Genomic DNA, 71523 nt, shown 5'->3' with positions numbered 1-71523 from the left:
AAAAGAAAATAAAATCAAAAGGTCTGAGGCGAGGGGGATTCGAACCCCATACCTTGGGCATGAGGAGACTAAGAGCGCATGTGAGGCCACTAGGGCAAACGATGAATTCGTTTGTAAAACATAAACCATTCAAAATAAAATAAACTTGGCCCTCAGATTTGAAAATGGCGCCACCCTCCATCTTCGTCTTCAACCTCAAGCTCCAACATTTTTGAAATTCTAATTCTCTCAAATCTCAACCAATGGCCAAGGTGTAAACATGAAACTTGCTCTAAATTCACTCACGATTCTGAATATGTAACTAACATAAATTTATATTAACTATATCTAACTAATTTACCAGAAAACGTGAAGAACCCTAAAATTTAAAAATCAAATTAAATGGCTATACTTAAAGATAAATGAATGATGATAAAGGGTTTTCAATCCTCTGATGATGCTGAACAAGATAGAATCGAGCTTTATCACAAAGAGTGCTTAAATTAAAGAGGTGGAGTTCAGAAACTTACCTCTGAAAATGGAGGTCGTGAGGATGATAGAGAGCACCTGGGCTCGTATGAATGATCCCAAAGGCTTCCTTGGGACTCAGTGATGCTAACTGGATGCTTGTTGTGTCCTCAAACCTTCTGAATTGCTCTACTCGACTCCTTCGATTTGAGCTTCAAGTGAACATGGAGGATGATGAATCTGGAGTTACAGATGAGCTGCAGCCATCTGAACAGCTTCACTATGATCTGAGGAACGTGCCTGGATGCCTAACCTTGCTTGGAACCTCCTGAATTGTTCTGTGGTCCTCCAACTGCAAGTGCTCCAAATGAGAGGTGAAGATGATGATTCTCCACGCCTAGAAGTGTTCCAGAGGTTTGGATCACCTCTAAATGCCTCCCTCAATGTGTTTGAATACTTATTTTCAAAGAGAGAGCTTTGGTTTGAAGAATCCGAGTCTTCTTGCCAAAGGACCTTTGAAAAAACTAAGTATGAAGAAAGAAAAGAGAAAGCAAGAATTCTGTTGCTTTGGTGTGTTTTTCTACTGAGGTATGCTCTCCTATTTATAGGCAAATGGTTCAGTATAGTTGCATAGGAGTGAGCTTGCTTAGTGAGGTTGATTTGGTTTTCTTGGCCATGAAGGAAGTTTGCAAATATCTCTTATCCAATGATGAGAATTTTGATTCCATTTGATCAATCCCCTAGCCCTCGATTTTGCTTGATCTTAGGGGACAATTCTGAGACAGAAATGAGCTCTAATTGGTTGGTGAGAAGATTCCTTGGGTGATTCATCAATTTGCCATAAATTCCCAAATGTAATCATTACATAATCACATGTTCTTGTTTTGGGAATCTTCCTCAATTCTTATGCTATGGTGAAAATGAATGCATGGCATGTTTTCAGATGTGGTATGGGTCGTGTAGCATCCATAAATGAGGTCATGTGCACAAAATTTCAAAGTTCAAAAATGAGGCATGACCTATAATTTCACTTCATGAGACCAACTTTGAACAAGCATAACTCTTAGCTCAAAATGAATTTGGAGAAGGTTGAACACAATTTGGAAAGCCCTAAACATCTACTTCAAATCATTAGTTTATGGTTCCTTCAGAATCATTAGGGAAATTTGTGAAAAATGAGCCCAAAGTTGGATGAAAACTAGGTTAAAAACACTTAGAAAAATTTCTAAGTTTTTATAACCTAAAGCTTCAAAATTCCAAAACTCTTAAATGGTTGATCTTTTGAAAAAAGTTCCTATGTAAGATGTTGTTTTATTTTGCAAGATCTACAACTTTCATGTTGGAAGTTTTTTGAGTTGTGTAGGTGAAATTTTGAGTTCCCACAATGCCCTTAAAAACCCTAATTCCCGACTTTTTGCTCCTTGATGATTCTTCTTGAATTTCTTTGGTCAAATGACTTTAATATCCATATATTGATGATATTGATCTTTGAAAGTCATGGTTTGACCAAAAATCTTAAAAGTCAAAGGTGATCCCATACAGTTGACTTTTTCCAGATAAAGTGAGACTTTGGACTTTTGTGTGGAATTAAGATCTTCTCCTCAAATGAGTGATGTAAATGGGTTATATTGAGGTAGTAGAGATTCTTGAATCATGTCTTGAGTTTTGGATCCATGCCTCTGATCAAAAGTCAACTATCCTGGTGAATTAGGTCAAAAACCCTAATTGTCGACCATATGAAAATAATGACTGTAGACTTTGAATTGAGGTGTGATGTCCAGTGGATCTTGTCATATGAGCTATTTGAAGATGATTGATGTCTTTGAATGATCCCCTGGGGCTTTTTAGGGTTTCCTAAAGGTGATCCCTGATTTCAGTCCTTGATAGGCTCAAAAACCCTAGTCTGGTGACCTGAGTAAATCTGTATTCAGAGGACTGGGTGTCTAATCAATCATAGGTGAGAAAATTAAGCTCTTGAGTCCTATGATTATGTTAGAGACTAATCCTTCTACTGATTGATCCTTTGCCTGAGTTTTCTTGTCTTTGAACATCCTCGATTAAATGCCAGATGAAGAAGTGACTGCTCTGGGTACTTGCTTTGACCTGATGAAAATCCTGAAGATATGTCATCTCAGGGGGGTCAAAAATTAGGGTATGACAGTATGATTCATATGTGAACTTGCATTGTTTTAGAATGTTTGGCATAAATTTTGTATTTAGCATTGGTTTCATGTTTTTATGTTATCATCAAAGTAGTGGTAAGTAGTATACTTTGTGTGTACCATTTTTTATAGAGCCATACATTTGTTTCCTTATTTAAAACTTGTCGTTTCGTGATTCTTTGATTGATCTTTTTGTCATTTCGAGTTGTTTAGTTTTGTTTGAGGACAAACTTTCTTTTGAGTGAGATTTGTTTGTTTCTTGTTTGAGGACAAACAAGTCTAAGTTGGGGAGAGTTTGATGAGTGGTAAATTGTTGTGAATTTGAGTGTGAATAATTAGCACTCATCAGCTTAATTCATTTGCTTTTCGTCAATAAACCTTAACTTTAGTGTATATTTGGTATAGTTTACGTTATAGTGTATATATTGCGTTATCGTGTAAATATCATTGAGTTTAATTGTTTTCATCTTATTTTTGTAGGTATTCAAGCATTGATATTTATTCATAGTTAGATAGAGCATTGAATAAGCTTTCCAACGCTTCAAACCGAGCGAAAATCGGAGTTACGGTTCTCAAGTTATGGCCGAAACAGTGCAGAATTTTTGCTGTTCTGGTGTACTTCGCCGGGCGGAGCAATTGGCTCGCCGGGCGAAGCAGAAATACTCAAAAATGTGTTTTGCTACTGCCTGGAGTCGCCGGGCGAACCGTTTGCGTCGCCGGGCGAAGCGGTACTGACTGAAACACGTTTTAAGGGCCAAAAACACATTTTTTAGGTTATGGTTGGATATTTTAGAGCTCCAATCCATCCAATAGCATTTTTTGAGTGGAATGATGCTAGAAAACACATTGGAGCTGTCAAATGGATGATCCGGGGTTGAATCCTTCATCAATCGGAGCCGACAAACCGGGAGATTTTTGGGTGTTTCTCCATTTCTTCTCTTTGTAGTTTCTTTTGTGAGTTTTGTTATGTATATACTTTGATCTCATGTATATTTGTTGACTATTATGTTATATAAAGCTTGCTTTCATATTTTTATGGATTATTGTCTTAGATTGTTGCTTTGTTGCTATGTGTTTGAGTTGCTATAGAGATGTAGGGCTCTAATGCTTATCTAGGATGATTTTCTATTAACTTAATTGCAGAGATGTATTAGGTTGATAATCACTTAGTGTCAGTGCTTAATGCGTCTGAGTGGTCGTGTTTGTCTGAGAGATCAGCATTTACGGGAAGCTCGGATTTCTCATGTGTTGTTTAGGTGTCTGAGAGATCGTCACTTAGATAATGTTGTGGGTTGTGTTGTTGACATGTGGTAATATTGATAGGTTACAAGTTGAGTATATTCGGTCGATAAGTTTAAGTTTGTGAAGAGTAGATTATATGCAATGCTTGATAAGTCTCTTCTCTCTGAAAAAATGAATTCTTTTGTGTTGATATTTACTTTTCAGTTTTTATGCTTTAAACAATTCAATCCAAACTCATAACTATGGAAACTGTTGAACGGCAGTTCAATGCACTAGTCCCTGTGGAGACGATAATTTCCCGGATAAAAACTTCCAAAACTTTTGTTGCTTGTCGCTTTACCGCTCCAACATACCCTTGAGTTTATTTGAGTATCAGTACCCTCATCCAATCAAATACTATGATTTAATGACACGTTATTTTTTATAATTATTTTATTTTAAAATAAATTTAAATATTAAACTAATTTGCACTTAGGATATTGGTATGCAATTATTTAACATGGGTGAGTAAATCCATTTTTTTCCTTTGGCTTATTGGAATCATCAAGTCTTTTATTATTGCTCTTGGTTATTGTGAAATTATCACAACGTAAGATAAGACTTCAAGTAGATACATGTTCATTTTCAATTTATTTTCTTAGTACATACGCTTTTTATAATTATTTACTTAAAAACAAACGACTGGTCAATCTTTTTTTTCTAATCCATTTGTCCATATCACCACCAAGCTACTCACACAAACAAAGGTCCCATTCAGAAAATTCTCTCGGATACGTAACTAGTTATTGAACATAAATTTGTTTTAAGTTCAAATTAAATACTAGAAAAAAATAACATTCTGAGTATAAATACCAGAATGATTATTGAGTACAAGCACCACACTTCTTTCTTCCATTTAACTTCAAACTAATCAACTTAAGCACTTGTTTCTCACACTTCACTTACTACAATGGCTGCCAAAACTCATCTGTATCTTAGTATTGCATTGTTGCTTTTCTGCTTGGGTTCATTGACTGTTCAAGTCACTTCTCGCACTCTCGGAGACGACCCTATGTATGAGAGGCATCAAAATTGGATGAGTTACTATGGCAAAGTTTATAAGGATTCTCAAGAAAGGGAGAGTCGTCTAAAGATATTTGCAGAAAACGTGAACTATATTGAAATGTCTAACAATGCTGACAGTAACAAATCATACAAACTAGGCATTAATCAATTTGCAGACCTGACCAACGAGGAGTTCACAACATCCAGAAACAAATTCAAGGGGCATATGTGCTCTTCAATCACAAGGACAACTACTTTTAAATATGAAAATGTAACTGCAATATCATCCACAGTTGATTGGAGAAAGAAAGGAGCAGTGACACCTGTGAAAAATCAAGGTCAATGTGGTAAGTGTCTATCTAATAAGTAATGCATTCAAATCAAGATTATGTGATCATAATTAAGTTGTTGTAAAACTCTAGTTAATATGAATTTATCTTTTGCAGGATGTTGTTGGGCATTTTCTGCTGTTGCAGCAACCGAAGGAATTCATCAGTTGAGTACAGGAAAATTAGTCTCTTTATCAGAACAAGAACTTGTTGATTGCGACACCAAAGGTGTGGACCAAGGTTGCGAGGGTGGTCTTATGGATGATGCTTTCAAATTCATCATTCAAAATCATGGACTCACCACGGAAGCTCAATACCCTTATCAAGGTGTTGACGGAACGTGCAGTGCAAACCAAGCATCCACCCAAGCTGCCACCATTACCGGGTATGAAGATGTCCCTGCCAACAATGAGCAGGCACTGCAGAAAGCTGTAGCAAATCAACCAATATCGGTAGCCATTGATGCTAGTGGGTCCGACTTTCAATTTTATAAAAGTGGTGTGTTTACTGGCTCATGTGGAACAGAGTTGGATCATGGTGTCACTGCTGTGGGATATGGTGTGGATAGTGATGGAACCAAATATTGGTTGGTTAAAAACTCATGGGGAACAGATTGGGGTGAAGAAGGATACATTAGAATGCAAATGGGTATTGATGCTGCTGAAGGACTGTGTGGCATTGCAATGCAAGCATCTTACCCTACTGCTTAAATTCCAGACTTAATATTTATGTAAATCAACCTAAATTGTGATTGATTGTCCATTAATCCACTATTAGCTACCGTCATCATGGTTTTATGACTATCTCTGTATATTATATACATATACTTGTGTATTTATCATACAATGAAAATTTTAAGAGTAAATCTTATGCTTCATTCTTCTTTTTCTTTAATTTGGATACATTTCTTTTATTGTTTTCAAACACAGGTTGGGATTGTTCTTTTAGTCTCTTTTTTTACGGTATGATTGAACTGTGTTTATGGTATGAAAAAACTGAACGGAAATGTTAGTGATTCGAAGTGAACTGAACTAATATTATAGTTTGACATCAACTCTAACTGAACCGAATTGAAACCAATGATTTCCAAATGATTTTTTGGTACTGAACTTTTCTTTGTAAACTAGTTCGAAATTGTCTAATCTCCAATTTTGTTCGCAATGACGTGAGCTTGTTTTTTTAAAATAAATATATGATATGTAATTAAGAAATATATTTAATAGACTTACGATATCATGAATTCATGACCAGGGTTTTAAAAAAAGGTTCGCGATTGTAAAAACGGCTACGACAAAACGGTTTTGATATATGACGATACCAATATCACCATTTTCTATATTAAAGAACAAATTTGTAGTTAATTCACACCACGACGACCACAATTAGTGCTGTGGCATCTATACCGACCGGAATCATAAAAACCTTTACACAACCATGACGCAATCGTTTTTTAAAATCCTGTTCTTGATTGAGAATTTTCATGGATTCTTCACGAGTTTCAATTTAAACTAGAAAAGAAGATCTAAACATTAAAATATTGTATTTTTTTTCCCAACAAATCAATTTGCAATGTAATAAAGGTTTATATTTCCTTGTGAAACATAGTAGAACTTTCTCACTGTATTCAATGCAATGAATATTCACATGCCATCAGCTTATCCAATAGATATAAATTTTATCATGTGAAACCTTCTTTACTCTCCTCTCGAAAACAATTTAATCCATATTTTATGAGTTAATACATACCTTAATCTTCTTTTTAATTTATAGTTAATTTGCTTTTTAGTTATTGTTTAATTACATTCTAGTTGTTTTATAGTAATTTGTTTGGAACACAATAGGTGTACATTTGTTGTTGTTTTAATGTGTTTTGTGCTGGATTTAAGGCTAAATTTATCGAGTCGAAGCAAGACAGCAGTGGTCAATACCTGTGAGCGCAAACTTAAATAAATGCTGGACTTTGCTAAAATAGAAAAAAATGACGAAGTCAGCTTGATTTCTAGGGCAAACGTTGAAAAATGGTTGCATTTGAGAGATTCTTCGATGTGCTTAGAAGGAAATCCATTTGAATAAATTGGATAAAGCTTGGAGGCACTAGAAGACAAAAGATAGTACAACAGTAATCTGTATACTGTGCAGCGTCGCCTGCGCCCTACTGTGACAGTCTGTCACAAGACGCCTTGTCCCTCACTAATGTTCCCTTGTATCAACATTACTACAAAAAATTTCTTTCGTAACGCCACCAAATTTTATTTCACCACGGCCAAAGGATCCATTGTTGTAGAATCTATTCAATTAAACGCTTTTCTTTTATTTTTATTTTTAAGCCCACTTTTCACCGCGGTTGGAACTCCCAACCGTGGTGAAAGTGGCGTATGGTCATGAGTTCGAATATTATTATTGTTGTTGTTCTGATGCTGCATTTTTTTATATTTTATCAAAAGACATACAACAACGGTTGTTTAATACAACCGTTGTTCTATGTAGAGCATTGTCATGACTTCGAATCTTGCTGTTGTTGTTCTACTGCTGTATTTTCTATATTTTATTAAAAGACATACAACAATAGTTATTAAATACAATCGATGTTGTATGTAGCGCGCTTATTGAGTTTATTCACTTTTCTTAAACAAATCTTGACCATCTATTTAGTGATTATCAACGCTTAAGACACTATTATTAGTGATCCGCATGAAACCTAAAACTTAGACGAACTTTCAACTTAGATGAACTTCGACTTCTACCTCCAAACGTCACATTTCATTTACGACACTCTATTTCTCCACTAAACCAAACTCAAAAACATCTTTTTTTCATAAACAAAACTCGAAAACATCATTTCTTTCATTAACAAATTTTAGAACTCCATCATCTCTTCTGCAACTTGAATGATACAAGAAAAGTATGAATTCGAGTTAGCAATGTTAGTTGTTGTTGTTCTTATTTATGCTATTATTGTTCTTGTTGTTATTATTATTGTTTTATTGTTGTTGTTGTTGTTCTTCTTCTTCTTGTTATTGTTCTTCTTCTTCTTCTTCTTCTTCTTCTTCTTCTGGTTTTTGTTGTTCTTGTTGTTGTTTTGTTGTTGTTTTTGTTGTTCTTGCTGTTGTTGTTATTCTAATGTTGTTTTTTTTTTTAATTTTACTTAACGACATACAACAACAATTATTTAATATAATTGTGGTTGTATGTAACGCGCTATACAGCTTACTGCCACGGGAAACCACGGGAAATAGATCGTGATTGTAAATAACTCATTTACAACCACATCCTACTAACAACGGTTGTTCAACTGTTATTATAAGTGTTTCACGGCCATTATTATATGTGTTTTTGTAGTAGTGTTGATTTCTTGTTGGTTAAGCAGAAGAAATGAGGATATGACACTAATTCATGCATGTGTTTGGTGTGATTTTCTCATATTGAATCCATGATCCAAGACATCACAAGAAACCCTAATAAAGACCTATATATAAGACCTTGATGAGAATTGAGAAAAGACCTTGAAGAGAATGAAGGCCTATATATAATTAAACACGTTTATCACGTATTGTTATTTCTGGTCTAAAATTCATATATGTGAAGTAATTACTATTTTGCAAATTAAACACACATTAATATATTAAAATATCATTATTTTAATAATTTTCAATAGAGATTAAAGGTAATACACTGATTTATGGATATCCTTTTTTTCTAAAATTATTATCATTGATCAATTATTACACTTAATTACACTTAATAGAAAACGTCAAAAATAAAATTCTGCTTCGCTCCACTACTAACCGTATCACTCTCTCCCGCCAATTCATTTTCAAACCCTAACTGCTTTCTTCAACCATGCCGTCGCTACTCTCTCGAGGCAAAATCCACATGCTAGAGATAGAGAATTTCAAATCCTTCAAGGGTTTACAAAGAATCGGCCCCTTCTTTGACTTCACTGCAATCATTGGTCCTAACGGTGCCGGAAAATCCAACCTAATGGACGCAATCAGCTTCGTTCTAGGTGTTACAACTGCCCAACTCCGCGGTGCAAAACTCAAGGATCTCATATATGCCTTCGATGATACAGATAAAGAGCAGAAACGAACAACAGCCTTCGTTCGCATGGTTTATCAACTCGATAATGAATCCGAGATCAGGTTCACCAGAACTATCACCTCAGCCGGAGCAAGTGAGTACCGTCTCGACGACACTGTAGTTACTTGGGATGTCTACAATGCTAGACTAAAATCCCTAGGCATTCATCGCAATTTCTTGGTTTTTCAGGTTTGTTTTTTTAATCTCAATTTCTTGTACAATGGCTTGCTTATTGATTCTTGAATCTGCTCATCTGCTGAAATTGTTATTGTAGGGTGATGTGGAATCCATTGCGTCCAAAAATCCTAAGGAGCTTACTGGCCTTATCGAGCAGATATCTGGATCTGCGGAGCTCAAGAGAGACTATGACGAGTTTGAAAAACAAAAAGCTTATGCTGAGGAGAAATCAGCACTTGTTTATCAGAAGAAAAAGACAATGGTTATGGAGAGGAAGCAGAAGAAAGAACAAAAGGAAGAGGCAGAGAAACATATCCGATTGCAAGATAAATTGGTAAATGTATCTGCTCTTGATTTATGTTTGTTTATATATTCATGCATGTCGTGCTGTTATGTGTTGTTGGATTGGCCTTTGTATAAATTTGATAGAGTTCCTTCCATCTGTTCTGTCTATGCCTTGAGTTTTTGTTTGATTCTTCTCTTTTTACCATATTTTTGATAAATATTCACATTTTTATGGGCTATGACCACCTCTTTTATAAATAAATAATGATGGTGATTACGATGATGCTGATGCTGATAATAATAATAGCCATCATCATAATAGTCTTCATACAATACAATATGTGGAGTTTGTACATTACTAATGCCACATATTCGCACAATCCTTCCAGGTAGTTCCTTATCTACTTTATCTTTGATTTCTTTGCTCGGAAGGATTAAACTTCCTTCATCAATCTGGCTGAGTGGCAGAGGGGTCTCTCATGGAGTCAAGATTTGTAGACTTGCAGTCATTATTATTCACTTGATATTTGAAGATGCATGGTTTCTTCCTTGTGTAATTTCTCTGAATGTGCTAACACAACCGTCTCAAACCTGCTATTCATCAAAGAGATAATAGATTCATGCTCCTCATGTGGACCCTCAAGAATAACATCTAAATGTTCTTGCGGAGAAACAACTTCACCTACTCATTAAGAGCATCAACGTGACCTCAATTGTAAATAAAATACTCTGAACAGAATCATTTTCAGCAGAGGTTTTACGAAGCTCATTGCAAAGCTTTCAAAGCTCTTATGAATGCCATAAAAGGGAAATAATTCTGAATGTTAATAGTGGAAAATATCATCGCCATTGTGGTGGATCAGGGGGTTGCTGACAGTGTTTCCTGGTGCGTCATAGACGAATGGTGTGACCGAAGCATCTGAGTTCGCACCGTGTCCCATAATTGCAACTCATTTCATGTCTGAAGCTCATTCTAGCATCGCAAGATGGAGGCTTTTTGAGAACCCTAAAAAGTGTGGGAATCTGAACTTCCTCACTGTTTTATGCATCCTTCCTCCACGGTCTCACTCCAGAATGGCGGAGCTTCATAGGCCCCTCCTCTCCATCATAGGAGGTGGACGCACGAGGAAGGAGAGGGAATGAAAGAATTGTTTCTAAAAAATGAATTAACAAAAAACGAGGCAGGATGAGTATGAAGTGGAATTAGTGGGGCTGAGTTGCGGGGAGGTTACCCATCTTAGAGCTGTTACTCTAATTGTAGGAGTGATAGGACCCCTATAGGAAGGCGGGCTCAAACTGACAGTAGCATATCAGTTGCCCAAACCCATACTGTGGAGAAATTATGTTAAGAGAAATAGAGAAGGACAAAATGGGAACATCCACATGGCCGAGAATGAGACTAGGAAACATGAAGTGACTTCTGTATGGGGAGTTCTGTTATAAGGATTATGAGTGGAGAGAGAAGGGTATCAACTGGAATCATACAGTTTGTTAAGAGGCAGAGACCATTGGTTCTCTGAATAAGACCTCTTGGACAATAGGATCTCACTATATTGTATTTTCCTTTGATTTTCAGAAATAATACACTCTTCATCTTCCTTTATTGCTTTGGTTTCTTCCATTTACTGTTTGTCATCCGGGGTTTGCATCAAGGATTATCATATTTACTTTTCTATATTCTGTAAAGAGATTTATCTCCATCTGTTGTCAATTACTGTTTCAGTTCTTCTTGTATTGAGCATTACTTCTCAGAGTTCATCTTCAATACAAACCCGTCTTATTTCATTTTACTATTTTCTGTGGGATCTATTATTTACTTTACGTGACAGCATTTTCCACTTCTTATTTGTAATAGGAGTTATGACTGCAACTATCATTTTTTATTTCCTCTTCAATTTATCTCTTAATTTGTATTCGACTGCTTGTGGTCAAATTCTCAAATACTTTTTTTTCTCCTTGCAGAAATTTATGAAGAAAAAACATTTCTTGTGGCAGTTGTTCAATTTAGAAAGTGATTTTGTTAATACAACTGAGGAACTTGAATTTAATAAAAAAAGTCGTGAAGGTGTTATTGAAGAATCAGAAACGTTTAAACTAGAAGCCAGTAAAAAGAAAGAAGAGCAAGCCAAACATCTTGAAGTAGTTGTGCTACATGAGGAGAAAATAACTGAGAAAGGCAACAAACTCGACAAGAATGTGAGTGTTTTTCCTACATCTGGGGTGTGTTGTGGGAATTGATCACTTCATTTTCAATTCTAGCCATTGAACTTTTCAAGTTGACCCGGTACTATGCATTTTAAACATCGTTGTTTTTGATCATATTTCATGTGAATTATGAAGAAAACCGGATTAAAAATTTTAGTGTCCAAGTTTAGAAAATGGCTTTGTTAATCTCCCTATAGTGCGAGTGGTACAATAGGACTACAATTTGAATCCCTCCCAAACTGTTAACAGTACCCATCTCCTTCAGATACAAAAATGAAATATAGATTTTGGACTGCGCGAAAATAATCTTGCTATTTTTTCTAGTTTTGTTTCCCTTTGTTGATTGTATTTGTTATGCGTTGAGTAGTTTATATGAATTCTCTGGTTTTATGTCCTTGCAGCAACCAGAGCTTCTTAAATTAAAGGAGGAAATGTCTCGCATTAGAAAAAAAATTGAAAAAGGACAGAAGGAGCTTTGCGAAAAAATTGAACGACAAAGGAAGCATAACAATGAAATAGCAAAGCTACGTAATGATATTAAGGATCTTACAGCAAAAATGGCAGACGTGCAGGAAAAGAGTAGAAATATTGGTGATCAGCTGAAGTTAGATGGCAATGACTTGGAAGAATATTATAGAATGTGAGTGTTTATTTGCTGTAGATGAGCATCACCATTTTATATTTAATTTTTTTCCTCTTTTAGAACAAGATTATTGCTTAATGCTTGGGGTGAGCAAATAAACTAATACTACTCCGGCCTGATTTATAAGAAAAAAAAAACAATTCTCACGCTTATTAAGAAGGATAGTTAAGTGCATTTAATATTCTTGATTTCATATAAGAGAAATGTCACAATTACTAGTATACCCTCAATTAATTTATCCTCTAGCAAAGATAAATTTGGAACAAGAGCATTAAATGCACCTAGGTTTGCTTATATTTAAAGCCAAAATTTTTAGTTTGCTTATATATAAGGCCGGAGGGAATATATAGAAAGGAATATAAGGGGGAGGGGGTAGGAAGACTGACAGAACTGGAACTGGGAAATCTTGTTGAGTTTTGGGTTGCACTAACAATCTGATAGAAACTGGTACCAAACAATGAAATTTAACAGTAATTACAACGAGTTTCCAAGAAATTCGAGAGTCTCGGTTCTCTCTCCCTCCAAGAATCCAAGAGCTTGGTCTCTCCCTCCCAAATAACCTCATCTAATTTTCTACGATAACCCATCTAACCCATGGTTTCCTCATTTTATTCACACTCCCCAAATAAATACTTAACTGCTACTGAATGTTAATATTAAAAACAGTATCTGCTTGAAAAAATAGAACGATTATACTCAGCTTTGGTTCTTAGTCATTCTTAGGGTCTAACAGTACTCCCCAAAAAGATTCACCTTGTCCTCAAGGTGAATGATAAAACAAGTGTACACAGGGCCCCATAACTTGAGGTAGAGTGACAGCATGCTTAAAACGGCCACATTCAATTTTGGTTCCTAGTAATTCTTAAGGTCTAACACAATCTTATCTGCTACTTACCCACTATACACCTCTTCCTCTAGACTGTATTCTAAGCAAAAACACCTAAATTCATGCTATTTAAGAATTTCAGTTTATTGCAATTAATTTTCTTAAGTTAATTAAAAAAATAATTGTATTTTGCACTTCATGGGAATTTGTTTCCATGAGAATAAAATGGTTATTTAAAAATAAGATCCATATTAATTGAACGGTGTTATAAATTATAATCAAGATTGGTGGGAGTATGTTATTTGATTATGCTTTGATAGATAAGTCATGCGTTAAGACTCTTAGGGATATGTTGGGTAAGCTATTTTATATATCATGTTTATTCGAAGTTACACGTTTTTTCGAAGCCAAGTTCAAAGAATCAGCATTGAGAAGACCAGTTCTTGATGGAATCAATTTCAGTCGGTTGTCAACTAGAGATGCGGACGAGTTGGAAGTTTAGTTCAGTTTAGAAGAGGTGAAAGAGGCCGTGTGGAGTTGTGATGGTGACAAATGTCCTGGTCCAGATGGTTACAATTTCAATTTCATAAAGTTCTGGGATGTGTTTGAGGTGGATATCTTCAATTTCATCAGCAATTTTCACACGTATGCTAATCTTCCAAAGACGGTTACGGCGTAGTTTCTGGTCCTTATTCCTAAGGTCACTAATCCTCAAAACCTGACGGAATTTCGTCCAATTAGCCTTGTTGGGTGCTTGTATAAGATCTTTGCAAAGATTTTGGCTAATAGAATGAAGAAGGTAATTGATAAATTGGTATCAAATACCCAAACAGCATTCATTCCTGGCAGACACATCCAAGACGGTTTGGTGGTTCTTAACGAAATAGTGGATTTGGCTAAAAGGTCTAAGAGAAGCTGTCTCGTGATGAAGGTGGATTTCGAAAAGACATATGATAACTTCAATTGGTCTTTTCTGCAGTATATGCTTAGGAGATGCGGTTTTGGTGATAGGTGGTTGCGATGGATTAGGGCTTGTGTTTGCAGTAGTTCGATGTCGGTTTTGGTGAATGGTTCTCCGACCAAGGATTTTGAGGTAGAAAAAGGTTTGAAACAGGGAGATCCTCTCTCCCCTTTCCTGTTTACGCTCGTCACAGAAGGTTTAGCAAGGATGGTGGATAAGGCGAAGGCACAAGGCGTCTTTTCAGGATTTAAAGTGAGCAATAACTTATTCTTCGAGCTGTTGCAGTTCGCAGACGACACTGTTTAATAGGGGAGGGAAGCTGGAGTAACTTATGGAGTATAAAAGCTATATTGAGGGGCTTTGAGCTTGTTTCAGGTTTACCAGTCAATTTAGCTAAGAGCAGTATCTTGGGAGTTAATGTGGAAAATCTTTTTATGCAAGCAGCATCAGACTTCCTGTGTTGCAGCCGAGGTAGTTTTCCTTCAAAGTTCCTGGGTATTCTGTTAGGAGGTAATCACAGGCAGCGTTTCATGTGGAACTCGGTGATCGAAAATATGAGAAATAGATTGGCATCTTGGAAAAGTCGTTTTTTGTCGATGGGTGGTAAAATCATGTTGATTAACTCGGTCCTTAACGCTATTCCAGTTTACTACTTATCTTTCTATAAAACCCCAAAGGTGGTGATGGAGGAGATGATCAAGCTTCAGCGAGATTTCTTGTGGGGAGGGGGAGTAGATAAGAGATGCATAGCGTGGGTAAGTTGGGAGGACGTTTGCAAAGATAAAAATGCTGGAGGCTTGGGGGTTAGAAATATAGAAATGTTCAATGATTCATTGATGAATAAATGGAGGTGGCGTTTTTTAGTCGACAAAAAGGCTGCTTGGAGACCGTTGTTAGTGCACAGATATGGCCCTTTAGAGCAAGCTGTTTTTAATGGGAAGGAGTATTCAAGAAGTGGAAAGAATTCGTTATGGTGGAGGGATATTAGGAGTTTGAGTCGTCAGACGGAGGCAACAGATGATTGGTTTCTGAAGGGCATTTCGTGTAGGGTGGGAACGGGAAGGAGGGTGCTGTTCTGGAAAAGTAAGTGGTGCGGCAGAGATATTTTCCAGAATGTTTTTCCTAACCTATTCAATGCTTCTCCACATCAGAATGCAACGGTAGTCGAGATGGGTAGCTTCACGGGTGAGCAGTGGCTGTGGAGCCTCCAACTGGAGGTTGATGGTTTAAATAGTCAGGCCCAAGAGGAATTGCTTGAATTGTCTACCATCCTGGCACAGGTGTGGCTGGTTCGCGAGGATAGCGATGACATGTTCAGATGGTTTTTAAATAGTGAAGGGAAGTATGTGGTTAGCGAGGGGTATAAGGCCTTCGAGAAGACGCGGGCAGGGGTGATACCCAATGATGATATGCTGAAGGCCTATAACTTTCTATGGCAAACGCGGGTTCATTCGAAAATTCAAGTCTTTGGCTGGAGATGTATTAAGAATAGGTTGGCAACGTATGAGCAGCTGATGCATAGAGGTGTCTCTCATTGTGGTTTCGGAGGTTTGTGTGTTTTCTGTATTAACTCTGTTGAATCGCTAGAACACTTGCTTGTCAGCTGCCACTTTGCCAAATTGGTTTGGGAGAAAGTGCTGTCATGGTTGGGTGTTCCGGTTTTCGTCGAAAATACTGTTCTGCTGCATTTTTTGTGCTTTGTAGAAGCCATGAAAGGCAAAACAAACAAGAGAAGGGCTTTGTTATTTTGGTTGGGAGCTTGCTGGACAATTTGGACTACTCGTAATAATATAGTTTTCAACAACGGTGGTTTCGGAGTGGAAGGTGTCGTTGATAAAATTGTTGAGAGTACATGGTTTTGGCATTCTTTAGGCTCTAACTCTAAAAGATGTAGAGATTTCTATTCTTGGTTTAAAAGTCCTTTGGACTTTGTTTAACTTTGCTTCTGTTGTATTTGGCTGAATATGCTTCTAATGTAAATGGCTGAGTACACTTTGTACTCTTTTTCTAATATAATCCATCGCTTATCAATATATATATATATATATATATATATATATATATATATATATATATATATATATATATATATATATGTATCATGTTTATTGTTTATCTCTTTGTTGAAGAAAGTTTTTTTCTCCTTATGAGTTCAAATTGCTCATTTGTTGGTTAGTGTTAAAATTAAACGGAGAAAGAAAACAAATATCATTGGCCAGAAGTTGGAATGCGTGTTGATTTGTTATATTTTAGCTATCAGAAGAGATTTGTAGATGTTCTTGCCTGCATGTGGTATTTCTTTTATTCATTTCTTGTCATTAGCTGTTGGCCATGTGTTACCAGTACTTGGCAGTTAGCATTCAATTCAACTATTGATTTGTTTTTTTTTTAATTTTTATTTCTTTTCTTTTATGGAACTTGTGGTGATAATACTGTTATTACAGAAAAGATGAAGGTGGGATGAAAACCGCTAAGCTTAAAGAGGAAAAGGAACTGTTAGATAGGCAGCAACATGCTGACACTGAAGCTCAAAAGAATTTGGAAGAGAATCTTAAACAACTAAAAACTCGGGAGTCTGAGCTGGATTCGCAGGAAAAAATAATGCGAGAAAGGCTTAAAAAAATTCTTGATAGTTCTGCAAAGAATAAGGATGCTGTTGAAAATTTGAATACAAAACTGCGTGAGATGAAAGAAAAACATAATGAATCCAAGTAAATCAACTTGTTATTCTTTTTCATTTTAAGGTATCCTACTGCATTACAGGCTTTGTTGTGGATATTTGTGAAATGTTTTGCTACTTTGGATCTGCAGGAGAAAACATGATTACTTGAAGATAAGAATTGACGAAGTAGAAAATGATCTATGTGAATTGAAGGCTGATAGACATGAAAATGAGAAAGATGCTAAATTGTCTCGGGCTGTGGCGACTCTGAAACGCTTGTTTCAAGGAGTCCATGGTCGCATGACTAATCTTTGTAGGCCAACTCAGAAGAAGTATAACTTAGCCGTTACTGTTGCTATGGGTAAATTAATGGACGCTGTTGTTGTTGAGGATGAAAAGACCGGGAAGGAATGCATCAAGGTCAATGAGATTTCTCAATATCATAGTTTGTGCCATTTTATTTTTCAAAACTTTATGATTATGAAGAAGTCAGCCTGTTCATATTTGCTATAGATGGTTTTTATTGCTTTTAATTTTAGTACATTTTTCTCATATAAAAAAAGAAAAGAAACTAGAGAATTAATAAGTATAGTGATGTCAGTGAATTCTAACAAGGTGGTCCTTGGTGTACCAATAGTTATGGCCATTAGATTCTTCTCATCTTCTCCATTGCACCCTATACCCTCCATGCCAAAGAAAAAACTTTCTTCAACAGAGTTATGGCCATTAGATTCTTCTAATCTTCTCATCTTCTCAGCTTGAAAACACTCTTTTTAACATTCTCTCAAACACTCACTTTCCTATTGGTTGAAACATGCGTGGGTCCCTCACTTTGGAAATAGGTTCCACATAAAATAGTAGGACCCACACATGTTTTAACCAACAAAAGAGTGAGTGTATGAGAGAGTGTTGAAAAGAGAATGTTCTTAGCATTTCTCTTGTCCCAAATTGTCAGCCCTCATTCCCAACCTTTGATGCACCCATCCGGTCCGGTTCCTCTTTCCTTAAAAAAACCCTTGCCTCCAAGTCTATAACTGTACAAGCAAAAATCAAAAGGAGATAGAAGATAAAGAAACCTTAAAATAAAAAACCAGGGGATTGCAAAACCCTGTAGGAACAGAAGGTTGCAAAATCCACCACCTCCCTTAAAATTGAACTCAGCTGGGTAAAACTCTTGGAGGATGTGAGATGGGAGACCCACAGTGGAGTGCCAGTTGTGATTGAGACACTTCTATTTGAGATTGAATAATATGTGGTGAAGCTTCTGATTTCAGGGAGGTGTGTGATTGCTGTGAAAGGGAATAAGGTTAGGAAGAGAGGATAATCCGGTTGTAGGGTCTACCTTTTTACCGTGAGGACCAAATGATCAATATTGCTTAACAATGGTCCACCGCGGTCCATGTTATAATATGCCTAGTGATGTATGTATATAAGTACACTATCTCTGCTTACATTAATATCATAGACTTCAAAATAGGGACGAAAGTGATGTGAGGCATAAACCCTGTGATCTGAAAACCTAAACATGAACCTAGCTTGGTGCTTTCAAGCTGATGGACGTAAATAATTACAATTAGCCTTCAGCTTCTGCCATTCCAGCGGATTTTATTTGACACGTCTCTTTGGTTGCAATGACAAGATTGCTGTAATAGCTGTAATTGACTTTATTGTTCTTTGACTTTATTTGTGTTAAAAATACCAGAAGTAGAAATGTTGCTTCCTATTTCTTTGGTTTTGATGACATAATTGTTGTATTTGTTTTTAAAGGCTGTTTTAATTGCAACTGTTGAAAGCATATCTTTGGCATAAATATCAGAGTTGTTAATCCCGGATAGCGGAGCGGAGCGGCCAACCTCCGGGAATGGGAATAGTGGGAATAGCGGCATCCCGGATAGCGGGATAAATTTTTGTATACTAATAATTATATAATAATCTATAAACCACTCATAAAATATTTATAAAATATAATGTGAAACAAAGAATAATGCTTAATTAAGATTCAAAACATAAAGATTCAAATTAAATTTAATTTTAATAAATAAGTTAAATATTTAATAAATAGACTCAAAAAATATATAATTTGTTTATATATTTTCTTAAGATAATAGATAGATACAAAATTAGTTATAAAAAATAGGAAATAATATAAGATATGATTTTTTTTAATAAATATATAATAAGATTGATACTTAGTTAGTACACTACCACTACCCGTCAAAAACATATACAGTATGTTAACCTAATTATCTCTAACTCCACGGCGGCGCAGATCTCACTTCTTCAACCAATCAACCCTAATTCACTTCTTCTTCAACCTCTCTCTCGCTTTGCGTCTCTCTCTCATTCTCAGTCTATGAATCATATCTTGGGAAACCCTAATTCACTACTTCTTCAACCTCTCTCTCTCACTCACTCTCACTCTCTCTACAAATCAGATTTCACTTCTTCTTCAACCTCTCTCTTGCACAGGGGTGTTTTGTTAATTTTGCCCAGAAAAATGTAAAAAAAAGGTAAAAAAGAACCGGAGCCGCTCCGCCCGGGAATTTTCCACGACTCGGGACCCGGTATAGCGGCTGAAGCGGCCGCTTTCTCATCTCCTGCTCCGCACCCTTCATATCGCGCGGCAGGGTGCTGCTCCGCTACGGAGCGCCGGGATAGCGGCCGGAGCGGCCGGGATTAATAACTCTGATAAATATGCAATTTTCTGTGTTTGAACTTTGAAGTTCTATATACTTATTGGAATGTTTTTTGTTTTGTTTTGGTGTATCTCTACAGTATTTAAAAGAGCAGAGGCTTCCTCCCCAGACATTTATTCCTCTACAATCTATTCGAGTGAAGCCAATAATGGAAAGATTACGCACATTAGGTGGTACAGCTCAACTGGTTTTTGATGTGATTCAATATCCTTTTTCAACTAGTGGCTGCTTTGAGGAACCTGGTTTTGTTCATTGACTTTATTGTTCTTTGAATTTGGTCTATTAGATCTATTTTGAAATTTACCTTCCAACCTAGCTTGTCCATCAAGACTTTATTGCTCAATATATTTAAAAAACAAACAATATTTGATATCAATGACATTACTTGAAAATTTCTCAATCCATTACCACCCTCTACCTTTTTATTTACCGCAGTTATTTGTCCAGTGGTTTTGTTGTCCCTACAGAATATATTTGGTTTGCACGCTTCCTTCTAAAATTAGATAGTATTTCAAAATTTAACTGGAATGTGTAAAGATGAGTTTAAAGACAAGCATATAAATGTCTGTTTTTGCTGGTGGAGTTACCTTTTCAGTAATTGTGATATGTAGAGCAGAAGTCAACCGTCATTTTTTCATTATAAAAAATTTGCCGGTTTAAATTCTTTTATTAATCTGTAAAAATTTACCGCTGTTGCACTGTTCCCACTAATCTTGTGCTGTACTGATTTATGTTTTTTCTTCTGATGTTTTGTTCCCATATATCACTAAAAACAAATCTTCTCCCTAACTAGATGTAGTTTTTCCAGATGTGATCTTTTTTTCAGTGGTTTCCTTTCATCAAAATGCCGTTGTACGGTCTATCAATTTGTTGAACCCCTATATAGATAGCCCACTACTGGATTTAAACTACGTAGTCTGCATATATTGAGCATAACTCTTTCTTGTATTCTTTCCCATCTATATTCATACTTCATGAAATTTAACTTATATTGATGCATTTTAATATTAACTAATATGCCTATAATGAACTTGTTTTAAGCTTTTGAACTTAACTATTGCAAGTTTGATCCCCCCTTGGAGAAGGCAATTCTATTTGCTGTTGGGAATACTCTTGTTTGTGAAGACCTTGAGAAAGCCAAACTTTTAAGCTGGAGTGGAGAGAGGTTTAAAGGTAATAATGCTTTCTTGACATCTCTACACCCCTATTCTTACTTGGATATTCCTTCCTGACTTCTTCGAATTTATCTCTACACCTTGATTTTTTTTTTTGATGTGTTGTTGCTTTCTGAAGATCTAACCATCCCTTTTGTTTTTTGAGAATTCTACTGTGTACTTACTATGCAATATGCATGTGATGCATTCTTGGTGCCTTGAATCTTGGCTGAATACAAAGTAGTGAGCATTTCCATATGTAATTTGATCAGTTGTAACTGTGGACGGAGTTTTGCTGACGAAATCCGGCACAATGACTGGTGGCATTAGTGGTGGAATGGAAGCAAGGTCAAAGCAGTGGGATGACAAGAAATTTAAAGGTTTGTACTAAATTCTTCTAAGATGTATATTTTTAACTTGGGTCAAAGAATTGCTCTTGAAATAAGCATTTTGTTTTTCAGCATATGTTAAGAAAAAAGAGCAGTATGAATCAGAGCTGAAAGAGCTAGGAACAATAAGAGATATAAACGATAAAGAGTCTGGTACAGTGAGGGGAAAAAATGAACTTGAAAAAAAAATTCAATATGCTGAGATTGAAAAGGTAACTTCATAAAGATATCAACTGTTCTGGCTAGCAAGCTACCAGCCTTAGAAAGTTTTTATTTGAGACAATCAAGCATGCAAAGCTTATTTCATTTAGTGTGTGGACACATTCTTTTTCCATGTTCTTATAGTGTGTTGATATGTTAGGTCACTGACAGTAACTTGGTGCCAGAAAGAGAATTGTTCGTCTCTGTAATTTCATCAATATGAAAAAGAAAAGAATACAAGAGATTACTCTTTTCCAATGGAACTCGTCTAGTCACAACTAGGGAAAAACCACAGATAGTCACACCATTAGCTCATTCCCTTTACATATAAGGTATAAGGCCAGCCATACAAACTCACCTAACAACCTTACTGACTTGTAACCCACAGCCACTAACCTGTTAGTTCTTATAGGCTGTAATCCCTTTGTTCCTCTTATGATAAACTAATACATTTTTTTTACCTTTTTTAGAATTATTTTAGAAGTATTACTGGCATTACTATCACGCTTAACAATGTGCATGTGCTTGCTATGATTGTGTTTCACAATCAGACATGGATGGGGTTTTGTAGAAAATAATGGAATACTTTGTGGCAAAATTTTGCGATTATAGATTAACAGTCTTAGAATTTGGGTTGGGCCTAACTCAACCCTACAAAACCGGTTTGTAAGGTGAGGATTGCACTCATTTATAAACACAACGTAGACCATATGACTAAAAAATTTGGGACTAAATCCACCCCTTCAAATCCAACACAATTAAGGTGTCGGGGGATGCAATTAAGACAAGTCAAAGTGCCGCAATTAAGGCAACTAGGGGAGGACTGCAATTAAGACAGAAATTCCAACACCCTCCCTCACACTTGGGCCTCAATGAGTCCGAAGCATGGACGATGCGGGAAGCCCAACAAGTGGTCTTGAATAGGCTCTGATACCATCTTAAGAATTTGGGTTGGACTTAACTCATTTCTACAAAACCGGCTTCAAACCGGCTTGTAAGGTTAAGTTTGTCCCCACTTATAAAAACAACACGTGCCATATCTCTTTTAGCAAAAATCCAACACAATGAAGGTGTTGGAGGCTGTAATTAAGGCAAGCCAAATGCTGCAACTAAGGCAGTTAAGGGCAGATCGCAATTAAGGCGGAATTCCAACTCACCCCCTCATGCTTGGGCCTCAATGATCCCGAAGCAGGGACGATGCGGGAAGCCCAACAATAGATCTAGGATAGGCTATGATACCTTCTTAAAATTTGGGTTGGACCTAACTCATTCCTATTAAATCGGTTTGTAGGGTGAGGATTGCCCCCACTTATAAGGACATGTTCAGGTCATATATTGTCTGATGTGGGACTCTTTAACACACCTACTCAAGTCCAGGACTAGACAAATGGAGCCTGGAAATAAATGGTGGGTGGCCGGATAACGGAAACCTGATAGCAGACGGCCCACTGATTTTTAAACGAGGCTCTGATACGATGTTAAGAATTAGAGTTTGGCCTAACTCATCCTTACAAAACCGGCTTGTAAGGTGAGGATTGTCCCGCTTATAAACACAACACATGCTATATCTCTTAACAATGTGAGACTAAATCCATCCATTCAAACCCAATACAATGAAGGTGTTGGGGGCTGCAATTAAGGCAAGTCAAATGCCGCAATTAAGACGGAAATTCCAACATACCCTCTCACGCTTGGGCCTCAATGAGCCCGAAGGGTGGACGATGCGGGAAGCCCAAAAATGGATCTAGGATAGACTCTGATACCATCTTAGAATTTGGGTTGAACCTAACTCAATCCTACAAAGCCAGTTTGTAAGGTGAAGATTGTCTTCCACTTATAAACATAACACATGCTATATCTCTAAGCAATGTGAGACTAAATCCACCCCTTCAAACCCAACACAATAAAGGTGTTCAGTGCTGCAATTAAAGCGATTAGGAGAGGACTGCAATTAAGGTAGAAATTCCAACAGAAAGGCACCGTAATGGGCCTTTGTTGAGATCCTGGTTGAGTTTCATCAAATGACCATTTTTAAAAAAGAAAACCCAGATTAGGTTGCCTTTGTTCACTTGATCATTCCCCTCACTTGAACTCTGTTTTCTTTTGAACTCTCGCACGTCCTCAGTCCATGAATCCATTTCGTCGCCTGAATCTCTTCTTTGCTCCATCACCCGTGATTGCACTTGCTCTTTGTACCTAAGAAGCACTAACAGAAGCACAAACACACCGCCACTGGCAATTATTTGAAAAAATGAATAAATTGAACATAGTCACATGTGCTAGTGTCATGTCGAACACCAGACACACCTTTGTTCAGACATAATAAGTAACCGTTATTTATTTAAAGCATAATAAGTAACAATTTAATATCCCAAATCTATGTTGCAAATCCTAGATAGCGCTGCAGAATGTCAGATCCAAAGCAACGAAAGCGGTATAACGGGATAGCCGCCATTGCAAAGACTATAAAACAGTATATAATACTCTCGGCAGTAGCGATTGGTGGTCTTTTCCTGCTCAAATGTTGGACATTTCCTGCAAAACATCCTCCTCCTCATAAATATTTTATGTCTCAAATGATTCATTAACTGCCTTCTTTCTATCAAAAGCTTTCTTGGCTTTTAGCTTTATTTCAGCCAGTATTTTTTTTCTAGCACTATGTCTCCCTTTATCCCCAGTCAGTGTTATTAAATAGCAGTCATGTCACTATTGAACAGCACAATTTGAAAAATCGATATTGTTCCATGATATGCTATTTGTTATAAAATATTGTGAAATACTGGGTATAGCTGCACTGGAGCACTGGTGCATAGTGGAATTTGGACAAACTGCCATTTCCCACTATCCTCAGTTGACAACATTGGCAGCAAATAGGGCATTAATTTACCCCTTCTTAAAATCTCAGTTTAGTTTTAAGTTTTTTAGAGTTTTTAGTCATTTCATTTTATTATAAGTGTGGCCCTACCTTTTCTTCTCCCTCATTCACGAAGAGACTTAACATTTTCTTTTCTGGGCGTAAATTTTTCTTTTTCCGCTTTTCTCTCTTCTCCGTGACGAAGAGTACCAGCTGCCGTTGACGCCTAAGACCCGTTAGGATAGGAGAGCCTTTTCTACAAAATATTCACACACACTTATACATATATGTGGGTATAGATAGGAGAGCCTTTTCTACATTAATGATTTTTCATTCCTAAAATATTTGAATTCTTTTTGGTTTCACCTTTTTCCAGAGAAGCATTGAAGACAAACTTTCCAATCTTAGTCTCGAAAAGGGGACCATCAAAGAAGAAATTAAACGTATTAGTCCAGAACTGGAGAAGGTGACATTGGCAATTCCTTTGTTTATTCATAGCAGTGTTCTTGTATACCAAACTTGTTGCTTATTGTTTTTGTGCTGCAGTTAGGAGATGCTGTTGAAAAGAGGAATATAGAATTACTTACTCTTGAGAAAAGGATAAATGAAATTACTGATCGTATATACAGTGACTTCAGTAAGTCAGTTGGGGTTGCAAATATTCGTGAGTATGAAGAAAATCGACTCAAGGATGCTCAAAATGTAGCAGAGGAGAGGCTGAAGCTGAGTAACCAGCTTTCAAAGTTAAAATATCAGTGTGTTCCTTCTTACCTTTTTTCTTCTTTTTAATCACATCACTTGTTATTGGTTGCAAGCACAACCTACACATTACACAATACTTCATGCATGAATGCATTTGTAAGCTTGCAAGCAACTAACTGTATGTATTTTGCTATGGTGTGTTATAAAACCAAATAGCTCAGCACTAGATTGTCAAATTGGAGAAAATAATATTTGGAAGCAAATGAGGAATGAAGAAAACTATAACTATTATTAAGTCCTACAAAGTCTCGGATGCTGATCTGTGAATATCTTTTTACCCCTTTGACATTAGTTGCTATATTATTTGGAGGATAAAACAGTGTTATCCAATAGCGGTCCCATGGCTGCTATGGTGAAGGTGGAATTTCCAACACTGCCTTACCACACACTACCCATGTATTGGTAGTTCGTTTCTACTGTCATCCAATTTCGTAAGTCAGCGCGTTGTATTATACAGCATAACTCTTTCATTATTAGGATATGATATATTTCACATTTATACAATGACACGGGCCTTATAGGTTAGTCCAGTGAATTGGTTCTTTTTGCGAGATTTCGGTTCTTGCCGGTTCTCATCAAATTCACAAGAGGTCACCAGTTTTAGAATAATGAAGTTAAAAAACAGGATGGGGGAAGATGAGTGTTCTGGTGAGATACCAAGTTGGAGAGGAAAAAATGTAACTAGAGGACAAAGACAGAAACAGTGAAACCTTGTAGAGATACTCGAAGAATCTAATATAGCTAGTAAGTAGTATTAGTTACAGTTTAACTTTAAAGACTTAGATAGAGTGGACTGATGGTTGTTATGGTAAAGAAAAAAATTAATTCAATTAAATAGAAAGAGACATTCCTTTCATTTCCTTTTCTTGTCTCTTTACTTTTTTTTAACTTTTGTTTTTTTCAATACTGTATAATGAAATTAAAAAAACCAAAATGATGTACGCACATTTCATTTTTCAGTAATAATGTTTTATAGCATGCTATTTATAGTCTGTAATTATATATAAGAAATATTAGTAACAAACTGTCAAAATTCAGTTTTTTTATTAAAACCTTGCCAATTATATTCCTTATTGAAATTATTCTACAGGTTGGAGTATGAGCAAAATCGAGACATGAGTTCAAGAATTGAAGAATTGAGATCTTCCATAAGTGATTTGGAGAATGATTTAAATCGGGTACAGAACAAAGAGGCCAAAGCAAAGTTAGCAGCAGAGAAGGCTACCGAAGAGATCAATCAGTTGAAGGATGAAGCTAAAGGTATATAGTAAAGATGAAAAACCACGAATCATCATTGTATTTCATTGCATTCTCTGTTGTTGTGAATTGGTTCTCTGTTTAGTACTTGGCTTTTTACCATTTGAAATAATCGGGTACAAAGTTTGTTGATCCTGACCGAAGCAGACTCACCATCAGTGCTGTTTTTTTGTTTCTGTCGTGGGAGTTTTATGATTTCTATGTTCTGCTGTTTTAGAGTGGAAATCGAAATCAGAGGATTGTGTAAAGGAAATCCAGGAATGGGAGAAGAAGATTTCTGCAGCCACAACTAACAAATCCGAACTGAATCATCTGATAAAATCTAAGGTTCGATAAGCAAAATTTATTTGCCCTTGTACTTTCATGCATATAATGCATAGATAGCCAACATCTTTAGTGTTGTTACAGGAGGCACAGATTGAGCAGATATTGGGGCAAAAGAAGGAGATATCAGAGAAGTGTGAACTAGAGCAGATTAGTCTTCCAACCATATCAGATCCTATGGATACTGATATCTCAACTCCGGCTCCAGTTTATGACTTTAGGACACTAAAAGATAGGAAACACTCTGGCAGGGATAAAATAGAGGTAGATCTTAAGCAAAAATTGGATGCATTGATATCTGAGATAGAAAGAACAGCACCCAATTTGAAGGCATTGGACCAGTACGAGGCTCTGCTTGAAAAAGAAAGAGCTGTAACTAAAGAGTTTGAAGCTGTCAGGAAAGTAGAGAAGGAAAAAGCAGATCAGTTCAATGCAGTAAAGCAGAAGAGGTAAGCTTTTTATTTCTTTCAATTTGTCATTATTTGTCTTGTTTATAATATTAGTTCATAGCTAATAGTTTGGGCATGTATGGTTTGGGTATTTGACTTCGTAGCTTCCTTGTGCACTCCAGTTGCTCTATTGTGGCGTGAATGGCTGCTAAGCAAGACCAATAGATAGGTTTTACTCTAAGCCTGATCTGACCAATACGACTGAACTCAGTTTTATAGTCCTAGTGTAATTTGTTTTTATGATGTAAATTTCTTTGAAGTGTAGTCTAATCTTTTAGAAATTCTAATCTGAGTGTTAGTCTATTTTGTAATAAGACGTTTATATTTCTCATAAATGTATCCCTGAATAAGCCCATCTGTTTAAGTATTTACGTAGACTAGCATAATTAAATTATTGAAAAGGTCTACAAACATATTATTTTTATCACAATGTACAATATTTACAACAATATTATGATTATTATTATTATTATTATTATTATTATTATTATTATTATTATATTATTATTATTATTATTATTATTATTATTATTATTATTATTATTATTATTATTATTATTATTTCACTTAAATAGGCTGACCTGTTATGCTCGGAATGCTTTTCGGAGGACATGAAACTTGATCTTTTTGGTTAAGTAGACTTTTAACTTTTAAGATAACTTTGACTTGACCTGAGCCTAAAATAAGTCTAGCCAGGTATCGGCTTGATATAGGCAAATACTTATAGGCCCATGTCGTCAAACCGATCTATTCCCACTCCCCAAGGAACAAGGAACAAAATGAAAACAATGTGTACTTTTTATGAGTAACTATTTTAGTTTGCTGTTGTTTGTCATCTATCTTTTCGGTAAGACCAATGTCTATTAATGAAAAATGCAGATATGATATGTTCATGGATGCTTTCAACCATATAGCTGGTAATATAGATAAAATTTACAAACAACTTACAAAGAGCAACACACATCCTCTGGCTGGAACAGCATACCTAAATTTGGAAAATGATGATGATCCGTATCTACATGGCATGAAGTACACTGCTATGCCACCAACAAAGCGGTTCCGCGACATGGAACAACTGTCTGGTGGTGAAAAGACTGTTGCTGCACTTGCATTGCTATTCTCCATCCATAGGTAGAGTTGTTTGTACTTGCAAACTTATTTAATTTTTATATATGAGCATATTTCGTTTGAGAAAATAGTTCTCTTTTCTTTTAATCACAAATCAATCCACATTGCTTTTACTTTTCCTTTTAAGTTTCCGGAAGAGTTCATCCAACACATCTTGCCTGCATCAGTTTCATAGAGATGTGGTGCGCATATTCATTGACATGATTCCCACTTTATTTTTTCAGTTATAGGCCTTCACCATTTTTCATACTGGATGAAGTTGATGCTGCATTGGACAACTTGAATATTGCGAAGGTTGCTGGCTTTATTCGTTCAAAATCTTGTGAAGGAGCGAGAGTTAGTCAGGATGCTGATGGCGGAAATGGTTTTCAGAGTATTGTAATATCTCTGAAAGACAGCTTCTATGACAAAGCTGAAGCGATAGTTGGGGTTTACAGAGACTCTGGAAGAGGGTAAATTTCTTTTCGTCACATCATTAAATTATTAACATTTCCTCCCCCCTCTTTCTATTCAATATGTTGATGGCATAAACCTAATCTGTTTTCCTAGTTTGTTTAAATGATAATACATTGTACACTATTTTTGCTTTTTTGCAGTTGTTCGAGTACTCTCACATTTGATCTGAGCAAGTCATAAATTTCATCCGTTGGATCGTTATATAAGTTGCTTGCGCTGTACAGAGTTCGTGGTGCATTTTTATTTGTTGTTTAACGGTTCGTATGTAAATTACCAGCTGGTTCCTTTTTAAAATATTATTGTAAATAGGAGTTCCTCACATTAGATGATTTATATGCATTTTATTTCACTAGAAATTTTATGCAGTTAGACTAGATACCTGATTATTCGGTGGTAAATTTAGCAAATTGATTGAACCTTTGTATTCTTAATATTAATGCTATATATGACAGTTCTTCCCAAACGTTAAACGGGCAAAAGAACTGAGGCACATTGTTCATAATGAATGAACCAAATGGAATAAGATGTGTAGAGATTTGAATCATTTCTTTGGATTGCTTTGTTCTGTATTTTGTGGCTTGTGTTTTCTATCTTTTTTCTTACCAAAGCTGCGATCTTTTTGGTGATAGGGATAGCTAAAGGTTTGAATGAAAGTTTGAATCGAAGCTGACATCTTTTTGGTGATAGGGAGAGGTAAAAATTTGAAGACTTTTTTGGATTGTTTTTGTTCTGTTTTGTTTTCTCTCTTGTGTTTTCTTTCTGATTTGTTCTTGTGATTTGGATAGATGGATCAAAGTCAAAGTGGTGGTCAAGGTAGCATGTATAGAGTGTTAGAGCAGGACCAATGTAACTGTAAGTGTTTGTAATCATGGCAGATCTCACTTGTAGTAATGTAGTGCCTATTTTATTTTAGGTAGTAATGCAGGGCGTAATCTTAAACTGTATCTCCCACATGGTATTCATAGTGCAAGAGTTAGGATTAAGTATTTTATCATAAGAATGAAAGTTGATGTTGATTCTTAATCATAGTATAAACTACATGGTATAAAAAAATGTGTGATTGATAGTCATTCTTGGTGTTAATTGCTTGGAGTATGCATAGATTATCTTAAAATGTGTGACATGTTTTCTTCTCTTGATCAGAATGCATAGATTATGAAAATGATATGAAAAATTGATAGTTATTCTTCGTGTTAATTGAATGGAGTTACTTCTTGGTGTTAATTGAATTCAATGTGTTGATTGAATTCTTGGAGTTGATTGCTTGGAGTTAATTCTTGGTGTTTATTGAATGCTTGAATTTTCATTTTTAGTAAACATGTCAATCTTGCAATTTGAAATCATGTCAGATCACACTTGTAGTAATGCAGGACGTATTTTACTTTAAGAATGTTGGGCATAATATTAAGTTGTAGTTCAAAATATGTTATTGGGCGCAACAAAAAATTAGCTCAATGATTCGATTAAACCGTTTGTATTCACCCGCGGCCCGTCATAACCCAATTTGGCCAAACCGATTTAGGGTTTTGGTGGTAATAGATATGGTGCACAAGAATATGTTTCTCAAAGCTATTGTGAGTGTGGAAGTTAAACCGATTGAAGTGAAGAATGATGTTAAGCCGAATAATGTGAATAATGACGTTCAACTGGAAGAAGCGAATGATGATGTTAAGCCTGATGTTCGACCGACCGTTGTAGAGATAGATGTTCGTGCACAATTTAAAAAAAAAAGTTTTTTTTTATTCGTGAACATATGCTACAATGGGTCCGTAGGGAGGCCAAAAAGTTAAGGTTTGACGTTGTAATTAGAAGGCATGGCAATGATTTGAATAGAAAATAAGCATTTGTAACATTCTATGTAGTATTCTCGTAGCGAGTAAATCCATTATATGTAGTTGTAGAACAATGAAATGTCGAGTGATCTCTTTTGTGGTTTCTTTTGGTTGTTTGGTAAATGTTGTAGTTTTGTTTCCTTGTTCTCATGTTGTACTTTCTATTACTTATAAATGAAAGTTTATCTCTCCTTTATTCCATTTTTTTGGGCAAGCGTGTTATGATTCATTAATATATATTTACATGAATTATCCCAAACATAAATTATGTTCTTTATCAATTAATCAATGAAGTTTCTTTTTGTTTATTTTTAAAGTCTTTTTGATTTCTGACAAAGGGGAAGAAGTGGAGATTATTTTGAAATATCTATTCTCATAAGATCTATCCCATACATGATATGTATAAGATGAAACTTTTGCATCTAACAATGTTTGGCTCAGGAACTTTACAAAAGTTCGTTGAAATTTTATAGAAAGGCAAAATTCTAAAAGATAGTCAATAGAATGATCAAGATCTGAGAAGCCAACAAGTTCATATGTTCTGAACATGGTCAAGATGAACCCAGTTCTGAAGCTTAGTGCAAATTCACAACTAGGTTATGAAAACTCATCGTGTTCTAATAGCAAACCAAGATCTGAGATGAAGAATCAGACATTTATATTCAGAATCTGATGAAGTTGAAAACATGGATGTATTCCTTTCATGCTACATTCTTATACTTCAATTATTTTGTAAGTCTTGAGCTCAGGGGGAGCCTCTGAACAAGCCTAAATGAAATTTAAGAGTATAGTTCTCAGAGGGAGCGGTTTAGATAACTCTAAATATGTTTTATATGATTTAAACCTAGCATAAATTGTTCATCAAAATACATGGTTTTTTTATCATCAAAAAGGGGGAAATTGTAAGAACAAGATTTGGTTCTACATCTGACGTTATGTTTTGATGATAACATTAAATGATATCTTAGAGAGCAATTTAATTCTCTAATGGTTTCTGTCTGGTGTGTACCTTTTTCTATTAGGTTCTAACTCTGAAGAAAAGGTGTGTGACGTCATCAGGTTCGGAACTCAACACACTCGGACTCTGGAAGATACCAGGCGTGTTTACAGATTCAGTCAAGTTCTAGAATGTTTCTATAACAACAGTTATGATGAACATTACTTATAGAGCTTCTGAACGTGACTCTCGAGGAAGAGCTTATGGGGACTCCTCTAGCTCTGAGATTATGTTGTCCAAGTTTTGAAGATTTTGAAGACAAGGTTTTGGAAGAACAAGTTCTGAAGACTCTGAAGACAAGATATTTTGTAGACCAAGTGGTGAAGACTCTGAAGACAAGGTTTTGGATGAACAAGTTTTGAAGACTTTGATGAATTAGGATTTAAAGATTCAAAGACCAAATGCTGAAGACTCTGAAGACAAAGTTCTGGATGTACAAGTTATGAAGACTTTGAAGACTTAGGTTCTAGTGAATCGAGTTTTGGTCCTTATAAGCATGCTTCAACATCAACTATCAGAAGCCTTTGAAGATTAAATGATAAGATCGAAATTCGTTTACATGAGGAAATAGTAATGTTCAAATGTTTTCACTACCCAGATAGGGTGGTGCTAGGACTCTACTTTTTTCTATGTTATGGACCACTCTCTCACTGGCCGTTGGAACAAAACACCTGGAATTGAGTATTCTTATTCTACCATTCATCAGACTTCTTCTTGGCTATAAAAGGAAGACTTGGAAGATTGAAGAAAAACCTCAAGAACCCTATAAAACTTACGCTGAAATTTTGCATAAGTCTCTTTGATTATTCTTTGTATATTTTTGTAAGCAAGTGAACTTTTGCTCATTAACTTGCAACAAGTGACCTTTAGTTTATATAATTTCTTAACACTTTTGTGTTATTTGGTTGTATTTAAACTTATGTAATCTACTTTCAAGAAGCAACTATGTAAACACAAACCTTTGTATTCAGCTTATGATTTGATAGCTCCTTGAGAGACTAGGGTTTAGTCAGGATTCTCAAGAAGACATTGACATGTTGTCTTTGTGGTTTGCAACATTAATAGTTGGTCTTTGTTGTGGTTTCTGTAATCTGTTTAGTTATAGTAGATTAAGTTCTTGTCGAGAAGGCAAAATCTCCTTGGCAAGTGAACTGGATTAACTTTGTTAACAGTGACCAGAATAAAAATAATTATGTTATTCATTTCTTATTTTGTGTTCTTGGTTTTTGTCTTGGGAAGAAGTTTACATTTTTACTTTGAAACTCAATTCAAACCCACTTTTCTTTTGTTTCACACACCTTCAGTTATTTGATTTGGAAACCACTCTGGCCAATGTAAATGGGGCTCTAGACCCTTCTCAAAAAATGGTGGGAAATTGGAGGAGGCACTTTGTGAATCCCATAAGGATTTGAAAGTGGATCACATTAAGTTGCAAGAGAAAAAGTTTGAAAAGATCTATTTGAATAAATAATATTCGAAAACCGTTGAGTTTGAATATTCAATCATGCAAGCTTTCTTTGAGAATGCTTTGAAGAAGGTAGAATCATTTCACCATGAGGTAAAGATCTTGAGCGAGCAAATTCATTCTGAACAGGAAATAATGGATTGCAAGATGGTCACCCTTGGTGAAGACCATGTCCCATAGATTACTTTTGATATCTCATTTTTTTTCGGTTGTCTAAGTTCATTTTTATCTTATATGACTTATGATGTCTTTTTACTCGTTTGTTAAATTATTGTTAATGAATGGAATATTATTATTTTTTAAATAAACTTTCTTTGTTTTTAGATTTCCATTATAAAGGGGAAATGGTTCTTTGATGGTTTTAGCGTAGTATCAATTCATGTTAGCATCTTCGTGTTTGTTTCAGGATCATGGTTTTTAACTCTGTGAAGTTGTTATGGGTTAATTCCCAGTTTATGTAGTGGACGTCTTTGAGGAGACCGCCTGACCAAGAGCCAACTCCTTTTTCCTGCCCCGAGTGAAAATTTAGTTTAATGTCGATGGCGCCAGTCTTTGATATCATGCACCTTAATTTATCGATTCAGAATATATTGCCTCGTACTTACTTTACAGGCTTGGCTTTAAGATTTTTGATTTATCGTGATCATGTCTAGGCGTTTGTCAAAGTTAAAGGTTTTGATGTCTTGGGGCTCCTTCCTCTTTTGATGACAAATATTGCATCTCGGTTACACTACAAGGCTTTATGTATGCGTCGGGATTTGTCGTGATCATGTCTAGGCGTTTGTCAAAGTTAAAGATGTTGATGTCTAGGGGCTCCTCCCCCTTTTGTTGGAAAATGTTGCATCTCGGTTACACTATAAGACTTTATGCATGTGTCGGGCTCCTGCTAGGCCAGCACATATAGTCACGGGTTAGTTATGTATGTTATGGTCCTTCATCTTCATGTGGATGAGAGAGACCACGATATTTAGCGCTATTGAGAGAGGCCTTCCTAAGATATAGTTGGAAACTTAACGTGAATTAAAAGGGTCATCCTATTTTGATGGGAGTTGATTCTAGTGGAATTAATTATTAATATTAATTAATTATTAATTAATAATGAGTCACTCATCAAAACCTAGTTTTGACTAAGTAACTCCCTCCCACTATTTTCTCTCCATTCTCCCACTATTTTCTCTCCACTTAGTTTAATCATTTATTTATTAAATGATTCTTAAGTTTATTGGATAGGTACGCCAGATTTCTAAAATTTTGGAATCTCTCTTCTCCCTCTCTATTCTCTTCATCTCAAAACAAATTCTTTCTTCTTTATTTTTCGAGTGGTCGTGTGCGCCATCAACGACTGAAATTGTTTTAGAAACTACGAGCGGTTTAAACACCGTATGGAGGTGTATTTATTTGAACGATTCATCATAGTTCAAGTGATAATCGTAACCCTTTTGTGAACGAATTGTTTTATCCTTGAGGCGTCATGGTTATTAAGAGTTGTTTTGCATAATTCTAGCAGTATCGTGAAACGTCTTAAAGAAAGCGTATTGTTCCGCGACTCACCCGATAACTTTCTCCGAGGCAATATTTTCAAAATCCAAAAAATCAACAATTTTAAGACGTTTGTATTAACTGCCATGTCTATTGAGGAAATTATCAAAACTACCGCGGCTACTACTGTGTCTGATAAACCATTTAAGTGTGAGGGTTCTCACTTCAAACATTGGCAAGCTAAGATGAAATTATTCTTAATTTTAAATAAGTTTTCCCATGTTATGACTGAGGATATTCCTTTTGGTCCTTCTGGATCAATCGAACTAACTAATGGTAAGACACCGGTGGAATTAGACGGGACTCCAAAAACGTCTGATTTAGACTCTGTTGCAAAAACTAAAGATGCGGCAGGTAAATTACAGGTCGGGAAAGAAATCGCCCTAGGGCAATAGAATGACTATCTTTGCAAAAATCACATTTTGAACAATCTTATGATCTGTATGATTACTACAGTAATTACAAGACTGCTAAACAGGTATGGGAGGCTCTGTAGAAGAAATGTGATACTAAATAAATAGGTGCAAGGAAATATGTTGTAAGTCGCTACTTGAACAATAAGATGGTGGATGAAAAATCTGTGGAAGCTCAAAGCCACGAAATTTAGAAGATCACTCATGAAATCATCATAGAAGGGATGCACCTCAATGAATAATTTCAAATTGTTGTTATCATTGAAAAACTGTCCCTAGTTGGAAAGATTTCAAAAACGTGCTTCAGTATAAAACAAAAGAGTTTTCAATCGAGAGTCTAATCACTCGCCTTCGAATCAAAGAGGAAGCTAGAAAACAAGATAAGAAGGATGAAGTCTTAGTTGTTTCTAACAACAAAGAGAGATTTGGTGCGATTCTGAAGCCTACGGGAAACCATTAAAGAATTAGAATTGACGTAACCACCAAGGTGCCCATCTGCTCGAATTACTAGACAACAACCACCAACTCAAAGAAATGACGCTCCGGTTTTCACTTGCTATAATTGTGGAAAACCGGGTCTTATGGCTAAGAGATGTAAGAGCTAGCCCAAACATGTTGGCTCTAATGCACAGGTTAACCCGACTAATGAGAAATTCATTGCTATGATCACTAAAATCAACGTGGTTGGTGGAAGTGATGGTTGGTGGATAGACATTGGCGCCTCTCGTCATGTTTTCTATGATAGTGTTATGTTCAAGACATACACGAATGTGAAAATAAGAAATTTTTGTTGAGAGATGCTCACACCACTGATGTTGCTGGAATTGGAGATACTGAGTTGAAATTCACCTCAGGAAAGACTTTAATCTTGAAGGACTTCATGCATGTTCCTTAACTTAGAAAGAATCTTGTTTGTGTTTTTATTTTGAATAAGTCAGGGTTTAGTCAATTTATAGGGGAAGATTTGTACACCATCACTAAGAATGGTATTTTTATTGGGAAAGGGTACGCCACTAATGGCGTGTTTAAGTTGAATGTTGATTTGAATAAAATTTCTCCTTTTGTTTACTATTTGTGTGATTTTAATATTTGGCATGCTAGACTCTATCACGTTAATAAGCGAGTTATTTCTAATGCAAGCAACTTAGGCCTAATCCCTCAATTAAATGTCAATGATTCAAATAAATGTGAATATTGTAGTCAAGCTAAAATAACTAAGACTTCACATAAATTAATTATTAAAGAATCTGATCCCCTAGATCTTATACACTCTAATATATGTGAATTAGATGGAACTTTAAATAGAAATAGTAAATGTTATCTTATCACTTTTATTTGCTCTGATTATACTTATGTATACTTAATGAAGAATAAAAGTGAAGTGTTTGACATGTTTAAGATGTATGTAACTGAAATTGAGAATCAATTTAGTAAGAAGATCAAGAGACTTCGTAGTGATAGGAGAAATGAATACAATTTTGGAATAATTAATGATTTTTATATTAAACATGGAATCGTTCATGAAATGACTGCTCCATATTCTCTTGAAATGAATGGTAAAGCAAAAAGAAAGAATAGAACTCTTACTGAACTTGTTGTTGCAATTATGATGAATTTTGGTGTTGCACCTCACTAGTGGGGGGAAATTTTATTGACTCTTTTCTATGTCCTGAATTGAGTTCCCAAGTCAAAAAGTAAGATCTCACCTTATGAGATATTAAAGAAAAGGCAACCAAAGTTGTCTTATTTGAGAACTTGGGGTTGTCTGGCTTATGTCAGGATTCTGGATCCGAAACGAGTTAAACTCGCTAGTAGAGCCTATGAATGTGTATTCATTGGGTATGCAACAAATAGTAAGACATACAAGTTTTATGACCTAAATGCAAAAGTGATCATAGAATCAATTGATGTTGAATTCTATGAAGACAAATTTCCTTTCAAATTAAGAAATAGTGGGGGCACCCAATCGAGTCACATTCCTATGATAAGAAGTACATAAAGAACCAACAATGAAGAAACAAAACTTCAAATAAGTAAAAGAGTAAGAGTTATTAAAGACTATGGGCCCGATTATGCGTCTTATAATGTAGAAGAAGATCCAATAAATCTTCAAGAAGCACTGTCATCTCTAGATGCAGATTTATGGCAAGAAGCTATTAATGATGAGATAGATTTTCTAGAGTCTAACAAGACCTGATACTTAGTAGACTTGCCTCCTGGTTGCGAATTAATCGGTTGTAAATGGGTTTTAAAAAAGAAACTAAAACCTGATAGAACTAATGATATATACAAGGCTCGCCTTGTAGCCAAGGGTTTTAGACAAATATTTCTTCGACACCTTCTCTCCAGTCACAAGAATTACATCCATTAGGATAATTATTTCAATTTTTGTTATTTATAACTTAATAGTACACCAAATTTATGGTAAAATAACCTTTTTAAATGGTGACTTAGAAGAAAAAATCTATATGGAGCAACCAGAAGGGTTTGTGATCCATGGACAAGAAAACTAGGCATGTAAGTTAAATAAGTCTTTGTATGGACTAAAACAAGCTCCTAAGCAATGGCATGAAAAGTTTGATAACTTAATGATATCAAATGGGTACAAAAAGTGAATGAAATTGACAAATGCGTTTATTCCAAATCTGAGGATCGCATCTGCAATATCATATGTCTATATGTAGACGATCCACTCATATTTGGATCAAACATTCAGGCTGTTAATGATATGACATCATTGTTATGCAACAACTTTGATATGAAAGACCTCCGAGAAGCGAGTGTGATTCTTGGTATCAAGATCACAAGAACTTAGCAAGGAATGTTTTTGGATAAATCACATTATATGGAAAAGATCTTAAAGAAATATAATTACTTTGACTGTAAACCACCGAGCACACCGTACGATCCAAGCATGAAATTGTTTATGAACACTGGTGAAAGTGTTAGACAGACATAATATGCAAGCATCATTGACAATATTAGGTAAGCAACTGATTGTACTAGATCGGACATTGCATATATCGTAGGTTTGTTGTGCAAGTTTACGAGTAGACCGAGTAATGAGTATTTGCGAGCTATTGAGCAAGTCATACAGTACCTTAAAAAGACAATGAACCTCTATTTTCATTATGAGATATTTCCTATTGTACTCTAAGGATACATTTATGCATATTTGAATACCTTATCAGATGATTTCAAAGCTACTAGTGGCTTTGTATTCAACATAGCTGGAGGAGCTGTATCTTGGAAATCAAAGAAACAAACTATCTGACTCAGTCCATGATGGAGTCTCAAATGATAGCATTAGTGAATGCTAGTGAAGAAGCAAGTTGGTTAAGATGCTTACTAGCTGAGATTCCTTTATGGGAAAAACCTATGCCAGCTGTGTTGATCCACTACGATGGTACCACGACTATTGCAAAAATAGAGAACCGTTATTATAATGGTAAAAAGGTCAAATTAGAAGAAAGCACAACACTATTAGAGATTGTATCTATAAAGGAGCTGTGAGAGTGGATCATGTACCCATTAATGGAAATTTAGCTGATCCTTTGACAAAAGGATTAGCTAGAGAGAAAGTCTATAATACATCATATAAGACAGGACTAATGCCTATAGGAATATGAGTTTCTCATGATGGTAACCCGACTTAAATGATTGGAGATCCCAAGAAATAGGTTCAATAGGTACTAACAAGTTGTGAGTAATATGGAGATCATGCTAGAGTAAATAAGAAAAAGCATGAATCCTAAAGCGATAAGAGGATGAGATGATATAAACTCTTAATGAGATCTATACTCTATATGAGGGAGTACCTAGGCTACAAGAATACTCTTGATAGACTCACCTATGTGATTTTGGAACTGAGGTTGATTCCTATGAAATTTCGAGGATGAATTCCCATAGCCTTCACTAAACTGGGATACACGTGCATGGCCATTAAAGCACGGACTATTAGAATACACCCTAAGAAAAGTTGTGTGCAGGTATGATGTCTGAGATAAAGTTCAAGACATTTGTGTCACTCTTGTTGAATCGGAATTCTGCTTGCTACGTAAAGGTTCAAGTCGTAAACACCTTTGCTTACGCATAATCTTAGAAAAAATTTGCGTTACTTTTAATATCACCTTTTCAAGTGGGGGATTGTTGGAAACTTAACGTGAATTGAAAGGGTCATCCTATTTTGATGAGAGTTTATTCTAGTGGAATTAATTAATAACGAGTCATTCATCAAAACCTAATTTTGACTAAGTAACACCCTACTATTTTCTCTCAATTCTCCTACTATTTTTTCTCCACTTACTTAAATCATTTACCTATTAAATGATTCTTAAGTTTAATGGATAGGTACGCCATATTTCTAAACTTTTGGTATCTCTCTTCTCCCTCTCTATTCTCTTCATCTCAAAACAAATTCTTTCTTCTTTATTTTTCGAGTGACCTTGTGCGCCATCAACGACTGAAATTGTTTCAGATACTACGAGTGGTTTAAACACCATCTGAAGATGTATTTCCTTGAACGATTCATCACAATGCAAGTGATAATCGTAACCCTTTTATGAACGAGTTGTTTTATCTTGGAGCCGTCGTGGTTATTAAGAGTTGTTTTGCATAATTTTGGCAGTACCGTGAAACATCTTAAAGAAAGCGTATTGTTCCGCGACTCAGCCGATAACTTCCTCCGTGGCAAACTTTTCCAAATTCGAAAATCAACCGATATAATATAGACACTTTTGCAGGGGACCACCAGAAACTATTAGTCTATTGTCTGGACATCTCTTACAACCATGGGCTCTACCGAACCCGATGAGTGGGTTAGTCTCCTAATGAAAGTTTATAGGTTAGAGCTCGTATAAGACAGTCATTTTTCTCTCTTCAGATTCAGCTTTTCAAAAATTTTAACGTACATGATCGCATGAGCTCTCCACATCAATGTATGTCATTATTTTCCTTTTTAAAAAATAATCAATTTTATTACTACGTGTTTACAAATTGCTAATTAACGCATAACCAAATGGAATCTTTCCAAATCCAATATAACATAGTTACTGGAAGTAGGCAATTAACTAGTGAGTATATCTACACTGTTTTCTAGGAACAAAGTATAACTAGTATACTTTATTGCAAAGGTCCAAGTCCAAACTTGAATTTGGAGACAACCCTGAAAATCGTGTTAACCCCAGTTAAAAGTTGAGAACGACAACATAAATTAATTTTAATTTAATTTAAACATAACAAAACTTTCATTGACATTAAGTAAAAAGGTGTGTGAATCTAATTGGACATGTTCACTTCTTTTGTGTCTATCAATTGTAGACAATATTACAAAAAAAAATCAAACATAGTGTGCTTGCAGACGTGGAAGAGACAGAAAAGGAAATTGTGACAATAATATAAAACCAACTAAGAGATCATAAGAGATCTAAATTGCTGCTAATGCTGTTCTATAATATTGTTACTTATGATTTCATGACAAATATTAGATTTTGTATCTCTCATTACTCAATAAGATTCCCTTCAAAATTTGCTAAAATCAGCATTTGGCATTATTCAATATATACACTTCTTGTTGGTTGGTGAGAGACTCAACTCAAGTCTTCTATTCTATTGCATATAAGTAACTAAAAAATTTAAGAATATTATATGATTTTAGTGGATTGTGTGACGATTTGATTGAACTAAGCTTAAAAAGAAAGATTGATGTTTGATTCTATATGATCCTAGTATGGATAAAATATTGAAATACAACATCTTCAATATTATATATAATCAGAAATTTTCATCAGAGTCTGGTCAAACTCGAAAGATTAATCTCTGCATCTGCATCGTGGGGACCAAAGTTACATACCACTTTTTATATCTAGATGGTACAAGAACTTCACTTGTACACTGACAACTCTGACAGAGAAAAAACATCTCCTGTTCCATTGTTTCCAAGGTTGTTTTCTCTTGTGTTTGGTTCCTATAACTCTCCTTTCTCATTTCTCTTTTCACTTTTTTAGTACTTTTCGTGTATGGAAATGGAGGATTTTGATTGGGGTTATGATATGCTTGGAGATGCCACTAATGGTTTTCAAGTAAACAATGATGTAATGAAAAGTGGCTATGGTTCATCTTTCTCTCTTGTTTTGGATAGAGAAAGAGAAATGCTTGTGAAAGCACCTGCAAAAATGGAACAAAAGGGTGTGTCTACTGAGAGAACTGCAGAAGCTTTGAAGAATCACAGTGATGCAGAAAGAAGAAGAAGAGCTAGAATTAACTCACATCTCGATACACTTCGCAGTGTCATTCCAGGTGCTTTGAAGGTTAGTTTAACTTTAACATAATCCTTTTTTAATCTCTCTTTACTAATCATCGATAAAACATTAAAACCGATTAGTCTTCTTTTTTATGATCACAGATGGACAAAGCATCGTTACTCGGTGAAGTTATTCGACATTTAAATGAGGTAAAAAGAACCGCAACACAAGCGTGCGAAGGTTTAATGATACCAAAGGACAACGATGAAATAAGCGTTGAAGAACAAGAATGCGGATTCAATGATTTTCCGTATTCGATTAAAGCGTCACTGTGTTGTGAGTATCAACCTGGTTTGTTGTCTAGTATAAGACAAGCACTAGAGGCTCTTCGTCTAGTAATCATGAAGGCGGATATTGCGACTTTTGGTGGAAGAATGAAGAATGTGTTTGTTGTAATTAGTTGTGAGGAACAGAACTTTTATGATGCTGAATATAGACAGTTTCTTGCTGGTTCTGTTCATCATGCTCTTAAGTCTGTGGTTAGTAGATTTTCTGTTTCACAGGATGTGTTAGGAGCTAGAAAAAGAAGGAGGGTTTCTATATTTAGTTCTTCATCTTTAGAAGATTTCTTATAAGTTATTTTCTCTAGTGATTTGGATATCTAAAATCGTAATTTCTTGTGACATGTAAACTCATGTACACATGATCTAATGTTGTTGTTCCAATCTTTCTGGTGTGCTTGAATTTTGAGTTTTTTTTTAATATACTTAATTTTCTAGTTGTTTTTGTTACTATTGCAAACATTTTTACCAAATAAGGGTTTAATAGATATGCACTGACAGTGTAAAACAATTTTACACTGTCATCCAATAGAAAACAAGCAATTTGCCCTGTCATTAAAAAATTTTAAATATAAAAATGTGATGGAATTGGATACATGGTTGTGATTGGTTGACAGTGTAAAACTATTTTACACTGTCAGTGCATCACCCATTTTCTCTTTAAGATTTTTGTTTTCAAATGATCAATAAATAGAACCATTAGAGCTATAGAGATTAGTGTTGAGAATCATGGGATGAGAGGGCCAAAGGTCATATTCATATTTATATGAAAGATAGAGAACATATGAATACTCATGAGGTAAAGATATTGAATAGATTGAAAAAAGAGAATAAAATTTGTACATTATATTCTATCTACAGACTAAATTGTCTAATTAATCGAGTGACTAAATTTTAACTAATTAACTTAATTTCAATATTTAAGAATGTTGTTCAGAGGTATATGGTCTTCCTTCCTTCTTTCTCAATCGAGTTTTCTGGTGGGGTTCTTACGGGATCTGAACATAGCTATCATAGGGTTTTCCTCTTCTTTCGCTCCATTTTCGGTTTAAATTCCTGGTTCTAGGATCAGGGACCTTGGTGGAGGGAGAGGAGTTTGGGTCTTGTGGTAGCTGTGATCTGCTCACCTTTTGGGCCGCTTGCGTTTTGTCTGTTGTTTTGTTTCGTTTATCGACGGTTGGGTCTGTTCCTTGGTTTGGATTATGAGGCAAGTTGGTTATCAGAGGGGGGAGGTTTGGACAGATGTGAGGAAGAAACATTTTAGGAACTGGGTTGCGAGATGGGAAACCTTTCCGTTCAATTCGGTTTTTAAAGGTAGTGAGTGGTCAAAATTTTCTTCTTTCTACATTTCTGAATTTCCTGAGGACACCAAAGCCAAAGATCTGTTTGGTTTGTTTGGGTGTATAGGTTCGGTGGTGGAGGTCTCAATTTCACCCAGAAGAAATAAGGTGGGGAAAAGATTTGGGTTTGCGATGTTCAGAGAGGTCGAAGATTCGAGACTTTTAGCTATTTCATTGGACAACGTTCAGATTAATGGTAGGAAAATCCACGCCAACGTGCCAAGATTCGAACGTTCCAATCTTTCTTCTCACGGGAACGATGTTGGCAAGAGAAGAGTTAGAGTTGTAGACAATGCGGCTGTTAGGAGCTATAGAGGGGAGGCGTCTAGCTTGGGGCTCAATACTCGTAGAGACGGGAATTGGTCTTTCGCTGATGTGGTTAATAACAAAAGGCAGCAGAAGGCTTTTGAGGATAAATGTCGGGTATCTTATTCGTCAAAGTCTGAAGATAATCTGAGGTTCTCTAAAGCATACGTTGGCAAGGTGGTTGTTTTAGGTACTACTTATGAAATGCAAACCAAGTTTGAGATGGAGGGGTATTATAACGTTAAGGTCACGCCGTTGGGCAATTCTCTTTGTCTTTTGGAAGAATCGGAATTGGGAATTATCGGTAATTTCATTGAGGAAGGCGAAATTTGGTGGAAGAATTGTTTTGAGAAGGTGTTCAAATGGGAGGAGGGAGTGGTAGACACTTGTAGATCTGTCTGGATTTGTATTAGAGGTGTGCCGGCTCACGCTTGGAATTCGGAGTTCTTCGTTTTGGTGGCTAATTCTCTTGGAAGGTTTCTATCACTAGATGAACACACTGGTTGTGGGCTGTTTCTTGACTATGCTAGGGTGAGGGTTTCGGTCCCGTTGGAGTTTCGTTTGCCGGATACGATTGTGGTATTGATTGATGACAAACAATTCTGTGTTTGCCTTTCGGAGGATTCTGGCTGTATGTTTAACAGGTGTGCTGTTTCAGATCATGAACATTCTGATTCGGTTCCCTCCGAGTCGGATTCTTTGTCATCTCTTTTCGCTGCAGCTTCGGAGGATGACATTGAAGAATTTTCCAGCGCTGGAGGTGTGGCTGTAAACGATGTGGCTACTGTGGATCGGTCTAATGTTAGGAATAGCAGTGTGGAGTCAGCTGGGGACTCATCCGTTCCGGAGAGCTCCTTCTCGAAGACGGTATCGGTGGAGAAAGATGGGCCTCAGTTTGTTGTTGATTCTGTACAAAATCATGGGCTGGATAATTTTTGGTTGGATGTTAATAAGTCTTGCTCTGTTATTGTTCTTTCACCTGTTGCTGGGCACGTTGATGATGTAGGTGTTGGTTTGGAGAACACAGTTTTACCTAATGCCGGTGTGGGTGGCGTTTTTGATGAGGCTGTTAGAGGGGTTAAGTTTAGCAAGAGGGGTCGCAATAAGAAGGTGGTTTTTAAGAACTTGTCGGACTGTGGCGGTTCTCTTCATAGGAGGACTATGAAAATTTTGACCAGGGGAAAAGGAAAGGAACCGGTTTTGGATCTAACAGGTGGGAAGAAACACAGGTCTGTGTCTTCCATTGGGGGCAGCAGAGTTATCGCTTCTTCTTGTAATTCCGGAGCTAGCTCTTCTCTTAAGCTCTCTAAGGAGGATGCGGTTACTAACATGGGGGATATGTGCTACGGAAATCTCAGTGGAGGCAGCGACATTAGTAGGAATAACGGTAGACAATGGGGTTTCTTAGATAAGGAAGCCGGAACTAAAATTTGGAAATCTATGGAAGGATTGGGGGTGGTGGCTAAGGGAGGAGACGGTATCGCCATTGAGAAAATAGAAAGATTGGAGCAGGAAGCGGCTTTGAAAAAAGCTGAGTTGAAGGAGTCTATAAAGTTGTTGTGATGATTATTGGAACTTTCAATATTAGAGGGGGTGGCAATGCTCTTAAGAGGAGAAGAATTAGTTCTTTGGTGATTAAGAGTAAAGCGGACATTTTTTTCATTCAAGAGACAAAATTATCTAGCATGCAGGACTTTGTGGCGAAGAGTTTTTGGAACGCCAAAGATATTGGTTTTTCGTTCTCTAATTCTACGGGTAGATCGGGTGGGCTTCTAACCTTGTGGAGGGGAGACGTGGTTGATGTTGTTTTGAGTTTTAAAGGGGAGGGGTATCTCGGCATCAAGGTGTGTAAGAACAATAATTTCTTTTACTTGATTAATGTATACTCCCCTTGTGACCATGTCAAAAAGAGAATGTTGTGGAGTAAGTTGTTGGAGTTGAAAGATGTTTACAATGATGGTGAATGGATCATAGGAGGCGACTTTAATGCTATTAAAGTGAGAGGGGAGAGAAAAGGTAGAGGTGTCGTTTCTAATGTTCATGAAGTTTTTGAATTTGCGGAATTTATTGAAAAAAGCTTGTTGGTGGATGTTCCTTGTAAAGGAAAAAAATTTACTTGGTATAGTGGAGATGGTAAATCTATGAGTAGGATAGATAGATTTCTTGTGTCGGAGAAGGTTTTGAATGATTGGGGGGTGATAGGTCAAATGGTGGGTGAGAGAGATATTTCCGATCATTGTCCAATTTGGCTAGAGATTGACAACGAAGATTGGGGACCTAAACCATTTAGGTTCAACAATGAATGGTTTTCGCATAGTTCTTTTATTCCTTTTGTGGAGGATGAGTGGAAAAGCTTCAAAGTGGAAGGTAGAGGGGATTTTGTTTTGAAACAAAAACTATATCTTCTTAAAGGTCGGCTAAAGTGGTGGAATAAAGAGGTTTTCGGTAGAATCGACTTGGAAATTCAAGAGGAGGTTAGAGATATTAATCGTGGGGATGATTTATTAGAGTTAGAAGGCGAGGACTTTATATCGGATACTTTGTTTAGAAGGAAGGAAGCTACTAGCCGGTTTTGGATGAAATTGAGAATAAAGGAGAACATGCTTGTGCAAAAGGCTAATTTGAAATGGTTAAAAGAAGGAGATGCAAATAGTGGTTACTTTCACAAAGTCATGAAGGAGAAAAGAAGACATAATCATTTAGGACCCATTAACACTTTGAATGGGAGGTTGGATAAGGTAAAAGATATTAAAGATTTTGTTGCTAATCACTTTTCTAGAAAATTTGATGAGGAGGAAGGGATGGTGTCGTCTTTGGAAGGAGTTTTGTTTGATCGCATTAGTGAGGAAGATAAAGTGTGGATCGAAAGACCATTTCAAGAAGATGAGATTTTAGAAGCTTTAAATTGTTGTGGTGGTTCCAAAAGTCCGGGCCCGGACGGGTATTCTTTTCTTTTTATTAAAAGGTGTTGGCCTTTAATAAAAGAAGATTTCTTGAGATTTTTTGATCACTTTTTCGAAGGAAAAGAACTATCCAAGGCGGTTACTTCCTCTTTTTTGGCGTTGATACCTAAGTCCGTAAATTCGCTTTCCTTGGATGATTATAGACCGATTTGTTTGGTGGGTTGTATGTATAAATTCATGGCGAAGATGTTGGCGGGTCGTTTGAAGGCGGTGTTGAATTCTATCATTTCGCCGTGCCAAAGCGCTTTTGTTCCGGGAAGGCAATTGCTTGATGGGGTTTTGGTGGCAAATGAAGTGGTGGATTTTGCTAAAAAAGAAGGTAAATCGTGTTTACTCTTTAAAGTTGATTTTGAGAAAGCTTATGACAAAGTTTCTTGGAACTTTTTGAGACAATTGTTATTAAATATGGGCTTTGGTGAAAAGTGGAGGGGTTGGATGGAATTATTGGTTTTTAGGAGCGACATGTCGGTGTTGGTTAATGGGAGTCCCACTAGGGAATTTGCGTGAAGAGGGGTTTAAGACAAGGTGATCCTCTTTCGCCTTTTCTTTTTGTCATTGTGGCGGAGGTTCTTACGAGGTTGGTCCGAAAATCCATAGAGGTTGGAGAGTTTGAGAGCTTATCTATTAACCGGAGGTGTTGTGTGGATATTTTACAATTTGCGGATGACACTTTGATAGTGGGGGAGGGTACTTGGAAACATGTGAAGGCGGTCAAGATTGTGTTGAGAGCTTTTGAGATGGTTTCGGGTCTTGGAATCAATTTTCACAAAAGCAAATTGATGGGGATTAACGTTTCTTCAAATTTCTTGGAAGCGGTTTCTTTTTATCTAACGTGCAAGGTAGAAAATAGTAACTTCTATTTTCTCGGCATTCCAATTGGCTTCAACCCGAGGAAGGAGTGCACTTGGACCCCGCTTTTAGATAAGTTGAAGACCCGGTTGTAGGGTTGGAAAAACCGTTTTTTGAATCTTGGTGGTAGAATAACCCTTTTGAAGTCAATTTTGAGTTCTTTAGCCATTTTCACTATGTCTTTTTACAAGATGCCGGTTAAAGTGGTTCGGGAATTTTCTATGTTGCAAGCTAAATTTTTATGGGGAGGAGTGTCCGAGAAAAGGTGTATTCATTGGGTTAGTTGGAAGGGAGTTACTTTGCCTTATTTAAAAGGTGGTCTAAATATTAAGGATTTAAATGACTTTAATTTAGCCCTTTTAAATAAGTGGAGATGGAGAATTGCTAAGGGGGGAAGGTTTTTGTGGATAGAAGTTTTGAAGGCGCGGTATGGAGATATTAATTTGCATTTATTTGGAGGCGGGGATCATTATAAAATATCATCTTCTTCTTTGTGGTGGCGTGACTTGATAAAGGTTGGTAATTCTTCCTCTTTTCATAAAGATCCTTTTCTTGAAAATAGTTGTTTTATTGTGGGTAATGGCTTTAGCACTCCGTTTTGGGAAGTTTGTTGGTTGAATGATGTGTGTTTGTCGGAATTGTATCCGGATCTTTATGGTATTTCTTTGTTGAAGAATGTCTCCGTAGCGGTGATGGGAGGGTGGAGAGATGAGGCGTGGATATGGGGGGATTTGGGCATTTCATTAGTGGAAGTGGTTGAGGCGGGTTTATTATCTAAGTTGTTGTCTTTACGGAACTTTTTGGATACTTTTGTGGGTTGTAATTCGGAAAAGGATTCCGTGATTTGGAATTTGGAGAAGGATAAGATTTTTTCGGTTTCATCGTGTTATCACCGGTATGCTTCCCGTCGAATTCCGTTTGGTCCCATTAATAGGAATGATGTAGTGTTGGAAAAGATTTGGAAGATGGAGATTCCTTATAAAATTAAAGCGTTTGCGTGGAGACTTTTTGTGAATAGGCTTCCAACCAAAGATCTTTTGAAGGTTAGAGGTATTGCTTTTTCTACCCCTAATTTAAATTGTATTTTTTGTGGGACTCATTTGGAGGATAGAGACCATATTTTCTTCAAATGTTATGTAATTAAACTTGTTTGGAAAGATATTGGTGAGTGGGCGGATTTTTCGGGTTGGAAGGAGGAGGATTGCTTTCCGCTTTTTATGGAGTGGTACGATAAGTTCCGTTTGAAAAAAGTTAGAGAAGGTAAATTGGGGGTGTTTTGGTTAGCCATTTGTTGGACTATTTGGTTGACAAGGAATGGCTTTTGCTTCAAAAATGAAGTTTGGAGTATTAATGACATAGTTTGGAAAATCAAATTCTTGATGTGGAGATGGTCCTCTTTGGGTGATATTACTTACTCCAAGTGCAACTTTTACGATTTTTGTAAAGACCCGATGTCTTTTTTATCGTGATCGTATTTGGTTTGTAATATCTCTTTTTTTGTCGGTTATTATGCCGGTCTTGTGTATCAAGGTTGGAGAACCCTTAGTTCTCCCGTTAATATAATTCTTGCTTACACAAAAAAAAAATATTTAAGAATGTCAGTTTGCACGAACTAGTGGAGATCTCCGCAGAAATAATTTATTTAGGGTTTCAATGATAGAGAATTTTCTCCTATAAAATTGGGATGGAAAACACAGTTCTCGAAAAATACTTCGAAAATAGATAACATGTCTCCGTTTCGGGAAATCTCCGCCCCATAATATTCTTATTTAATATATAAATTTGACTTTATATGTTGAATTATTTGTTATTTCATATAATTTATTTAAAAACATAAGTAAAATTTACCTATATGAGTAAATGATTAAGATTAAAATAATCATTTTAAATTTTTTAAATTTTCAAAATTTTGGTGTCCATAACTCACTCATAGATTAATAGTAGGTGATTAATTTCCTAAATTTTTTATTATTAATTGATTTAAAATAATAATCTAATATTTTTATTTTTTATGTTTATAAATTTTCGGTAGGATATTTGAGATAATAGAAAAGGAGATGGGTTCAAAATATTTTCGTGACATAATTATGAGATTGATGTAGTGATCAGTGATCACACACTATATGGAAAACTCAATAATTTCCCTTTTAGCATCTGAATTTCAAAATATGGATGTGTTTACTATACACTAAATAATTTCATGATAGTGACACTCCATTTTTGCCAAAAAAAAAGTTTGGATTTCAATCTTCAGAGTAACCTTCTTTGCATAATTTTTGTCTTTCTTTGCAGCGATGAAAAATAAAGTTCCAGATTCAAATATTCGGATTAACACCGTGACAATATTTTACACTCTTACACAGTAAGTTAGAAGAATTTTGACATTTTTTTAATAAACCTTACATTATAAATCATTTTTAAATCAATTCCACGATAAATCATACATATTTGTCATTGAATAATAAGATCTAAATAAAAGAACTAATGCGTATATCTGAATGTCAAAATGTCGAATACATAATGTCAAGCTATCATAATTAATCCCATAACAAACCATAGTATAAAATGTCAAAATATACCTAGTAAAGACAACTAATACGTATATTTGACGTACTTATTCTTCCTCTATCGTCTGTACTCCAACGCATGTCATGTCTCTACTAAGATGCTCTGTAGAGTGACCATCTGAGGAGTGCATTTCTCAAACTCGCCCTTAGTTGTGACTTCTCTCCCAATAACTACAATACGGTGAAATATCGATAACACATCAACGACATAGTCCGCCCATGATTGCTTTTCCTCTAAGATCTCTTGATGAGTTAGCCTTAAAGGTTCTCCTTTTGTATCTAGTCTCATGTACGAATGTAACACTCTATAAAACCATAGGATGTAGTTGTATAATAGATGAGGAGCTAGTACACAATGTACATCCACTAATACTAGATGATATTATTACTTTACCAAAATCTCATCAACATCCCTGCGCCGGACAATGGCAGGAGCATCAACAGTGGGGTCTCTGGGTATACCGTGCATTATCACCATTAACACCCACAACTGCAGCCAATAGATGTTCCTACAGATCCACCAAGAATGAAAATCTAGCATGAGATCCTCTGGTGTCATCTACCTCATGTTGTGATTTTCTTGGGTTAGCTCTCAAATAAGTCACAATCATGTCCAGTGCCTCAAGTATACTAGTTTTTGAGTAGTTTAGTAATTTTTTAATGATTGGAAGATATAGGAGGTATGATACATAGCCAAGTGTGATGGGCATATCACCGATAAGAAGATGAAATGGCGACGTATTTGTGTGTCATCTCTCCATAAAAGTAGATAATAACTCATGTTTAATATAACCATATTCAGTCTTTCATAAGTATTGAAGCCCAGATAGTTGTAAGACATCATGAAATTATGGATCATCAGATTGCGCCAACTTTGAAAATTCCTAATGTGGATGATGCATCTTAACGTATCACGATACTGCAAAAATAAATACATCATCAGATAATTCAAATATTATAACACAATTGTTCGGTTGGTGCAGAACAGGTGGCCAGCAACGAACGACTTGATCTTCGATGATGGATTAGAGAAAAAACGGGGTTGTACCTACAAGGCACTCCGATGTCAAAGTAAGAGAGAGAACAAAGGTACAACAAAAGTATGAAGTTTGGGGAAAGTTTTTTATTACCTTACCTTCTAGAGGTAGAGGGCTATTTATAGTGTTCTCTTCAGTGAGTATTAGGTAACGCTATATTTCTGGGCCTGGGCGTAATTCCATGGCCCAAAATATAGGAAACCATTGACTAGGTCCTGGCTAGTCGAGCAATTGAAACTAGCCGTTTCCGGGGATGTAAGCCGAGCGTGCTCGGATAGCCCTTAGCTGTGGGAGACCCACTGATTAGCTATGCCCAGTTGAAGTGGAGATTTCCTCCTGTTGGTTCCATGGATTAGACCAATGCTTCTTGGGTCGTTTTATACTTATGAGTGGATTGGCCCAAATTGGAACAATTTGGCTAGTCCAGAACAACAACTATTTAAAAGAGTAATTAAATATTTATGATATCTCTCCCTTCCACACAAGCCTAGCATCATGGTTTTGATATAGAGAAAGTGGTGAAAGGTTTAAAGGGCCTTTCGGGAAACCATCAAGCACAACAATATATGTGGCATCAGGGCTTCTAGGATAGTAGGGGACACCTGCATCCTAGAAGACGATGCCATAAACACATGAACTTGGGAAGACGGTCCCTCACCAATAAACGAAGTCTCTCTAACTGTAGGTCACAAAAGTCTATCTTTCTCCATGCAAACGGAAGCATGTTGGGTCACTCTACCTGTCTTAGTCTTTCTTGGTTGTCATTCATTTTTCCTACAATAAAACAAGAAAAATCATATCATAACAGATTATAAAAACAAGAAACAATGAAGCAGAACCAACACAGAAACAATCCAATCCTAAAAAGTAGATAACATATAACTCCGATTTTTATTTTATGAACCGAGGGTTTGTATTTCAAAATATCGACTGCACTATACCAGATGACACAAAGCAGAAACAAAGCATGCACGAGCCCTAAGCTCCAATGTTCATAATTTTAGGACAAGACAGTTCAGGACAAACAAAATGACATATTTATCGCATTTAAGTCTAATGTATCATACCTATTAACTATTTAGGTAATACATGCATGTCAAATCAAAAAAGAAAAGGGAATGAGTAACTTATCAATGGAATGAAGTAGAACTTTAGAGACGTACAAAATAGTGGAATGAAGATGTGCTAAGCTTCAATGCAATGAAGTATAAGCTTTGAGAATGCTTGAAAAATGATGGGACAAGCTCTGAGAACTCAAATTAGGAAAGCTTTGATTTTTCTTTATTTGCAAAAATGAAAATGGGAATGGAGACTGAAAGGCGCAAACACTTAAACAAAAGTGTCGGAATTCCAATCTCCGTAGAAAACTATTCGAAATATTTTGAAATTGTGTGTGATTCTGACATTGAACTTAAGTAAAATGCATTAGGTACGTACGAAATTCAATTTGCACAACTAACTATACAAATTCCAAATTTCAGAGTTTTTTTTAACTCAAACTTTAGCATATTTCAATAAGAGCTTATTGTATACTCCCTCTAGTCTCATTTATAAAAAAAGTTGCTTTTTAAATTTATTGAATAATCAATGTATCTTAACAGTATATATGTCATATACATTAATTATCTAAGATAGTATTGAGTTTCTCTGAATTTAAAATTTTAAAAATATTTTTAATTAGGGATATTGAACAATCTCCAATGAGAAATCCAATAAGGGGACGGTGCCCCCATTTTATTGACATGCCTTAATGGAGATTAGGGATGTTATCAGTCCGATCTGGATATTTGCTATTTCGAGAACCGGATCGAAATAGTAATTGGGTAAATTCAGACCGGACCGAAACAACGATGAACCATTTTTTTGAATCGAAATCAGACCGTTACTTCGGATATCCGACAAAAATATCCAATAAATATCAATATAGTATCCATTTTTGGTATGGGATAAAAAAATTATCCATTCCCAGACTGAGTAACATTTCAGTCGGCCCATTGGTCCGGTTCCAATGAACCGGTTCTCGGGTGGTTTTCCGATTTCATAGGTCCAATAACCGCCCTAATGGAGATATATAGTTTTTTTTTTAAGCTCCACGTGGCTGCATATTATTGGTGAACGCGGTATTACACTTTAGGACATAGATTGTGTTTGTGGTCGCAATTTTTTCCCAACAGTTTCACACACAATGGCTCTGTCATCACCACCACTTCACAACCTCTCCTCACTAATCTCTTCGCACGGTATCACCACCGCAACGGCAAGAGCACCATCACGGCGTCACTTAACTGTTCACGCGGCGGCTTCCGATACAACAACCTCCCATAAAGTCAGTACTTTCGAAGAAGGAAACTTAATCCGACCAAAATGGACAGGAGAAACTCCTCTCTCTCGCTTGGTTCGAGCTCTCATTTCATTCAAACCCTTGTACTCTATACTCAAACTTGGCGCTAGACAGGTTTTAATAAGGTTAACCATCGCATTTTGCATAACTAGTTTCGTAACATTTTTTCACTTGTATAATAGACCAGTTTCAGAATCAATAATGTTAATCAATGTGTTTTTTGGATATGAATGAATGCACAGTACAGCTGAGAAAAATAACATACCATGGAGGGAAATGACAAAGGTGATTTTGGAGTCAGATGTTTATAAGGAGCTGGACAGCATTCAAAACAAGTCTTTAGTATATCCAGATTGTAATTTCATATTACTTTTTGTTCTTTTTCTTTTCTTTGTACTGCATGTTTCAACTTTCAAGTGATTTGATGAGTTTTCTGTGCAGATTATTTGAATCCATTCCATGCATATGATGAGGGGAATCTTACATGGCTGGTAAGTGGTAATTGCTGATTTGTCCGGTGTGTTGTGTCAGTGTCAGTGTCGGATGCTGATATGTGTTGAACACCAGATACGCTTTTGTTATATGATATCATTAAGATCTGTGTTATATGATGATAGGCAGCAGCAGAAGCAGAAGCTGCCACTAAGTCAATGGTAAGACGAGCGATTCCTACCGCTTCTTCCGTAGATGAAGCGACTCAGGTCCTACGCGGAAATTGGCTTAATGCAATTGAACAACATCATCTACAGCATTCACAAACATCCGCGATTGATGACATTCTAGATATTGGATGTTCTGTAGGAGTTAGCTCAAGATATCTTGCAGACAAGTTCCCTACAGCCAAAGTCACAGTGAGTTTTTAATGAATGAAGTTTCTTTGTCAACGCGATGTTAAAGAAGCCTTATGCATGACATTGAAATGTTTTGTTCCAGGGGCTAGATTTGTCACCCTACTTTCTATCTGTTGCTCAGCATAAGGAAAAGAGAGGAACAACTAGAAAAAATCCTATAAAATGGATACATGCTAATGGAGAAGACACAGGCTTGCCTTCTAAGTCATTTGATCTTGTATCTATTGCTTATGTGGTATGGTCTTTTTCTCACCTTATTTGTTCCTCCTCTAAATTCAGAGAATACTTTCTATATATACTAAGGGTCGTCTTTGAGGCCATGTAAAATGGACTACCGCACGGGACCTAAAATTTATGCAGACGGCTTTGTATATACATTATTGTTTAGGGACTAATGTTTTTCAATTTATGCAGTTTCATGAATGTCCTAATAGAGCTATAGTGAATATAGTAAAGGAAGCATTCCGTCTCCTTCGGCCTGGAGGCACGCTAGCTATGACAGATAATTCGGTATATAAAATCATGATCATGTTTCTTTTTTAATCTATGTTCCTATCACAAACACTGATATCATTAATACTTCCTTTTGCAGCCAAAGTCGAAAGTCCTACAGGTATTTCCCGGCTTCTCTTGACCATAATGTTCACAGTTGGAACATTATCAAAGTTTTTCATTTGTTTTCTTCATGTGCTGTAGGAATTGTCTCCAGTCCTGTTTACGTTGATGAAGAGCACAGAACCGTTTCTTGATGAGTACTACTTGACTGATATGGATGAAACACTGAGGGAAGCTGGTTTTATGAACATAACATCAATTCTTACTGACCCTAGGCATGTGACATTAACAGCAACGGTTCCTCAATGAAACATCTTTGGATTTTATGTTACCTTAAACCTTTTTGGAACATAAACAGATTTTGAGTTTAATCAAGGGTTTTGTTATAAGAAACCTTATTTGGTTGTTTTGTGCATTCTTCTTTGTAGTTGTCTTACGTTAAAGGTACTGTTGTTTGAAATTAAGGCCTCACTAACTACACCCTAGAATCTGGTTATTCACATACATCTCATTATGTTCATGATATTAAGTTCTAATCTACTGGATTATCGAGATCCAAAATTCCAACTTTTGGAATTATCGTCAATTGGTAAGTCTAGATTATTATTTTTTAATAGGCAACGGATCTATTAAAAGGAATATAAGGGATACTCCACCCGATTATAGAACGGAAAGCCTCGTCCTAAAACAAAGGAGAAGTACGGTATTCCATACATAAAAGTTACTAGAATCTAAAAGATTACAAAAGGAGCACATCCACTTCCACGCATTAAGGACTATTTCCAACAAACACTCATCGAAGTTGAAAGACTCTCCCTTAAAGATGATGACATTGCGCTTCAACCAAAGACTCCACATCGTAGCCAACCAAATGACTGCAATTGTTGTCCTTTTATCTAAATTTTTCACCTTTTCGCAAGAGGAGAAAAAACCTTCAAACTCCCCCAAATTTATTTCCACAAAGTTTCCGATCCAATTGTAAACCTTCCTCCAAATTCTTTCTGATATCGAGCAAAGACCACAAAGATGCGCTAAAGATTCCACCTCCGACAAACAAAACACACAACAAAAATCATTTGAATTCAACAAAATACCTCTCTTGAACAATTGATCCTTAGTAGGCATCCTATTGAGTAAGATTCTCCAACCAAAAGTTTATAATTTTGAAGGGACTTTAATTTTCCATAAATAGTTTATAGTTTTCACCACATTCGCGGAAATAGGAGAAACGGAAGAATTTGCATTAAAGTGCTCAAAGCAAGACTTAATCGTAAAATTTTCATAAGATCCATTCGACCACTCGTAGCTATCCTCAATGTTATCCTCCAAAACCAAATCGTGCATTAGATCCTCGAACTCAAGTTGTAAACCAGGCTGCACAGCTTCTGCATTCTCGAGAATAGCCGCAAAATTCCAAGCCCAGTTGTGATTGGACCAAGAACCACGTGCAGCGACCGAACTGCACGGGTCTGCCGCTTGCAGAAACAGCTATGGGTAGGCCTCTTTCAAAGGTTAAAGACCATGCTACCTTGAATGCCAAAACGAGGTTTCCTCACCATTTCCGATTCTACAAATAACAGCTCCTGCAAAACGATCACACGACATAAAACAGAATTATCGGAGGTAATGAGATCTCTCCACCAAATGGAATCCCTCTTATTCAACACACTTTTATCACCAATGAGAACCTTAGTCGCCGGATCACCATAACGCGTTCTTAAAATCCCACTCCAAACCGAATCATGCTCTTTCAAAATCCTCCATTAATTTCCACTTAATCAAGAGTGCCAAATTTATAACCTCCACATCATCTTTTAAACCAAGACCACCCTTTTCTCGAGGATTGCAAATAATGTCCCAACTCACCCAATGAATATTCATATTCTCACAACCACCCCAAAGGAAGTTGCTTTGAATTGAACGAATTTCACGAATAGCTTTAGAAGGCGCTTTGTAGAAAGATAAAGAGTAAATTGGAATTATGTTCAAAACTGTATTGATCAAAGTAACACGACCAGCTAGCGAGAGGTGTCTTCCTTTCCAAACGGCCAACCTACTCCTCAAGAGGTTAGTCATATCTCTCCACATAGAAATTTTCCTAGGACTATCACCAACTTTGACACCAAAGAACTTAAAGGGTAAAGAATCAACATTGCAAGAAAGAAATACCGAGGCCGCGTTTAAGGGTGTTCCGAAGTCTAAAAAATTTATCCGACTCTGAGCAACATCCAATAATCATCATAACATATTTACATTAACACCTACCAGTAAGCTCTTAGAAAGATTAACTTTCAAAACAGAGAAGTCTATCAATTCTACACATCAAACTATTGAGGAACTATTCAAATAAAATCACTAGGAATATCATTCAATGCATTTGTAAACAAATTTACTAGTTTATTTTCTGTACTAACATAGGAAGTGGATATGAGATTTTCTTGAACCTTCTCTCTGGTTTTTTGTTATTTTATGAAAGACCGAATTTGATGCAATATATATGGCAGTTTGGTTATCACACAACAATTTCATACGACAATTATTCACAAATTTCATCTCATCCAAGATTTGTCTTACCCATATCAGTTCACAAGTAGTTTGAGCCATAGCCTTGTAGTCTGCTTCTGCACTTGATCTTACTACTAAATTTTGTTTCTTACTTTTCTAAGATATCAAATTATTGCCGAAGAATATACAATATCCCGTGGTAGACTTATGATCAACTGGACATCCTGTCCAATCTGAATTAGAAAAAACCTCCACATGCATATGCCCATGATCTTTGTACACAATTCTCTTTCCTGGAGTTTTATTCAGATATTTAACAATGTGAATTAGTGCTTCCCAGTGAGTATTAGTGGGGGAAAAACATAAATTGACTTACAACACTCACACAAAAAGTAATATCAAGTCTCGTAATAGTAAAGTAATTCAATTTTCTGTGGAACCATATTTTGTTGGTTAAGTAATCAAGGAAGATCCCGATAACATGATGACAACTAAAAAAAGTATTTAATTCAAATGGTTAAAGATGCAAACAAACAAGTTAGGGTTTGATGATCACTGCAAACATACTTTGATGATGGCACTCAACTTGAAGAAATCTCAAGACTCGTCTCCAAGAATAAATCAAAGTATCAATAAAAAGAAAGTGTGAATAAAAAGAAAGTGTGAAAGCTCGCTATGTGGTGTCTGAGTGAACAGTATGTTGTAAAAGCACAAGGGCTTTTTTGTAAAGTTATATGGTCAAATCACACACACTAAAACAAGATTCAAAGTCTATTTTTATTAAAGAATTATTCCTAAAAAGGTTTTGAAGTCGTGTCAGTTGAATCAGGAAGTGTTTGAAGCATTTTGGATAAAATTTGTATTATTCAATCGATTGACATTCATACCAATTTATTGGGTTAGTGAAAAAATCATCCTTAAACAATTGGGACAATGTATTAATGAACGACAATGACTCTATATCATTTCCTTCCTTTTTAAACATCCTAAACGTTTATTTTGAGGTTTTCCAATTGATTGAAGAAAGGTGTCAATCGATTGAAACATTAATTTTGTCCCAAGAAATTTTCCTTTTTTGCGCCACCCTCTAGCCTATAAATAGAGGCCATTCCCTTCACAATTTGACATCCATAATCTTTAGTATTCTATCTCACACCTCAATCTCTCTCTAAAATATTTTTCAACTTTCTCTCACTTAAATTTAGCCGTAGCACTTCGAGGAAGTTCTTTTGTTTAGTGAGAATTTTTTGTAATTTTGGAACGAGCATTGTTGTAAATCCACCAAGGAGTATTTTCTCTTGGTTTAATAATTTATCCATAAGGGATTATGTATTTGGGTTAAAAGCTAAACTCGTTAAGGTTTGGTTTTGAGAATTGCATTCTAAGTCGTCATTTTGGTTCGTAAGCTAAGGCTAGTCAAAAGCTTACCTTGGTTCGAGATCAGTCAGGTTCAAAATCTCAACTTGGTTTGTTGTTATTTTGCTAAAAACCCCTATTTGGTTCGTGAGCTCATCCCGGTCAAAATATTTCTACGGTTCGATATTAGCATGATTTAAAATCTTAATGGTTTGTGGTCAGTCTGGTAAGAACCTCGGTTCGGTTTATTAGTTCAACCCGGTTCAAAAGCTCACCTTGGTTTGAGATAAGCTAGCGGAAAATCTTGGTTTATCTTAGGGACTAACCACATCAAGTTGTTGTTTGAAAAGAAGATTATACGCTTCAATCTACTGTTTGGACGAAAGACTAACCGCTTCTCTTTGGTGTCCACTGATGGTTGAAAGTTAGTATGAAACTTCATTTTTCCTTGTATAGGGGGTTCGGGAGTTTAACCTATTAAAATCTCTTAAGAATTATTGAATGCTCTCAAGATCAAATCTTGGGGAGAGGATTAGATCGCTCTATTTTGATCGAACCTCTATAATTCTTGGTGTTACTTCTCTTACCCATAGCTCTTTATTTTCTACTTATTTATTTTTTCATTGCTAATTTCTTACAAACGATTTCATAATGTTTTTAAAACTCTAGTAATGTTAAAGAAAGTTTTTCAAACTACCATATTTCTAAAACACACAATTCACCCCTTCTCTTGTGTCTGGAGTCACATATCCAACAAGTAGCGTCAAAGTCTAACTCCTATTCATTGACTAATCATCTCGGGAGGAAGACAACTTCCTACACACTTTTAAAAAAGAGACATTTCCTAAAAAAATCCCTACCGTTTTATGGTGTTAGGTTTGAATTATGAAAAGCTAGATTTAAAAATTTTATTCAAAGTATTCATCTTAAATTGTGGTAATCTCTGTTTATCTCTACTTACCATGAAAATGGGGAAGGAGTAGATAAACTTGATTTCCTTTGGACCGTAGAGAAAAAGAGAAAATTTAAAATTGATTTCAAAACTAAGAATTTTTAGTAATGTCCCTAGATGATTGTAAACTTCTTTATATCTATACTTGCAAAACCGCCAAGAACTTTCTAGTAATGTCCCTAGTAAATATCATTAGTCTGACATATAGGACATGTTGCATTAATGTCATATTTTTTAGTTGCATGTCATTGTAGTTTGAAGTTTTCAATTTAGATGAAATTTAGATTAAAAAAATTATGCACTAAAAAGAAAAGTATCAATACACCTTAATTATTATGACACACATGATTTAAATTTACACAGTCAATTTATTGAATTAGATTGAAGACATTAATCAATACAAAAGCCATATCATATTTAATTTAAAATTCAATATATAACTTTCAAATATAGATTCAAACTTTAATAAATCTTATCATCAAATTATGTAATGCTTAAATAGAATTGTCATTCATGTTTAATTAAGTTATCAGCATAAAAAAAATATGAGTTATTTAATGTTAGGATATAATCCACATGAGAAACCTCAATTTAGGATATAGTGGTAGATTATTGGATATAACCCTTATAAAAACTGAGATGAAATCTCAACAAAAATGGATAGATTAACCATTTTCAAAATAATTTCTAAAAACTAAAAATCACTCCTTCTTGATTTTTTTGGATGACTCTTTTGAAGTTATGATCTCAGATGCAGAAATTTCTTCAAGGCCATTTGAAGTGACCATCCTCTTAGTCGGGGTATTGTTTGAACTTGTTTCTTGACTCCAGTTTTGTTGGACGGATGCACTTTGCTGCAGTCAATTAATTTTACAAAAAATATTAGAGTACATCTTAATACATTCATTACAGATTGTGAAGCATATTAAGTTTAGTTTCTTAAATAAGAATAAATTTAAATATATTTTTTACATTTAGCATTTTAAGTACCGGTGTGATTACTTATTCTTTGTTATTACATTTGTACAAAAGAATCATCCAGTTGCACATCTTTAATAAAGTTTGATCACTTAAAATACTACATCAATCAACATGAAGATGAAACAAAATTATTTCATAGAACAAATTAAATCATAATATTTTGTTAGAAGTTTAACAATAGACCAGAAGCACAATCAAAATTTGTTGATGGCTTATGGGACAATTTTTGACAAAAATTTAATAACTTCGGAAATAAATTTAATAACTTATCATGCTTTTCTAAACATACATCACAATCATAATTTCTTTTACAATACACAACAACCACAATCACATAATTTTGATAACTTATGGGGAAAACTTTGACAGAATATAAATAACATATGATAAATTTTTGACAACTTATCATGCTTTTCCAACCATACATCACAATCACAAACACAAAAATTTTATAGTACACCCCAATCACAACCATACAATTTTGATAACTTATGGGGACAACTTTGATTGAATATTGATAAATTATAAAAAAAATTATTAACTTATAATGGTTTTCCATACATACATCAATTGTGACAAAATGTAGATACAAATTTGTATAAACAATAATGATTGAGAACTTACAGTTGAGTACTCTACATCCTTTGTGGGAGTTGATATAACTTTTTCCATATTTGGTAAATCATGATTTATCCCTTCAACCGTCTTGCACATCTTAGAAACCTTTGAAGTGTAATGTACAAATATAATAATAAAATATTGAGTGTTAATCAGCGATAAAACCATTTAATATTAATTTTACATTAAAAGTGTGATTAAAAACATAAGATTATTTTTATATAAATGTACATGCTACATGAGAGAAATATCATCGAATTACCTCATTTGGGTTCATATAATCCTTTATCATTTTGATAACTTTTACATCTTCAGTTAGCATTACAATCGACGATTGGCCAAAGTAAGGTTGGAACTTAATTCGTAACGCAAACTCCTTTTCTAAAAGTTGGTCTAGGTGTGAAGGGTAAATCTTGTGATTATCCTCTCCAGCCTAAGCCAGATAAAAATAATTAAAGAATAGAACATTGATAAACTACTAAGGATTCAAATGTCTATATAGGTTGAACTTACATCCTTCATCACTTTTCTTAATTCTTGAGCATACATTCCAACAATTGGGACACATTCTTTATCCAAAAACATAAAGAATCCAACATGATTATCGTACTCAACCTCGATTTCTATTTTGTACCTACAATATGAAATACACATACTCAATCAAGCTTTAATTGATTAATGATACCAAATTTTGAGTTTTCTTGTGTATGCAAACATACTTTGTTACCGGTAAGACACCTTTCTGACCACACGTGCATTCAAAAGGCATACCAGGAGTCTTGTTAGGCCTATTGCATGTAGGACAAGCTTCATAATACCAGCCAAACTTGTTTGGCTTGAACCTTTTGGTCTTGCCTACTGTGATGCAGAAACTCTCCTACATAATTAAATTCACAAACAATCACAAATTACATAACTCCAACCATTGAACATCAAAGGTAGAATATTTAATTTTTTACATGTTGCAATCCATTGATCTCTGCAATAGTTTTTACTTCCTTCATTTTTGTGAAAGAGTTGTCTTGTGAAGGCTGTTGTGAATCAGGTGTTTGTGAAAATGATTTTAAAGCAGTTTGGGAACTTTTTGTTACACCTAATCTGAAACCATAAATAAGTTTTATATAGTTCATTACATTTATCAAACAAGCAAGATTGTAATTAATATTTAAATATGGACAACTGGTCTTACTTTGATTTAAATTGTACAACTTGGGGATGATCCAAATTGATGTGGAGTCTAGAACCACTCCAAGCATTTGACATGCTTGGTTTCCCAGTTACTAAAATAGAATTGTTAAATGCAACAAATAAAGCACTTTCGTAGTAATGGTTTGTTAATTCAAAAGATATAATAAGATAGAAAATGTACTTGAGTTTTGTTTGCACAAAGCATGAGTTATAATAACAATAGTTGGCTCCTTTATACCATTTGAACTCATATAAGTCATCAATTTTGTTCCATAATCCTCCCACAAAGCAACATCAATGATGTTTCCACTTAGAAGATTAAAATCATTGACAATGGTTAGATGATAAATTTTTTAAATTACAAAACATTTTGGTTGTATGAGTTCATACCTTTCATCGCTTAGGGAAATATTGGTATATGCCATTGTGCCTCCATTAGCAGGTTGTGATTTCCCAACCTCATGAAGCACTCCAATTACATCTGATACATTACATACAAATAAGTGGTTCTCGCAAATGATATAATGCACAATGGACAAACTTTACAATGGTTTAAATGCAATTGATTACCATATAAGTAATCAAACATGAATTTTCCATCAAGAATTTCAGAAATGGCTTTAAACTTGAATTGATGTGGAGGGATGTCTGGGAAATCCGCTTTTGAAATAGTAGTGCCACCATTTAAGAGGAGTTTCAACTTGTTTTCGCACAACTTGAAGGAAAAATCATTATCAAGTGGTTCACCATTGTACACTATATAAGTCTGATGTTCTTCGATATTGTCCATCCAATATTCAAAATCTTGATGAAGGGTTAACACATGGATCTGGTCACCCTATAATTTTTAACAAAAATAGAATCATAAATAGTTAGGTGAAAATATACATTTTAAATTGACTTAAAACTAATGTCTACCTTGGCATCTTGTATGACCAGCTCAACATGTTGTTGGTCACTACGCTCTTTTACTATCCAGAAATCAACTACTCGAATAGCAATCTTCCATACTTGATTTCCTTTTTTCAAATCACTTATAAAAATAAATGGCCTTGACATTTTTAAAGTTCAACTGAAATGTAGCAAAAATCACTTGTAATTTATATTGTAAGAAAATATTCATGACATGATAGATTATTCATGTTAAGTTACATCATTATATCACAAAACATCACAACTACACATTTTAAGACATGTTTGATATGTGTTCATCTTAATATGTGATAGGTTAATGCATTACAATGTGTGATACATAAAAGATTATTCATTTTAATTCAAACAACATAATTTATTAAATCATTACATGTTGTTTTCAAGGACAAATTGTTAAAACTTATTCTTAAGCCATAACATATTACTCAAATAACTTTTTTAGGACATAACTTAGAACACTGACTAAAAAAATGTTAAAAATCGGCCTCAAAGTCAGATACCAATTTTTTTTTTTTAAAAGTTAGAAATCACTAAAGGAACCTAAGTTCAATACCACACATAAACTCAAACAAAAATAGAAACTCATACACTTAAACAACAATATTACATTGTAGAAAATATATCAAGTTAAACCCACACATATATCAATAAATAAATAAATCATACCCTTTTATTTTCATCATACATCAATAAATAAATTATACCCTTTTATTTTCATCGTACAATTGTTATATTTGTCTTCATAAATACCATATAAAAACCTTTTTTTGGTAAATAATTACAAATTACTACACATTTATCCTTAAAAAATAACTTACCACATATTGATGAATTTTAAGAAAGAAGTTACAACACATTTATAAATATGTCAATGTCACACACAAAGAATCGAAATAGAAAACTTTGGAATAAAATAAGAATAAGAATAAAAAGAATGTTCATGTTGTTAGCATGTATTATAGGATGATGAAACAAAGAGTACACGTGTGGAAACCTAAACCTTGAGGGTGCACGTTTCCTTAATTTGTTCCTCCTCGTACCCTATTTCACAAGTCACACCTCTTCTTAAGTGTTTTCCTCTTCAATTCTTCTTCTTTCTTGATTATTTTTCTCTCTTTTTAAGAATTCGGATGAACCCTTTTTCGTGTGGTTGAAAGGGTTTTGTTTTTATAACAGGTACGTTTGATTCTTTCTATGATCGATTCAGCTGTCTTATCTCTTCATATTCTTAATGGGTTTTTCGTTTTGTTATCGAAAGTTATGAACTTTGTTGAAAAATTGGTTTTTTTGTTTGCTGGTATTGTGTTGTGTTGTACCCATTTTCTGTTTCTCTTTGGTTGTGTTGAATTGAATTTGTCACGTGTGTGTGGTTTTGTTATTTTTGGTAAATTTGTTGTTTTGTGAGTTGTGATCAAACAATATTGAACTTTACATGATTTTTATGTTTCTCTCTCTTGGTTGATGAGAGAGAAGAAGCCATTAGGGTTTGAAGCTAAGAAGTTATGTGGGAAATTAGTTGAAGGTTTTGGTTTGGTTTTAGAAGATAAAGTTGTTATGGTTTTGATTTTGGTATTATTAGTTAATTACCTGTTTAAATGGTTTGTCATTAGTTAGTTTTGTAATTATTAGTTAATTATCTGTTTAAATGGCTTGTATTGTGTCATGTCATGTGCTGGAAATTGAATTCTTCTGCATTCAATCTTTGTCTTTATGATCATTGTTCTTTTACCCTTGACGCTGATTGCTAAGATAACTTCACCATCACTTTAGGCTCTGTTGAGTAATTTCTTTCGATTTTTTTGCAGATAATTGCATTACAAATCTCATAGGTTAAGATACATGAAGGATATTATGGCCACCATGGAGGTAAAAGGCATAAATTGGGTTGGAAACATGTACCAGAAATTCGAAAATATGTGCCTAGACGCAGAAGATCTGATGTATGAGGTATGTTATGATTGTTCTTTAATTTTAACTAGGGTGTAGGGATGACAAAACAGGTCCGGCCCGCCAGACATTTGTGTTTTGTCCGCACTTTTTCGCTGGGTGGACCAAGGTTTTAGGCCCGCATCCTCTAATATTCCCACTGTCCCATCTGTTTTTTTGTTTTTTGCGGGAGTAGGCATTACCATAATTTTTTGCAATATTTAGACTTTAAAGGTGCAATGCCCGCCCTGCACTCGTTTTTTTCGGGGCGGGTCAAAGGTTTAGACCTATACTCGTTCTGTTTTTGCGGCCTTTTGCGAGGCAGGCATGTCCGTTTGCAACCTATTCAATGTGCTGATTTAGTAATTACACAATAGTCAAATATGTTACTTAATTACTTAACTTTTGTTTTAATGATAACCATGCTTAATTTAATTTTTATGAATGCATACCATGCCTAATTTATATTGCACCTTTTTCAATCATATCAGCCGCTAAATTTCTTATATATGTTTGTTCTTTGGTTATAGGATACAGTTGAATATATTGAGAATCAGGTGCAGAATGTTGGAGAAAGTGTGAAAAAGTTATATTCTGATATCATGAAAGATTTGATTCCTACACTTTCATGTATTTTGGATGAAAGTGACGATGACTCTGAATTGCCGATAGATCAACGTACCGATGCTAGGTTCGGTAAGAAGCAAGTCCAAAATTTCATGGAAAGATATGCAAAGGCTAATACCAAACAAACAGCCGAGCGTCGGAGAATCGGTCTTAATGTTGATAAAGATGGCATACATGCTGCAGCATATGATGGAACTGGTAAGACCGGTGCTCTGTTTACATCGTCTCCGAGGAAGCCTGTCAAAAAAAGCAATATTGTTTCGCGTTCAAGACAACACATTGGGAGCATGGATGTTAAACCAAATCAAGGCATTGATGTGAACAAAGTAAATGAAAAAATGGTTGCAACCAAGATATTCAATGAAATCACTTCGGCAGAAACAAATACTTGTCTTCCATCACAATGTTGTGAGATTTCAAATGAGGATCAAAATCATATAGCTAGTGTTTCAAAGCCAGCTTCAGATGAAGAAAAACAGATTGGTACGAATCCTTCTTATGATGGTGAGTATTTCCTTATCTCATGCTTATAATTTTATATGAAAACCGACTGTAATCTACTCATGATCCCAATGTTATTATTGGCCCCCAATGTTATTATTGGCGGATGGTGTATCATGGCGGAAAGCCAAAAATCCCCCATATGGTGCTGCCATCCTTCACAAATTGGCCATGGTGATTATCAAAAAATCCATCATCACGATCCGTCATGGCCAATATTTGACAAAACTGGATCCTATGAGTACCTTGCGATTTTCCGCACGTCCCTCCCCTTCCCATCCTATATGCACGGCAGTACGTCACACGATTGTGTGATCCCATGATCTTCGTTGCGATTTTACGAACATTATTTTCAACATTGAGTTGCACGTTGTTCTAATGTCATGATAATTAGTACTTAATATTTAAGAAAATTCCAAATTTATTAAGTTTCAAATAACTTTAACAAAGATCTATACTGCTATCATAGATCAAAGTCCTAAAACCATGCAAGAAGAAGATCTTGAGGAAACTTGTGTTATGGTGACGAGCGACGATCTCGAATTAGTTCCCAAAGAAATTGCCGATCTGAAGGCTAACAAGGTACACACTCCTACTCCCCTTTCTCTTCCAAAAACTGATCTTTATTTGGTATTCGTTTGCATTCACCTCTAACTTCAACAATGTTTTCCTTTTTAAGAAAACAATGCGGAAAGGGTTTTCTTTATCGAAGAAGTCGGCAAGAAAACAAGAGTATAAGGAGCTTGCAGTATGGCATGGGAAGAGCGGAGATTTAATGAAGAATTTAGATGAAGCTTGTAATGTGTCTGAACCTGAATGGGAGCTTCTGTAGATACACAACCAATCCTACAAACTTGATTTCCACTCCTAAAGTCTTTATGAAAGGAGATTAATGCACCCTTGTGGAAATTTCTTATGTTGAGAAGATTTAAATTCTTATAATATCTTTGTATCTTTATTTATTTTAGAAATAATGATCACTTCCTATTTGCATATCATCAATTGCATGTCCATTCTCAATTGTATGTCCATTCTGATTGATTCATAGTCCTCCTGAAATTTCTTTGGTTCACTATCCGTCTTTTGGTGACCCTTTGCATGATAGCTATGTAGTTCTATGTAGATTTATATATGTGAATTAATTAATGAATTTCCCCTTGCTGACTATCTTTGTATCTTTGTATTTTGCTTCGGCTTTAAATGAGTCTCTTGCTTTGGCTTTAGGGAATTACTTATTCCATCTTAAGTGATGGAAAAGTACCCTAAGGAATTATAAAAATGCTCTTAGAATCTGGAGTATTTTCGACCGCATCATTTTTACATCAAAATACATCCTAAGTGAGATTCACCTCATATTATTTTCAAAATTTAATTTAGAGATGTATTTTTAGATTCACTTTATACACGTTTCATACATTTTTAATTCTCAATTGAGACACTCGTTTTGCTAAAAAATAGTTTGGAAATATATTTCTGTATACGCATCTCATACATTCTTAATTCTCAATTGAGACATCTCAATTGAGACACTCATTTTACTAAAAAGTTAATTTGGAAATATACGTCTACGTCTGTGTTTAATCTGGAAAAAAATAGTTCGGATAAATATTAAATATAATGGATGAAATAGTATACAATAGAACGTAGGTGTTCTGCTCTAGGGGTGCGTAAAAAAACGGTTTAAAAGAATCAATTTTAAAAATCTAATGTACCAATTTTAAATATCTAATTTGTGTTAGATGAAAACCACTCCAAATCCATTTTATAACTAAAATAAAAATCTGGTTTCCAATTTTAATAACCAATGGTTATCCGTATAACCAAATGAATATGATATCAATAAATGAAAAATTGTTACTTATTCATTGTTCGCCCATTCAATTTCCTGTTATTTTTCTTTACTGAATTCATTTTTTTCAATCTTTCTTTTCTCCTTTTTTTTTTTATATATATTATCTTATTCTAAAACTTCTGTAGTTAATGAATTAATTTGTCTTCATTTATAAACTAAATTATCTTTTTATTATATAATATTTTAATTTAGTTTAATTTAATTTATTTTTAATTTATATATTATATTTGGACTTAAATATTAAATATTGTTTTCATCTCTACATTACTATTAAATTTTTTAATTCTTATTAATTTGTATTGATAAGTTTATTTTATGGTTCTGTTGGTAAGACATGTTTTCGAGCTTATAGTTTATGTCTTATGTCTTATAAGCTCATATGATAATTTAGACGCGTTTGGTAACGGTCTTTTCATCACGAGCTTATAGCTTATTTTACTAGTTTATAGCTTATTTTTCAGACGCTATTTCAAATAGCGTTTTAGCTTATGTCTTATAGCTTATTATTTTTTCTTCCTTTTTTATCCTTATTATTTTAATTAAAATCCATTTTTAACCCTTATAATTTATTTTAATTTAAAATAAAATAATTATATATTAAATATCTTTTATGTCATTTTACATTTATAAGTTAATTGAACCGCTAGTTTTACCAAACACTTCAATTAGCTTATAAGCTATCAGTCTCAACCATCCGCTATAAGCTATAAGCCATCAGTCATAAGCTATAAGCTATCAGCTAACTTATCAACCAACTGCTATTTTTACCAAACAGACCCTATTAGTTTAAAGGTAGTGCACCGTCTGTGTAAAATGTTTTATACGGTCAATGTTTCACAATCCTTAAAAAAAATATTTTACATGTGATTTATAAAAAAAAAATCAAACTTCTACAAAAATTATCGGTTATAATCGCTGACAGAATAAAACTACTTTATACCGTCGGTGTATTTTCATTAAATTTTTATTTTATTTTTATAAATTTAGTATTTTAAAAATTAGACCAAATTAACTAGTCGAATCGAAACCAAAATTTTTATTGATCTGATCTAATTGTTGAACTGTGTAAAATTTAGAATCAGTAAAAAATAGTTAGAACCAGTCAATATTAATAAAAAATGACGAACTGGTGATTTTGAAAATCCGATACATCATAAACTTATAAATTAATTCTTTAAAATGTCATAAACTTATAAATTAAAGTATAAAATAAAATAAAAGATCATGTTTAAAATGAATAAGATAGTTTTTTAGGTGGCCAAAGTAGGATGTTTACAAAAACACGTCACGTTGTTCGATGTTATTACAAGGATGAAACAAATCATTAATTTAAATTATCTGAATGTTATTATTCATCTCAGTTATTTTTTATTTAATTTTATTTAAAAAAAAGCATAAAATAATGAACAATTCAAACGTGTCAGGCAAATTAATGTGGAGTCTATTAAAAGAATTGGGAACTTGCGACTTATACCAGTATTATTAAGTTACACAATATAAAAAAAATTCTAATAAAAAATAAGCTACAATTTACTAACAATTTAGTTTTGATTAAAAACCAGTTTGAACCGGTTTTGAAACCAAATTAAAACCTTTTTGCAATTTCTAATGATTTTTGTATAAAAAATGGTTTGGTTTAAAACTAGAACCGCTAAAATGGATTAGTTCTTGTAATGTAGAAAGCATGCACACCCCTGTTCTGTTCTATATTTTATGCACATTCTAACAAAAGAATGTAAAGTAAAAAAAAAATCTAATAAGTTTTGGTTCACTAAAAATGCCAAACACTCCTTTAAGGTGCGCTTGGAATGAGAGAAATAAAAGAGAGATTGATAAAAGAGAGAAGTTGAAAAGAAAGTCTACAACCGAGATTAAAAACACATGAAACTCACATAATATTCTTTCTCTCTTATACAATGAAGAATGGGACAATTTTTTATTTAAAGAAAGAATATTTTAGAACTTGTGTATTGATTTTAATAAAAGTATAAAATTAATTTTTTATTGTATTTTTCAAAACAAAATTTCTAAAAGTATGTTTCTTAACTTGACCCTTAGGACACAAGTTAGCATTACCCTTTTAATTAAATAACACGCCTATAGTTCTGAGTGTTTGACATATTAATGGAAGCAAGAATATTGAACAAAAATTCTAATCCTAAGTTTGGCATAGAGAAGAAATCGGGAAAAGAGAAAAAAATATGAAAGATGTTGTAAAGATAGAAATAGGTGAGAAATAAAATAGATTTGAATTATTTGAGAAAGAGATGAGAAAAAGAGGAGAGAAGTTATATAATTTTGTGTATGAACATATATATTCTTTTCAAAATATTAATAAAATAAATTGTGATGGATTATTAATTATTAATTATTAATATATATATATATATATATATATATATATATATATATATATATATATATATATATATATAATCCCATTTTAAAATATTTATATAGTTAAATGTAAAAAAAATAAAACACAAACATTACTCATATAATAAAAGAATGAGCAGGAACGTTACATTCATTCAGTAAATATCTTACACTGAATGTGGATGAGGGATATTAAAAGAAAGGGTAATTTTGTTTTGGAAAATACAATAAAAAAAATTTAAAAAAATTATTTTTAGAATTTTGTTTTGAAAAATACAATAAAAAATTAATTTTATGTTTTTGTTAAAATCAATGCACAAGTTTAAAATTATTTTTTTCCAAATAATTCTTAACTTGTGCTTTTAGGATACAAATTAGCATTACCCTAATTTAAATTTGTTTGTTGCTCCAAGCCATGCTGATGTTAGTTTCTATAAGGTGACTTTTCCTAATTTAGGGAAGTATACTTTTGGATTTATTTTAAAAGTATATATTTATATTTTTTTTTTTTTACAAAACGAGGTGTGATTTGCTTATGCAAGAATTTGGTGTATTTAGTATAACATAAGAAAGTGTATTTTTAAAATTTGAGGATAGTTTTGATTTTTTTTTTAGGGTGGGTAAACAATACTTATGGTGCATTAAACAATTCCCTGACTTTAAATGAGTTTTTGCTAGAGGATATGTTGAACGTTGGAATTTGTATTACTTTGCTCGACCTTTAAACGAAAAGGAATATTCATTCCACCTTATAGGGTGCGCCCCACACTTTTGAAAATCCCAAACAGTCCTTATTGTGTCTGGAGATGTATCTCTGAACGCACATAAAATCACACCATCCCTTGTAATTCAGCCACACATCCCATTTTTGTTAAAATCTAGTCCGAAGATGCATCTTTGTATGTTATTTAAGGTGCATCCAGAGATGCACTTTCGTAAATTCTCCTGTACTCATTTATTGTGTTTTTATTCAATGATCTGGTTTATTTAATAACTCATTGAGGAGATGCATATCCAAAAATATCCAGTGGGAAATTAAGTAACACACAATCTTGCATGTTCTTCTTCCTCATAATCAAACTTAATTTCACTCTCAAAACCCTACTTAATTTCACTCTCAAAACCCTTAAAAAAATTTCTTTCATTCTCAATCGACTTCAACATTCTTGTATTTTATCATATCAAGGGAGCAAAAGAAGTTGTAATTTAAAGTAAAGTTCATTCATTTCATCTCTCAATCCTTGCATTAATCTCGTTTTTTAGCTAAAAAAATAATGTTAGTCTGAATATGCATCTTTGGACTAAGTTTCATTTGTTCCGGAGATCCGTCTCCATAT

At 34.9% G+C, this 71523-nt stretch overlaps 6 protein-coding genes across 6 annotated transcripts; all 6 read left to right on the top strand.

Annotated features, from left to right (window-relative positions):
* Positions 1–4746: 4746 nt before the first annotated feature.
* On the top strand, positions 4747–5934 carry LOC131607251 (senescence-specific cysteine protease SAG39-like). Its single transcript, XM_058879270.1, has 2 exons — positions 4747–5242; positions 5342–5934. The coding sequence occupies exons 1-2, from the start codon at positions 4801–4803 to the stop codon at positions 5932–5934; spliced, it is 1035 nt and encodes a 344-aa protein (XP_058735253.1). The 5' UTR covers positions 4747–4800.
* Positions 5935–9058: 3124 nt separating this feature from the next.
* Positions 9059–12615, top strand: LOC131605354 (structural maintenance of chromosomes protein 1-like). Its single transcript, XM_058877723.1, has 4 exons — positions 9059–9493; positions 9579–9815; positions 11729–11962; positions 12373–12615. The coding sequence occupies exons 1-4, from the start codon at positions 9065–9067 to the stop codon at positions 12613–12615; spliced, it is 1143 nt and encodes a 380-aa protein (XP_058733706.1). The 5' UTR covers positions 9059–9064.
* Positions 12616–16380: 3765 nt separating this feature from the next.
* LOC131605353 (structural maintenance of chromosomes protein 1-like) lies at positions 16381–29803 on the top strand. Its single transcript, XM_058877722.1, has 17 exons — positions 16381–16397; positions 16846–17112; positions 17213–17483; positions 19839–19963; positions 20823–20932; positions 21186–21293; positions 21375–21514; positions 24734–24823; positions 24904–25112; positions 26210–26379; positions 26594–26703; positions 26785–27149; positions 28029–28280; positions 28502–28729; positions 28874–28990; positions 29363–29426; positions 29519–29803. The coding sequence occupies exons 1-15, from the start codon at positions 16381–16383 to the stop codon at positions 28911–28913; spliced, it is 2502 nt and encodes an 833-aa protein (XP_058733705.1). The 3' UTR covers positions 28914–28990; positions 29363–29426; positions 29519–29803.
* Positions 29804–40793: 10990 nt separating this feature from the next.
* Positions 40794–41948, top strand: LOC131607250 (transcription factor bHLH30-like). Its single transcript, XM_058879269.1, has 2 exons — positions 40794–41287; positions 41383–41948. The coding sequence occupies exons 1-2, from the start codon at positions 40997–40999 to the stop codon at positions 41854–41856; spliced, it is 765 nt and encodes a 254-aa protein (XP_058735252.1). The 5' UTR covers positions 40794–40996; the 3' UTR covers positions 41857–41948.
* A 10826-nt stretch (positions 41949–52774) lies between these two features.
* Positions 52775–54764, top strand: LOC131607249 (uncharacterized). Its single transcript, XM_058879267.1, has 8 exons — positions 52775–53090; positions 53208–53320; positions 53407–53456; positions 53583–53816; positions 53899–54051; positions 54231–54326; positions 54409–54429; positions 54513–54764. The coding sequence occupies exons 1-8, from the start codon at positions 52810–52812 to the stop codon at positions 54678–54680; spliced, it is 1116 nt and encodes a 371-aa protein (XP_058735250.1). The 5' UTR covers positions 52775–52809; the 3' UTR covers positions 54681–54764.
* Positions 54765–63866: 9102 nt separating this feature from the next.
* Positions 63867–67003, top strand: LOC131607248 (uncharacterized). Its single transcript, XM_058879266.1, has 5 exons — positions 63867–64080; positions 64710–64851; positions 65361–65961; positions 66428–66540; positions 66638–67003. Exons 2-5 carry the CDS (start codon positions 64744–64746, stop codon positions 66788–66790), a joined length of 975 nt encoding a protein of 324 aa, XP_058735249.1. The 5' UTR covers positions 63867–64080; positions 64710–64743; the 3' UTR covers positions 66791–67003.
* The last annotated feature ends 4520 nt before the right edge of the window (positions 67004–71523 follow it).

Source organism: Vicia villosa, linkage group LG5 (genome assembly GCF_029867415.1).
Source record: "Vicia villosa cultivar HV-30 ecotype Madison, WI linkage group LG5, Vvil1.0, whole genome shotgun sequence".
Taxonomy (NCBI): domain Eukaryota; kingdom Viridiplantae; phylum Streptophyta; class Magnoliopsida; order Fabales; family Fabaceae; genus Vicia; species Vicia villosa.
The sequence above is the reverse complement of the archived record's forward strand: the minus strand, read 5'-3'. Positions and strand labels throughout refer to the sequence as shown.

What these genes read in the sequence shown, in the direction of transcription:
- LOC131607251 (XM_058879270.1), top strand. Translation starts at nt 4,801, where the DNA reads ATGGCTGCCAAAACTCATCTGTATCTTAGTATTGCATTGTTGCTTTTC. An exon ending in GAAAAATCAAGGTCAATGTG is followed by an intron (nt 5,243 to 5,341) that starts GTAAGTGTCTAT and finishes TATCTTTTGCAG; the next exon opens with GATGTTGTTGGGCATTTTCT.
- LOC131605354 (XM_058877723.1), top strand. Translation starts at nt 9,065, where the DNA reads ATGCCGTCGCTACTCTCTCGAGGCAAAATCCACATGCTAGAGATAGAG. An exon ending in GCAATTTCTTGGTTTTTCAG is followed by an intron (nt 9,494 to 9,578) that starts GTTTGTTTTTTT and finishes TTGTTATTGTAG; the next exon opens with GGTGATGTGGAATCCATTGC. An exon ending in GCAACAAACTCGACAAGAAT is followed by an intron (nt 11,963 to 12,372) that starts GTGAGTGTTTTT and finishes ATGTCCTTGCAG; the next exon opens with CAACCAGAGCTTCTTAAATT.
- LOC131605353 (XM_058877722.1), top strand. An exon ending in CTGGTTTTTGATGTGATTCA is followed by an intron (nt 19,964 to 20,822) that starts ATATCCTTTTTC and finishes TAACTATTGCAA; the next exon opens with GTTTGATCCCCCCTTGGAGA. An exon ending in TACAGAGACTCTGGAAGAGG is followed by an intron (nt 28,730 to 28,873) that starts GTAAATTTCTTT and finishes GCTTTTTTGCAG; the next exon opens with TTGTTCGAGTACTCTCACAT.
- LOC131607250 (XM_058879269.1), top strand. Translation starts at nt 40,997, where the DNA reads ATGGAAATGGAGGATTTTGATTGGGGTTATGATATGCTTGGAGATGCC. An exon ending in TCATTCCAGGTGCTTTGAAG is followed by an intron (nt 41,288 to 41,382) that starts GTTAGTTTAACT and finishes TTATGATCACAG; the next exon opens with ATGGACAAAGCATCGTTACT.
- LOC131607249 (XM_058879267.1), top strand. Translation starts at nt 52,810, where the DNA reads ATGGCTCTGTCATCACCACCACTTCACAACCTCTCCTCACTAATCTCT. An exon ending in AGGGGAATCTTACATGGCTG is followed by an intron (nt 53,457 to 53,582) that starts GTAAGTGGTAAT and finishes ATATGATGATAG; the next exon opens with GCAGCAGCAGAAGCAGAAGC. An exon ending in CAAAGTCGAAAGTCCTACAG is followed by an intron (nt 54,430 to 54,512) that starts GTATTTCCCGGC and finishes CATGTGCTGTAG; the next exon opens with GAATTGTCTCCAGTCCTGTT.
- LOC131607248 (XM_058879266.1), top strand. Translation starts at nt 64,744, where the DNA reads ATGAAGGATATTATGGCCACCATGGAGGTAAAAGGCATAAATTGGGTT. An exon ending in CAGAAGATCTGATGTATGAG is followed by an intron (nt 64,852 to 65,360) that starts GTATGTTATGAT and finishes CTTTGGTTATAG; the next exon opens with GATACAGTTGAATATATTGA. An exon ending in TACGAATCCTTCTTATGATG is followed by an intron (nt 65,962 to 66,427) that starts GTGAGTATTTCC and finishes CTGCTATCATAG; the next exon opens with ATCAAAGTCCTAAAACCATG.